The sequence below is a fragment of the Hyperolius riggenbachi genome, chromosome 4 (genome assembly GCF_040937935.1).
Source record: "Hyperolius riggenbachi isolate aHypRig1 chromosome 4, aHypRig1.pri, whole genome shotgun sequence".
NCBI classification, from domain to species: domain Eukaryota; kingdom Metazoa; phylum Chordata; class Amphibia; order Anura; family Hyperoliidae; genus Hyperolius; species Hyperolius riggenbachi.
In genome coordinates, this window is record NC_090649.1 from 327,921,040 (window position 1) to 327,993,128 (window position 72,089).

At 42.1% G+C, this 72,089-nt stretch overlaps 1 protein-coding gene across 1 annotated transcript; it reads right to left on the reverse strand.

Annotated features, from left to right (window-relative positions):
• Positions 1-21,807: 21,807 nt before the first annotated feature.
• LOC137570814 (T-box transcription factor T-like) lies at positions 21,808-42,914 on the reverse strand. Its single transcript, XM_068279522.1, has 8 exons — positions 42,709-42,914; positions 38,689-38,953; positions 37,586-37,720; positions 35,711-35,772; positions 30,489-30,547; positions 24,714-24,887; positions 23,738-23,870; positions 21,808-22,075 (listed from the first exon to the last, which is right to left on the reverse strand). Exons 1-8 carry the CDS (start codon positions 42,912-42,914, stop codon positions 21,808-21,810), a joined length of 1,302 nt encoding a protein of 433 aa, XP_068135623.1.
• Positions 42,915-72,089: the final 29,175 nt, after the last annotated feature.

A 72,089-nucleotide genomic window follows, 5' to 3' on the forward strand; every position in this document is an offset into this window, starting at 1 on the left:
CGCATAGAGTTTAATGGCGCTGCTTTGCGTGCGGGACTTTGCACGCTATCTACACTTATCTAAACTTAGCATGCCTAAACTTATCACACCTAAACTTATCACACCTAAACTTATCACGCCTAAACTGGCTTTTCACCAGTGTGGTGCAAAGGTTATCACGCCTAAAGTCTTTTAGGCGTGATAACTGAGTTATCATCGCTTTGTGAATCAGGCCCAATATCTTAAAATTTTGGCTATACCCCGTTCCCTTTTTTCCTGGCACCCTTATTTCATGTATGCACAAAACGCACACCAAAATGGTGAGACAAATTGCACCCCTCTATCAGACACACCATTTTCTGGAATTCCATGTAATCTGAAAATATTTTCCATAAACTTTAGCAGAGAGAAGTTTAGGCAGGGGCACAAAATGAGTCATTTTACTAAATCTATCAACAACTACCTAAATCACCACACAACCCTGAGAAATAGGTAGCTCCTCAGTGAAATCCATGGATGTATGATAAGATTTCTCAGAAATGGGTAATGGTTAAAGAGAACCCTGCGAGGCAGTGCACAAGGTCTTACCTAGGGCGCACACTGAACAAGCTTTAACAGAAGCAAGGGTGTCATTAGTCAGAGAAGGCCACCAAACATGTCGCTTGAGTAAATTAATGTTTTGTTTTCCTCTTCCGGATGACCTGCAGTTCTGGTTTCATGAAACAAAACCTGTAATCTGAGATTATGTAACACCAAAACATGGTCTGTTGGTCTGCCCTGAGGAGCCTCATCTCAACAGATAACTGTTCAGTTCACAAAACTTTTCATAAATGACTTATTTATCACCTAATTGATAAAAATAACCTTTCAGCAAATTTACAAGTAAAATAATCACACAAAGTTAGTTGTTCCCGATTAACTTCATTTCAATATTACTTTTCTTACCTTAATTATATTATATTTTTGCTCTTTGGAAGCTTAAAAATGTAACCTAGATAAGGTGAAAACAGAGTAAAACAGGTGAAAAAGCTTTGTGAATCATACCCAATGGGTTCAGAAATTTCAGGACCAGAAACAACTTTTTTTCAAAACAACTAGATAAAGCATCTGCCTTGAGCTTCTGTCCTGCGTCAGAGCTGGAGTGCGCGCAGCCCTGCTGGGATGACTGCCGGGGTTGCCATACGCACACACTGCACAGACTCGGAAGTGGATGGACCCGGCCAACTCTTGGCAGAGACGGCCACAATGCTGGATCCTGCAGGTGAGTTCCTGACTATAAGGAATATAATTCAACAAATGCAGTGAAATTAGCCAATCTACTCCAGAAAGATTTTACCACTAGACACTGACAAAAACAATGTGCCAAGTTCCTGTTCACAGGCCAGTCCCGGATTTAAATCACAGGAGCCTATAAGCACAGATGTCCTGGCACCCTAGACTTAATCCTCCATGAACCTGCAAACCCCCACCAAACTGCACCGTAAGTGTGCTTGCATTCCGCACTGTCACTTCTACCTTATTTCCCTTGCCCATCATAGCTACAGGTGTCGCTTAGCACTAGGTACCCTCAGTACTAAGTAGGTAGTGGTGCCCCCGACTGGAGATCTTGGGAGACCTTGTCAGTGGAATGCCGAAAGCAGAGTGATAGCAGTAGGGTATTGTACCGTGTTAGCCATCAGTAAAAGCAAGAAGTTTTAAATCAGGATGATACCATTTATTGGCTAACTATAAAGCAGAGTGAGTAACCTCTCATTTACACTCTGCTCAGACTGCATACGGGGGAGTCACCCGAGGCGAGTGAGCCACCTTTCCACCATCAGTCACCTGTAGGCAGTGCCTTATGGTAAGTCTGGCCCTGTCACAGGCACATTAAAGACTCATACGGGTCTCAGATATCTTCATTTTAGGATATCTTAGGAGCAATGTATGCATTGTGAAATTGCTTTAAGAGCATCTCCCTATAACTGAACAAGGGTAAAGCCTTTCAAACTCTTCTTGTTTCTTTAAAATGCACAAAAACTCTTCTAGGAAATTATATTTCTATATTACTTTGGTGTAATGAACAGTGCTCACGTTATTGCTAAATCAACAAGCTGAATAATAATAGCTGAACTGCCATCATTTCTCTGGTCCATACGATGTGCACAACTTCTAGATGAGGAGAGGTTAGACTAATTCCGATGTACGTTGAGTAATGCAGTGATCTAAACAGTTAATACATTGTTGTTTTGCTTAATGCAGATATATTTAAATTCTATTTTTGTCTTGTCCTGTGCGTATTACATGGCATACTTAGAGTAAATACTAAATCTTATACCTGAAAGTTTAATAGTTGCCAGTAGATGTCAGTCAAGATCCTCTTGATGATTATTTTAAGTTCTTTATTTCTCTAGAATCTTGACTGCTGTTTTTTTAACTCATTTATTTTTCTGATGCAGCTTGCCAGCAGTAAAGCTGTCACCACCTGTGATAAATGTAAGAATGTAAATCACAGTGAACAAAGATTTTACAGTGGGCAACATTGACTAATTAATTTAAAAAGTAATACTGTAAAAAAAAAATGGGCTTAAACCCCCGTAAAGACTAGGCCATTTTTCACAAATTGGTCCACTGCAGCTTGGGCCACTGCAGGGCCGCACAACTCAGCACACAAGTGATCCCCCCCCCCTTTTCTGCCCACCAACAGAGCTCTCTGTTGGTGGGCAAGGATCACTCCCAGGATGTTTTTTTTTTTTTACAAATATTTTTATTATTTTTGGAATAAATGTCTGCTTTTTTAATTTTTCCTCTCTCCCTCCCTCTCCCTGCCAGCCAATCACTGTGATCGACTGTCATACGCTTCAGCCTATGACAGTGGATCACCCCTGAGCCTGCCAGGGGGACAGCCGCAACACACAGTTGTCCCCAGTACAGCGCTGCCATAGATCACACTTTACTAAGTAAATAGACGGCGGTTTCGCCGTCTAACAGTCTCTGAACGGCTGGGAGACTGAAGGCTAAGCGGAGATGCACGCGGAGATGCACGCGCATTGGCGCACGTGATCTCCTGCAAAACACTCCCCCAGGACTTTACGCCGATTGCCGTTAAGGTGGCCACTAACGGTCCAATTTCTAGCGAAAAATCGTTTGAGTGATCAGAAATTCTGATCAGATTTGTTGTAAATAATCTCCATTGGTGGACACAATCGATTATGAACGAGTGAAAAAAATGTCACCCGAATGAATTTTCATCGAACCAAAATATTGGTTTGTTGATGGTGTAGTGAACGATGTATTACAATATTTCACTTCCGATCAGAATGTCTGATCGCTCGAACAATTTTTCGCTAGAAATTGGATCATTAGTGGCCACCTTTAGTCAGTCTTGGGGGAGCCATCCATCCATCAACCCGTTGGCGTGATGCGGTCCTGTAGAAGTTAATCTATTTTCAGTAAAATTCCTCTTTAACCACTTACCGACCGCCCACTGCACAGGGGCGGCCGGAAAGTGGATCCCGCAAGGACCAGCTCATGCCCAGAGGCGGCGGTCCTTGTAGGGGCATGGGCGAAACGATCGCGTCATCCATGACGCGATCCTCCGCCGGGGATCGATGGCCGGGCATTTAGCCTCCAGCTCGCCGGCCACTTAGCAGCGCCGGCAAGCGGAGGAATACAAAAATCCGGCCAATCAACACGTATAAGGCACTTTGTTAGGTAAACAAAGTGCCTTATACATGCTTCCTCCTCGCCTCGTGGTCTCATTGTTCCAGAGACCACCAGCGAGGAGGAAGCACTTGTAAGTTACACACCACATTGCTTGTTTTTGCCCACAGCCCCCCTGATCTCCCACCCCAGCCTTCAGACCCCCCCTGATCACCCCAGCAGACCCCTGCCCAGCACCCTTGCACCCCTCTAAACCCCCCCCCTACCTATCACTAACTATCCCCTGCATTAGGTCCCTAACTGCCTCCTAATCACCCCTGACCCCCCCCTACCTTTAGATCACCCCCACACCCCATCCCAGACTACCCCCTGTATACTGTATACATATGTATACAGCTAGCTTACCCCCTGATCCCCCTCTGATCACCTGTCCATCACCCCTCAGCACCCCCACCCATCAGAGCAGACCCTAACTGCCCAGCGGGGGCAACCGATCACCTGCCCAGACCCTCGATTGCCCTCAGACCCCCCTCCTGATTACATCCCCTGCGCATTGTTTACATCTGTCCTCCCCAGCAATCACTAACTGATCTTCGATCAGTAACCCCTGTGTCTGCCTCTCATCAGATCAGGACTCAGTCTGCCCCGTGCGGGCTCCTGATCAACCCCCCACCCCCTCAAATCGCCCTCCAACCCCCCCCCCCCACCGTCCGAGTGCATTGTATTTGACTGTGCTGTGATTGTATTCGATTGTGCTGCGATTGTATTTGATTGTGCTGCAATTGTATTTGATTGTCCTGTGATCTGCTTCGATTGTCCTGTGATTGTTTATTGCCTCTGAGACCCCACTTCCCACCAACCCTCACCCCACCCCCCATCACCTTCCGAGTGCATCAGATTTGATTGTGCGGTGATTGGATTCAATTGTGCTGTAATTGTATTTGATTGTCCTGTGATCTGCTTTGATTGTCCCGTGATTGTTTGATTGCCTCTGAGACCCCACTTTCCGCCACCCCCAACAACACCCTCCCCCCCCATCACCTCCAACCACCACCTTCCGAGTGCATCAGATTTGCTTGTGCTGTGATTGGATTCGATTGTGCTGTAATTGTATTTGATTGTCCCGTGATCTGCTTCGATTGTCCCGTGATTGTTTGATTGCCTCTGAGACCCCACTTCCCGCCACCCCCAACCCCACCCTCCCCACCACCACCTCCAACCACCACCTTCCGAGTGCATCAGATTTGCTTGTGCTGTGATTGGATTTGATTGTGCTGTAATTGTATTTGATTGTCCCGTGATCGGCTTTGATTGTCCCGTGATTGTTTGATTGCCTCTGAGACTCCACTCGCCACCACCCCCAATACCTCTCAAATACTCCCTTTTGCTAGGTAGGTGCTCTTTTTTTCTGGGTAGTCTCGGAGGAAAACCCCATAAATTTAGCAGTCCACAATGGCAAGAAGGGGGATTTCCAATGAGGAGGTATACAGGTACATGGACCAGTCGGATGAGAGCTTTTGGGAAGACTCATCCGACGAATCATCCGGGTCCAAATTTGAACCTGTGGAAAGCAGTGGTTCTCTGACCGAAAGTGATGACGAGGCTTTGGTCCCGGCTAGAGCCAGGCGTACCAGACCCCATGTCGTTAGACCGCAGGTGGCGCAGGATCCGCCTCAAGGGCAGCAGGGTGGTGCTAGCGCTGATGAGAGTTTTCTTGGTGAGGCAGGCACCAGCAGCGCAGCATCTCCTGGACTTAGTACCAGTACTTCCGTAGACCCTGATGAAGTGGTGAGCGCCAGCATGGAAGTTGAAACTGGTATGGTGGCACGTGCAGTAGTACCCCCGTTGCAGCAACCAAGAAGAAGACGGGCTCATAGTACCCATAGACTCCCAGAGGTGCTGGCACATCCAGATTGGCAATCCCCTGATTCCGCCACACCTGTAGTGCCCCCTTTCACCGCCCAGTCTGGAGTCCAGGTGGCGACAGCTCATCTAGGAACGGCCCTAGACTTTTTGCAGCTGTTTATCACCCAGGTTCTCTTGGACTTAATTGTGGTTGAGACCAACCGTAAAGCCACACAATTCATCACCGAGCACCCGGAGAGCAGCTATGCCCAGCCTTTCCGGTGGAAACCAGTCCAAGTTTCCGACATTAAAATCTTTTTGGCCCTTATCCTTCACTTGGGACTAATGAAACAGAATGTATTGCGGTCGTATTGGTCTACAAACCCAGTACATCATGTTCCCTTGTACCCTGCTGCCATGTCCAGGACACGATTTGAGTCCATCCTGCGCTTCCTGCACTTCAACGACGACAAAACCTGTCATGAAAAGGGCCACCCTGCTTATGACCGGCTTCACAAAATTCGGCCCCTCATAGACCACCTGTCATCAACATTTGCAGATGCTTATACCCCTGAACAGAACATCTGCGTAGACGAGTCCCTCTTACGCTTTACCGGGCGCCTTGGCATCAAACAGTACATCCCAAGCAAGCGCGCCCGGTATGGGGTGAAACTGTATAAGCTTTGTGAAAGGTCCACAGGCTATACATGTCGTTTTAGGGTCTATGAAGGAAAAGACTCCAAATTGGAGCCGGTCGGATGCCCTGACTACCTGGGGAGCAGTGGAAAGGTTGTGTGGGACTTGGTGTCACCCTTGTTCCAGAAGGGGTACCATCTTTATGTGGACAACTATTACACAAGTGTGGCCCTCTATCAGCACTTAAAGTTAGAAGGAATCCGATGCTGTGGCACTGCGCGGCCTAGTCGCCAGGGCTTCCCCCAACGGCTCGTTACCACCAGACTTCACAGGCGGTGAAATGGAGGGACAAGAGGGACGTTTACTTTCTGTCCACCATTCACACATACACGACAGTCCAAATTCAACGGGCAACTGAGGTCATTGAAAAGCCCCTTGTCGTCCACGAATATAATGTCAACATGAGAGGGGTGGACTTCAATGACCAGAGGTTAGCACCCTATTTAATTTCCCGGAAAACAAGATGCTGGTATAAGAAAGTGTCTTTTTATCTGATTAAATTGGCAGTTTACAACAGCTTTGTTCTCTACAGTAAGGCTGGGAGAACTGGATCTTTCCTTAAATTCCAGGAACAGATCATTCTGGACATCCTGTATCCAGGAGGTGCCAGCCCCCCCCCAGATGCAACTAGCCGACTGCATGGAAGGCATTACGCCTATCAGCTTCCGAGTACCCCAGGTCAACGCATCCGAAGAAAACGTTGTCGTGTCTTCAGCAGTACTAGAAGAAGGACTGACACCAGTTTTTATTGTCCCAAATGTCCTGACCAGCCTGGCCTATGCGTAGGGGAGTGTTTTGAGAGGTACCACGAGCAGGTACACTATTAGAACCTAGGGAACTCCAGACATAGGAGTAGGTACACACTCAGTGGTATTTCGAACATTGTCCCAGGGGAAGGAGAGGTAAGCTTGAAAACCAAACAAACAGGTAAGCATAAAAGTCGGAAGAAGGATCGGTTTCCATGCTTGATATTGCTGATCTGTGCTGGGTTGGCGATATAAGACGGCATGTTTGAATTTCCCTTGAGTGTGGACACCCCCGGTTTATATGTGATTTACTTTGGGCCTATGATGATATTTTAATGCCACACAGAGTAATCTCTATTGGCAGGCATATTGCTGTATACTACAGGCATAATGCTGTATACTAAAGTTCTGAGGCCCAGTCACATAAGTTGGTGGCTCACCCTGAGTGCAGGGTGGCACGGTGTGTCTCTCTCCTGAGGTTATCACTGCCATTGATGTGGAGGAAGATCTGCCATTGATGTGGAGCAAGGTATATTTGCCGTTCATTTTTCCTTTCAGCCCAGAGTGCATTACCTGTATACCCAATATAAGGAGTATAGCAGAAACTCCTAATACTGGCCATACATGTAATGATTGCAGAGACCTTAAAATGCCAGGACAGACTCCACAAATGACCCCATTTTGGAAAGAGGACACCCTAAAGTATTCTGTGAGGTGCATGGTGGGTTCATAGAAGTTTTTAGTTTTTGTCACAAGTTAGCAGAATTTTTATTTTTTATTTTTTACAAAGTGTCATTTTCCGTTAACGTGTGACAAAAGATAAAATTTTCAATGACCTCACCATTCCCCTCATGGAATACCTTGTTGTGTATTCTTTCCAAAATGGGGTCATTTGTGGGGTTTGTTAACTGTCCTGGCAAGTGGGCGGGGTGCTAAATTGTGAGCACCCCTGTAAAGCCTAAAGGTACTCATTGGACTCTGGGCCCCTTAGCGCAGTTAGGGTGCAAAAACGTGCCACACATGTGGTATCGCCGTACTCAGGAGAAGTGGTATAATGTATTTTGAGGTGTATTTTTACATATACCCATGCTGGGTGGGAGAAATACCTCTGTAAATGACAATCTTTTGATTTTTTTACACACAATTGTCCATTTACAGAGATATTTCTCCCACCCAGCATGGGTATGTGTAAAAATACACCTCAAAACACATTGTATTACTTCTCCTGAGTATGGCGATACCACATGTGTGGCACTTTTTTGCAGCCTAACTGCGCTAAGGGGTCCAAAGTCCAATGAGCACCTTTAGGCTTTACAGGGGTGCTTACAATTTAGCACCCCCAAAATGCCAGGACAGTAAACACACCCCACAAATGACCCTATTTTGGAAAGTAGACACTTCAAGGTATTCAGAGAGGGGCATGGTGAGTCCGTTGCAGATTTCATTTTTTTTTTTGTCGCAAGTTAGAAGAAATGGAAACTTTTTTTTTTTTGTCACAAAGTGTCATTTTCCGCTAACTTGTGACAAAAAATAATATCTTCTATGAACTCACTATGCCTCTCAGTGAATACTTTGGGATGTCTTCTTTCCAAAATGGGGTCATTTGGGGGGTATTTATACTATCCTGGAATTCTAGCCCCTCATGAAACATGACAGGGGATCAGAAAAGTCAGAGATGCTTTAAAATGGGAAAATTCACTTTTTGCACCATAGTTTGTAAACGCTATAACTTTTACTCAAACCAATAAATATAGGCTGAATGGGTTTTTTTTTGTCAAAAACATGTTTGTCCACATTTTTCGTGCTGCATGTATACAGAAATTTTACTTTATTTGAAAAATGTCAGCACAGAAAGTTAAAAAAATCATTTTTTTGACAAAATTCATGTCTTTTTTGATGAATATAATAAAAAGTAAAAATTCATTTAGGTGGTAGGTTGTATGAGCGAGCAATAAACCGTGAAAGCTGCAGTGGTCTGAATGGAAAAAAAGTGCCTGGTCCTTAAGGGGGGTAAAGCCCACGGTCCTCAAGTGGTTAAACATACACTTTGTGGAGAAGCCACACAAAGCTTTTGATCAATGCTGGTGCTCAAAAGCAATCCTGATGGCAGAATGCCTTCTGTTTTAAAAAGGCAGAATTATAGTCAGCTGGTAAATACAATAGTAGGTGAATATCCCCACATACCATATCTAACGCACTCTCTGTTGTAAAACAGTCCTATTTTTCATCCCCAATTTCCTCCCATCTCCACAATCCAAAGCGCTTGTTCAGCACCATCAACTCCGTTCCCTGTCCCCCTCCTCCTCTTCCTCCTTCATCTTGCCTGTCAGCTGAAGAATTTGCAACGTACTTCACTGATAAAATTGACAAAATCCAAAGTGAATTCTCCATCCAGCCCCCAAATCCCACCTCCACACCTCTCATTGACTGCTCTCCAACTTCATAATATCCAAAGCTCATCTAATGACCTTTCCTTTGGATCTTATTCCCTCCCATTTCATTCCGCAGCTATCCTCATCTATCATGCCTGAACTAGCATCACTATTTAAACTGTCCCTCTCCACTGGCATTTTTCCGTCCCCACTCAAAAAGGCTGTTGTGACACCGCTACTTAAAAAAACATCTCTAGATCCTACCACACTCGCCAACTACCACCCAGTGGCACTTCTCCCATTTGCATCCAAATTATCTGAACGTAATATACATGCTGAATTAAGCCATTATTTATCTGCTAACTCCCTGCTCATCAGTTCCAGTCTGGCCTTCGCTCTAACCACTTCACAGAAACAGCTCTTAACCACCCTGGCGTTCTATTAAGATCGCCAGGGCAGCTGCATGAGGGTTTTTTTTAGATAAAAAAAAAAATATTTCATGCAGCCAACTGAAAGTTGGCTGCATGAAAGCCCACTAGATGGCGCTCCGGAGGCGTTCTTCTGATCGCCTCCGGCGCCCAGAATAAACAAGGAAGGCCGCAATGAGCGGCCTTCCTTGTTTTGCTTAGATCGTCGCCATAGCGACGAGCGGAGTGACGTCATGGACGTCAGCCGACGTCCTGACGTCTGCCGCCTCCGATCCAGCCCTTAGCGCTGGCCGGAACTATTTGTTCCGGCTGCGCAGGGCTCAGGCGGCTGGGGGGACCCTCTTTCGCCGCTGCTCGCGGCGGATCGCCGCAGAGCGGCGGCGATCGGGCAGCACACGCGGCTGGCAAAGTGCCGGCTGCGTGTGCTGCTCTTTATTTCATGTAAATCGGCCCAGCAGGGCCTGAGCGGCACCCTCTGGCGGTAATGGACGAGCTGAGCTCGTCCATACCGCTAAGGTGGTTAATAAAGTTGCCAATTATCTTCTTACAGCTAAATCAAAGGTCAATTTTCCATACTTACCTTCTTGACCTGTCATCAGAATTCGATACGTTTGACCACACCTTACTCCTACAGATAGTAGGCATAAAGGGCCTCCCTCTTTCATGCTTATCTTCCTACCTCTCTGGAAGGTCCTTCACAGTCTCTTAAGGTCCGTACACACGCCGGACTGGAGGCAACGACGGGTCCGTCGTCACCTCCCGCTGGGTGGGCGTTCCAGCGACAGTCCGGCGTGTGTACAGTCTGTCGGCGGACTGATACGGCTGTTCCTGAGTGATCCGCCAGGCGGATCGCTCAGAAACAGCCGTATCAGTCTGCAGACAGACTGTACACACGCCGGACTGTCGCTGGAACGCCCACCCAGTGGGAGGTGACGACGGACCCGTCGTTGCCTCCAGTCCGGCGTGTGTACGGACCTTAACTCAGATCAGATCTCTTCTCTTCATCCTTTGTCTGTGGGGGTTCCTCAAGGCTCTATCCTTGTTCTCCTCCTCTTTTCCATCTACATGCACAGCCTTGGTGACCTAATCAACTCATTTAGGTTTCAATACCACCTATATGCAGACGATACACAACTGTACCTCTCAGCCCCAGACCTTAACTCCCTCCTCACACGTGTTCCTGACTGCTTGTCTACTATATCCTCCTTCATGTCCTCTCGCTTCTTAAAACTTGATATGAGTAAAACTGAACTAATCATTTTTCTGCTGTCTCTGTCCACCACTCTTTCTGAAATACCAATAAATGTTAATAACCCTCACATAACTTCAGTTCCCAAAGCACTGTGCTTAGGGGTAATATTCAACTCATCTCTCTCTTTTATCCCTCATGTTCAGTGTCATAGCAATAGGGGATGCCTAGGTAGCGACCGCATCGGGGCCCTTGGGCTACAGGGGCCCCCGAGGGGACCACCCCTCAAACACAGTATTAGCTCTTTATTGACCCTGTGCTGATAATATTCACTTCTATAGCTGATTTGAATAGTTGTGATCATTAACACACAGTTTCCCATCCCCTTCTTGCACCTCTGATACTGTAGTTGTCCTTGATTGGCTTTGGTGTGTTGTATCAATTGTTATCTATAGCATGCTTGTGGGGGCCTAGTGCTAAACTTGCACTGGGGCCCATGGCTTCTTAGCTACGCCTCTGCTCATGTTAACTCCCTAACCAGCTCCTGTCATCTCCAACTCAAAAACATATCTCACATCCAACCTTTTCTCACTCAAGACACAACTAAAATGTTAAAACATGCTCTTATAATTTCTTGTTTGGAGTATTGTAACATACTACTTTGTGGATTACCTTCTAACAGACTGGCCCCACTCCAGTCAGTACTGAACTCAGCTGCTCGTCTCATTCATCTTTCTTCTCGATCTTCCTCTGCTGACCCTCTCTGTCAAGCTCTTCACTGGCTGCCAATTAACCAGAGGATCCAGTTCAAACTCCTAACCCTAACCTACAAAGCTCTCCACAATCTCTCTTCCCGGTACATATCCTCACTAATTTCCAAATACAATCCCAATCGCAATATCAGATCTGCACATAATCTTCTGTTGTCCTCTTCTAGAATTACCTCCTCGCATTTATACTTACAAGATTTTGTGCGCGCTTCACTCCTCCTCTGGAATGCCCTCCCACAACACATCTGTCACTCGCCAACCTTTGTTACCTAAAAACTAATTTGTTCCGACAAGCATATGCTCTATCTTAGACCACTTCCCCTTTGTCCTAAGACCAAATTGCACTCCTTCTAGATATCCTAAAACACATTGCTTCAATATTTGCTTGGTATATACTACCCCACCTCTTGTCCCCCTCCCCCTATTCCTTTAAACACTTCCCAACTGAGGGGTTTGACCCCCTGACCACCAGAGCAATTTTCACCTTTCAGCGCTCCTTCCATTCATTCGTCTATAATTTTATCATTACTTATCGCAATGAAATAAACTATATCTTGTTTTTTTCGCCACCAATTAGGCTTTCTTTAGGTGGGACATTATGCCAAGAATAATTTTATTCTAAATGTGTTTTAATGGGAAAATAGGAAAAAAATGTGGGAAAAAATTTATTATTTTTCAGTTTTCGGCCTTTATAGTTTTTAAATAATGCATGCTACTGTAATTAAAACCCATTAAATGTATATGCCTATTTAAATTATGTCCCTATCACAATGTTTGCCGCCAATATTTTAGTTGGAAATAAAGGTGCATTTTTTTCAGTTTTGCGTCCATCCCTAATTACAAGCCCATAGTTTATAAAGTAACAGTGTTATACCCTCTTGACATAAATATTTAAAAAGTTCAGTCCCTAAGGCAGGGGTCTGCAACCTTTAAGAATGAAAGAGCCACTTGGACCCGTTTCCGAAAAGAGAAAAAAAACTGGGAGCCGCAAAACCATTATAAAACAGATATGTCCCCAATATGCACAAATCGTTAGCAGATATGTCCCCAATATGCACAAATCGTTAGCAGATATGACCCCAATATGCACAAATCGTTAGCAGATATGTCCCCAATATGCAGATATAACCCCAATAAGCACAAATTGTTAGCAGATATGTCCCCAATATGCACAAATCGTTAGCAGATATGTCCCCAATATGCAGAAATGACCCCCAATATGCACAAATCGTTAGCAGATATGACCCCAATATGCACAAATCATTAGCAAATATGACCCCAATATGCACAAATCCTTTAGCAGAAATGACCCCAATATGCACAAATCCTTCAGCAGAAATGACCCCAATATGCACAAATCCTTCAGCAGATCTGAAAAGAAAACCCCATTTACTCACCTAGTAAGAAGACCTCCTGTCACGATCTCCTCCTGTCCCGACCTCCGGTCCCGACCTCCTTGTGGCGCGCAACTCCGTCGGCTCCTCTTCCTTTCCGACGTCACGTCCTGCCTGCACTACACTGCAGGGCTACGGGAAAATGGCCGCCCGAAGCCCTGCACTGGTCTGACGACCTCTCTGATAGGCTGCCGGCCAGCGGCAGCACACGTGACGTCACACGCTCAAACGTCACACGCGCGCCGCAACCACTGACACCCACTACCGGTGTAGTGTCAGAATGGGCAGCCCTGCAGCACCGGAGCCGGGACTGAGCCGCGGCAAAGGGGAAAAAGAGCCGCTTGCGGCTACGGAGCCGCGGGTTGCCGACCCCTGCCCTAAGGTAACTATTTATGTTGTTTTTTTTATTGTAAATTTTTTTTTTTTTTTTAATTACAAAAAAAAAAAAAAATTGGGGAGTGTGGGAGGTAAGGAGTTAATTTTTTGTGTAAAACAAGTTTATTTGTGTGTAAAAAATGGCTAGGGTGTAGTTTTACTATTTGGCCACAAGATGGCAACATTACCAATTTGTTTCATGCGACCTGCAAGCGTCCTTCCGGACGCTTGCAGAAAGTAGAAAGAGGCTGGGACTTTGTTATTTTTTCACAATGATCGTGCTGCTCAGCCGAGCGGCAGCAGATCATTGCGGGGCTTAGATCAACGAACGGGAATGGATTTTCCCGTTCGTTGATCTCTGGGCGAGCGGGCGGTGGCGTGTTTACTAGCGGCGGGCGGCGTGTTTACGAGCGGGAGCGCGGACAGCGGCGGGAATGCGCAAAGTACGGATTTCTCCGTCCCTGGGGGTGAAAGGATGGAAAAAGGGGCGGAGAAATCCGTACGCGCGGTGGTAAAGTGGTTAAATTCTAAGCTCGCAAGGGCAGGGCTCTCTTCCCTTTTGTGTCCTGGAAATCATTCTACATTTTATTCATCATGTTACTTGTATCACTGTCATTACCAATACTGTATCTTGTATTCTGTATTTTGTATCGTTTTTGTATTTTGCCACTAATTATGTATTTTGTATATTGGTGTACAACATTGTCTGTATTATTACGGTAGGTACCCCATGTTCGTTTCTTACTTTCTACAGTGTCACAGAATATGTTGACGCTTTATAAATCAATAATAATAATCTAATGAAAGATTTATGTGTATAAGGGAGGCTGATTGGAATTATTTGGTGAGGATATATGTATATAGAATTAGAGGGACAGGAGGAAATTGTAAATATTGGTCATGTAGAGATTAATTATCTGCCAATAAAAACCTTGTTTCCATCAGCTCTGTAGACATGCAAACTCTTTTCCTACATTACTGAATAGTTCATATAATCTATACAGTAGTATACCTTTTCAGGAAACTCCAAGGGACAAGGAAAAGTAGTTTACTATCAGTAGTTTACTATATCAGAATTGGTCATACATTGTATATTTATGCAGACACATTTTCTGGGACCTGAGCACTGAGTTTACTAAATCCAGGGGTTCAAATATTTAAAAGTCCTATTTCCAATTTCTTGTGTTTTTTCATGATTTTTTAAAATCATTTGTTCCACAAGAGAACTTAGGAATTGCTGGAATATACTGCATGCTCTTACAAAATGCTACTGAAATATTTATTATTCATCCATGCTAATGAAGTGAACATTTAAATAATTATTTTATCTATAGCTGTAGTGGCGTAACTAATGAGCTGTGGGCCCAGATGCATGTTTTACAATGGGGCCCCCCAAGCACTCTATACACAACAATTGGTAGGGCGCACCAAAACCTGCCAATGACAACTACAGTGTCTGAGGTGTGTCTGAGGTGCAAGAAGGGGAACAGTTTGTTAATGATTACAACTATTCAAAGTATCTATGGAAGTGATTATTATGAGCACAGGACCAATAGAGAGCATATATTGTAGTAAGAGGGAGGGCCCTTTGGGGCCCTTCTGGCCCAAGGGCGGTGGCTACCTCTGCACCCCCTACTGCTACGCCCCTGTATAGCTGATTAACTTTTCCATGAAGATAGAGTGAGTAATATCCTTGCACAGAACACTCGTTAAACTGACTTCAGTGAATTTGTAAGGTTGAGGAAAGGTCACTCATGTTTGTCTTCACAAAAATATTCAGACAGCATGACAAACACATAAGCTTTGTTTGACTCATCTGGTCAGTGTTGCGACATGGAAGAGTTAAAGCGGCACTATAGCTACAAGCAGAAAGACTTACAATGCCTATGCTTATATAGCTACATTTGTCCCAGAGTAAATTACTGAGTTTTATTTCCTAGCGCTGTTACTTACTGTGTGTGTTATGTATAATCTGAAGGCCCAGGATCTCTTACAGGATTTGAACTAGTACATTTCTTTATGGGATATTATCAAGGTTTGCATTATTTAAATAAAAAACACTTTCTTAAAGGCAGTAGCACAGTCCAGCTTCAGAAATAGCGGCAAGTGAATAGGCTGACTGGCATGTTTGTACAAGTCCTTCCGAGGGAGTGCTTTTGAAAAGCATAAACTGTAGAATCCCCCATGAGGGAATGTGATAATGTCAAACCTGTCAGTTAGAGGTCATGAGCTGCCAGATTATAATACCTACTATATTTAATAGCTACTTAGGAAGTAAACAAAGTTGTAGTGCATTTACTCATGGACAAACGTATGCATGCGTAAATATGTGTTTTCAATTTTAAAATGTTTCACTATAGTGCCCCTTTACCACTGAAACACAGTGAGTAGAGGAAAGTGGAGGCTGAACTCCCCACTGTTGGATATTTGAGATCACAAGAGTGAATTAGAAAGGGGCCTATATAAAACCCCAGTTCTAAATCTAAATTCACGCTATTCTAACATGCAAATGGCTAAAATTACATTTAAAGTGTTCTAGTATTGAAGTACTCAGTGTCACAACCCAGGTCCCAACCAGGGCCGGCCTTTGACCTGAGCGACCTGTGCGATCGCTCAGGGCGCCGGCTGCCAGGGGGCGCTCCTGCCGCCTGGCCGCATGTTGTGTCCGTCTCGCTCCGCCCCCCCCCCCCCCCCCGTGCGGCCACCGTGATGGAGGGGGGAGCCGCGGGGAGAGCAGCCCGTCCTCTCCCTCCCTCCTCTCCGGGCGCTCTCCGTGCTCCCCCCTGCAGAGTGCAGACTGCAGCAGTGAGAACAACTCACCTCCCTGGTTCCGATCGCCGGCGCCTCTCACTTGACGCTGGTCTCCTCTTGTACATTGTCACTGATGCACAATAAACTTCCTGCTTAACAGGAAGTTTACTGTGTATCAGTGACAATGTACAAGAGGAGACCAGCGGCAAGTGATACACCGTGAGAGGCGCCGGCGATCGGAACCAGGGAGGTGAGTTGTTCTCTCTGGCTCTGCTGCAGTCTGCATCGGAGGGGGTAGCACGGAGGGTGGCCCGGAGAGGAAGGGAGGGAGAGGTCGGGCTGCCCTCCCCGCGGCTCCCCCTCCAGTATGAGGGGAGGGGAGCACCTACCTACCTACCTAATCTATACTGGGGGCACCTACCTATCTAGCCTGTACTGGGGGGGGGGCAGCTACCTATCTAATCTATACTGGGGGGCAGCTACCTATCTAATCTATACTGGGGGGCAGCTACCTATCTAATCTATACTGGGGGCACCTACCTATCTAACCTATACTGGGGGGGGGGGCAGCTACCTATCTAATCTATACTGGGGGCACCTACCTATCTAACCTATACTGGGGGGCACCTACCTATCTAACCTATACTGGGGGGCAGCTACCTATCTAACCTATACTGGGGGGGCAGCTACCTATCTAATCTATACTGGGGGCACCTACCTATCTAACCTATACTGGGGGGGGGGGGGCAGCTACCTATCTAATCTATACTGGGGGCACCTACCTATCTAACCTATACTGGGGGCACCTACCTATCTAACCTATACTGGAGGGGCAGCTACCTATCTAACTTATACTGGGGGCAGCTACCTATCTAACCTATACTGGGGGCACCTACCTATCTAATCTATACTGGGGGCAGCTACCTATCTAAACTATACTGGGGGCAGCTACCTATCTAACCTATACTGGGGGCAGCTACCTATCTAATCTATACTGGGGGCAGCTACCTATCTAACCTTTACTGTAGGCAGATCCCCCCTTTAGTGTATATAGGCTTAGGCTACTAGTCTTACAGTCGCAGATCCCCTTTTAGTGTATTTAGGCAGCAGATCCCCCCCCCCCCATTAGTGTATGTGTGTGGTGCGCTAACACGCGAAGAGGATGAATTTGGGGGGGGGGGGGGGGGGGCACCAAAATCTGGTTCTGCTCAGGGCGCTGTGAAACCTAAGGCCGGCCCTGGTCCCAACTAGTAAGAGATGCTCTAGACTTACTTCATAGGTAAAAATACTAGAATTTAAGAGTTCCCATTTTTTACAGTGTTGTACGTAAAAATAAATGCGTTTATATACATACCAAATTATTACCAAATATATATATATATATAAATATATATATATATATATATATATATATATATATATATATATATATATATATATATATATATATATATATATATATATATTTATAAAAGAAAAAGGAAAAATTAATTTTAGTCTATAATGGGGAGATACAAAAAAAACCTCCATGTTAGTTTATGGTCTGGAGATTTAAAAAAAATTGTGGTAACATTTGTGACCCAAAAATGAAAACACTATTCCATACCTTTTTCTGAATTATGGGATATTTCAAAACTGTTCATAATACTTTTGTCCATATTGGAAAGCATAATAACATATTAAGTATGTCTCAATAATTGTGTTTTACACAAGATTGAAACAGAAAAAAATAAACAGCGCTTTAAAGATAAGCATAGTATATGTTTTTGCACAAAAAATGAAAACTAAAAAGTGAGCACCATAAAGATAACTAGGACGTGCATTTGGTTGACAGACATGATAAATATACAGATGGAATGCAAATACTTAACACAGACATGCTACTTGAGTCAACAGGAATTCTGTAAATAACTACTGCGAATTGAAATTCTGTCTTGCTTAATATCCTTAATGAGAAACTCCAGCAGACAGCTTCCGCAACAGCCAGAATACAATCTATGTGAAATGTATTGCCTGTCACAAATGTGTAACTCTCCTTAGTCAGTCTTGTAATTCGGCTTGCCCAGGCCCACAGCTTAGTCAGCTCTATGAACACTTACCGGTATTTCTCTCCCTTCACACAAACTTGAATAGCACAATTTGGACACTGTCCTTCCCCATGTCTGAAGTCTGTACTTTCTTTTGTTTTTAGATTTACAGGTTTAAAGACTTATTTTTCAATCAAAACATTTTAGTGGCATGCAAGTTATCACAAATTCATTTTGAATAGCACTCTTACCTCGCAGCACTAGGGTCCCTGGTCCAAACCTGTGTGTTGTCTTCAGTTTTCTCATATATTCAAAAAACATATTGGTAAGTTGGCTTCCCTTTCTAAAAAAACAATGACTATGGTAGGGGGTCTTAGATTTTGAGCTTCTCAGAGCAACAGTTAGCAACATGACTATGGGACCCTCTAAAGTGCTTCAGAAGATGTCAGCGCTATAAAAATACACAATATTAATAACTTCAGTTTTGCGGAAACTACACTTTTACTTTTTTATTTCACTTGAGACATGTTCAAGTAAAACCCATAGCAATTTTGGAGACAATAGAATGTTGATGGTTTTTTTTATCATACTTTAACCATTCAGTTACTGTGTGCTGTAATTTAGGCATATTGTATTACAATTGCGAATAAATCTATGTGAGGGCTGGTGCACACCTTGGTCGCTATTCACAAAGCCGTGCTAATGCATAGCACGGCCATGCTATGCGTTTAGCACACAATGTGACGCGCAAAATGGTTTACACGCGCGTGCTAACAAGGTTATGCACTGGTTACCGCACAATGCGCATAATGTGTAGTGGTAACGCACGCAAAAACTTTGTTAGCGTTAGGGCTTTTCAAAATGCTAGCGCTTTGAAAAAGTGCTTGGCTAATGTTTTTCTATGGGTTGGATCACACCAGAGTGATATTATTTTTAGAGAAACACAAACGCTGGTCCTGCTGCATTTTTGAGGTGATTCAGCCTTAATGTTAAGTATAGGAAAATTAGAAAATTGCTCTAAAGAGCGCTGAACAGAGCAATTTTCAAAGTGATATTTTACAGTTGTTAACTTTTGGGTCAAACTTTTAAAAAAATGCTACACAAAAAATGCTCCAAAAATCACTAGGCATACCTAGAAAATCGCTAGGCACATGCCTAAAATCACTTTAAAAAAAAACGCTTCAAAAAACTTCTAGCGAATACGTTAGTGCTTTTAGGTGTGCACCAGCCCTAAGTGTGAGAAATGAAGCAATTTGTTAATAACTAACTAGTTTGATTTACAATGCAGAGCAAACTCTGCATTGTGAATTTATTACACAGCCATTTACTACAGCGTTTGGATGTCCAATTGCATGCAGCTCCGATGCAGTTAATATACCATTATGAACCAAACACATCTAAAAAAACTGGTGGAAAGCCCACATCACTAATTACTTGCAGTGCAAGATATTTGTTATGAAAGCTTATTTCCAGATTTTTTTCTGCCTGGTATCTCTTCCTGCCCCTCACCTAATACTCACCTACAAGAGTAATTCATGTCAAGGGTCATATGACCTCACCTTGCAATTGAACATCTTTGATCACCCTTGTCACAGCGCTTGGTTTATAATATCCGGACACCAGACCCTTCCCATAAGTCACAACATCCCAGAAGCCTATGCTAATCCCTAAATGCTATACTCTGCACATTATCCTGAAGTATTTACAGCTTCTGTAGCTTGTCAGAACAGGAAGGGGATGTTACTTAACAACAAAGGAAGTGTGCACATGCATTTTTCCAGAAGCCAATAGAGCTCCACCTAGGAGGCTCCGGAATGACATTATTTTTTGGTTTTTAAATATTATATGTTTCCGAATGTTTGTTCTTTTTATAGTCAAGTAAAAAATAAACTTCACCATAACATATACCAGCATACAAGATAATATTTGTCTCTAATTATAGATTGGCAATTCCATTTAATCTGATTGTCCTTCAGCATACATCAACATATACATTACATACACCAAAAACATAAGACGACATATAAACACCAAGTAGCCATTAGCAACCCATCAACATATCGGAATGTTCATTTCTCCATTTGAAAAGTTAATCTGAAAAGTTGCTGAATTATGTGGTATTGTCTGCTTTAAATTATGCTAGTTATATTCCTAGTCTAATTAATTCTGTTTTATTTTGTTATGTTGTTTTTCAGTGATACTATTTGTTCAGTAAAGAATTACATTTTATTCTTTGCTGATTAAGCTGCACTAATTTTAAACATCCAACTGGATCCAATATCTACTGTGCTAATTTCAAGAAGATTTACGAACTCCAGTATTATATATGTTATAATATACGCAACTTTTTATGTATATTTTGTCATAAATAAATATTTGATGGATTTTTCAGTTTTGCCATAATTAAATAATTGCGCAAACATCTTGTACTATTTTACTTTATCCGAGGTCGGATTTATGCTTTTCCTGCCTCTAGACCATATATATCAAACTCCAGCCCGCGGGCCAAATCTGCCCTCAGAGCCATTAAATTTGGCCCTCAAGTGGTTTCCCCACTTTACATTATGTTTGGCCCATTGTAGACCACCAGGGAAGCTGTATTGGAGGTGAAGCCCTAGGACACCAAGGAAGCCATATGGGGGATGTAGGGGGAAAGCACTTAACACTAAGGAACTGTATGGAGGAGGGTGGGGGCCACTAGACACCAGGACACTTTATAGAGGAGAATGGGGGCCTCTAGACACCAGAGAACCGTATAGGGGAGAGAGGACCACTAGACACCAGGGAATTGTGTAGGAGTTGGAGAGGGGGCATTAGACACCTGGGAACATTATAAGGATGGAAGGTGGCCAGTAGACATTGAGGCTGGCCCGCGACTTGGTCCCAGTGTACAACTTCGGCCCACTTTGTATTTGAGTTTGACACTCCTGCTCTAGACCAAGTATATTGTGGCTCCCCTTTCATGTGCAGCAGCTCCCCACCCATTCTATGTGCAGTCCACCCTTTCCAATGTGTAACATGCATGTACTGAAGCCCCACTCTTTCATGAACAGCTCCCTTGGGCATCAGCTTTCCTTCTTCTGTTGCTCCCCATTTTCAGCCTCCTCTTTCATATGTAGCAACCCTCTTTCATATCCAGGTTCCCCATTGGGTTTCACCCTCCCAAAGCCTGGGCCTTTGAGGCCTTTCCAGAAATCCAGCCCTGACTTTATCCTACTCTCCTGACAATAAATACATTTCACTGCGTTTGTTTCATGTGTCTGCTCATCTAAATAAAAACTGGAGCTTTTGTTACTGAATCCATGTAACTTATGAAGATTACTACAGAGCTTATTAGTTCTGACATGGTATCGCCAACAATAAATCTTTATACATGGCAGGTGTTTAGGTCCATTGTGATGCATAATCCATCTTCAGCATTTAACATTTCAAGTTAGGTTAATGCTCATAATAGGTCCAGTGTCATGAAATTGTGATGGCGCCATTTAACTGGATTAGGATTTTCTAAGACCTCAGCACCAGTATTGCAGTGTAGCTCAGTTCCCATACTGGTTACAATTTAGCGTTCAGCTCATTTGAAAGTCAAGCTTTGTTTACATTGAGGTTGGTGTAACTGCAGTCCATGGTGAGGATAACCTAGGATGATTTGTAACTTCATATTGGTTCTCTGTGATTTCTGCAGTTGCTCCGTGATCATATAATGGAGATCCTGAAGATGGTGAAGGTACTCCATGTGAAATAGATGGGTAATGGGCCGGAGAACCCCTCAAGTACTGTGATCCTAAGCTGTTAGGAATTGCTCCAGACTGAGACACTGGTGTAAGTGTGCTGTTGCTCACAGACCACAAATTTGGATATTGACTGCAAAACAAAATATATTACACAAATAAAATATAAACCTTTTAAGGTGGCATATAAATCAGAAGCATTATTATCTACCACTAACAGAACAATAATATAAAAGTGTATTTATTTAAAAAGTTCCTTGTATTTTACAGTGCTACTACACTTTAAAGTGAATTTTAAGTGAAAATAAACTTAAGAAAGTATGGTATTAGTAGTAGTATGGTTAAGAAATAGAACAATAGTGGCAAATAAAACAGTCTCATATTTTTATTTTAGCTTTATTTTTAACATTATTTCATACTGTCACAGTTCAGTTTAGAATCTACACTCTGCCTTTTAAGATGTAAAAGAAACAGAACTAATGATCCTTTGAACCTTCCTGCAGTAAAACCATATATTAAGCTGTCTCTGGCCTGTGACTCACTACCAGTGCTTTTCTACACATTTGTGATTTGAAAAGCTCTTGCTAATTTTATGCTATGTCTATGATCCCAAATCACAAGCACTCAGAAAAGTGCTGCTTGTGGAACCCAGGCCTCTTACTGTCACTTGGCTGTTTAAGCTCGTCAGAATATGGGACTGACTTCAACAAGCTGTTGACAAGTGAAGAGAAACTCTATTCAGTGGCGTAGCAAAGGGGATGCAGAGGTAGCAACCACGCCGGGGGCCCCTAGACCAGAGGGGCATCCTTAGGGCCCTCCTTCATCCATTTTATTAGCTTTTCATTGGTGCTATGCTGGCAATGAACACCTCTATATGTGGATTGAATAGTAGTAATCCTTAACTAACTGTTTCCTTACTCTGATTACACCTTGCTGAAACTGTCCTTGTCAGCGAAGCAGGTGGCTTCAGTGCAAGGCGCCAAAACTAGGTGCTGCCATAGCTGTAATGTTTTACTGCGTGGGGTGCATAAGGGTATTCAGGGTTCTGACATTACTCCTCCCTCCGAGTTGCTACAACTCGTAGGGGGAATAGTATTTAATGCAACCCTGAACCTAGCTCACCAGCGGCGTACTTATACGTACACTTAGGTAGGTTTTGGAGCTCTATATGTGCATGGGGCCCCATGTAAAACTCGCACTGGGGCCCCAAGCTCCTCAGCTACACTACTGGCTCTAATAACACAAGTTTTTTAACTCTTCCTTTATTGAAAAACATTAAATGTCTTCACTTAATTTCTAAATAGGGCTAGTACCATATATGTGTGTGTTTATGGTAAATGGAAAGAGAGCGTATCTACCTACTAATTAATGGAAGATCAGAAGCTGATGTTTCATCTTTATTGTTACACCCCACCTTTTAGATTGTAAATTCTATTTAGAGAGGTCCTCTTTTTTTCCTCTGCAAATATTTGTGCTTGCTATGTATCAAAGTCCCCACTCGTATTATTTATTACATTGCAATATTGGTGCTTAATGATTAAATAATAACAATAATGATGAAAAAAAAAATATTTCTGTGAATGTTCTTGCTTTTCTAGATCATAAAAGATTCAGAGTATAAGGTAGCAAAGGTGTCCATTAGAAGCTACTTAATTTTAATTTGGCGTAAGCAAAATAATAATTATATTTCACGGTTCATTTAACATAATTGCATACACATAATTACTTAATTTATTTTACTTCCTAGTAATCATTTACTATAGAAAGATTAGTCAGACAAGCAAAGTTGGATTACCTGGAGTTACTTGAAGTTCCAGAGCTGTGAGACATTGGAAGCATTCCTGTATGAGCTGGAATCTGGAGACTGGACCAGTTATCATGCGGCTGAAGCATAGGCAAGCAGGATGCTGAATTATCTGATATGTTTGCTAAGAGACCACACACACAAAAAAACAAAGAAACATTACTAAAAAATATTTTGATGCCCTAAGGTTTGTGTTAAATAGACATAGTGCTTCATTAGGAGGAGGAAGTTGTTCTTTTAAAACTACAGTTCTTTAAATGTACAATGAGAGTTTAAGTGGTCTCCTTAAAACAAAGTAGAACTCACATTTTCTTCACTTGATCTCATCTTTTGCCATGTTCTACATATCTAATTAACATTACTGTATTTTACTGATATAGTTTGCCATCTACCCTTGCTGGCTAGAGTTGGAGAATGTATTGTCTCTGTGTAATGGGGGCAGCCATCTTGATCTCTGCAAATTCTGAAAATGATGTTACCTGTTGTATTTGAGACACTTTTCCTGACCCCAAACAACGAATTTCTTCCTAAGGAAGAAAGATGACTGCCGGCTTAATTTGTAGACCCATAGTTTTCCAGGGCTAGGGATCAGTGGAGAGAATTTTTGGGCCTACATACTTCAATCAGATTTAGTGCAAAAGTTTCCAACCCTCACCTGAATCATCTCAGACTATAATGAGGATACTTATAGATAGTGAAATAGCAGTTATGTTATTGTAGCCTTGTGTATACACCCGCAGTGCTCTGCTGGATACAATGAAGACCTGTATAACCCAAGAGAGGATTGCATACTTTTGCCATATGAAAAACACTGATGTCATAAATCCAGACCTGGTCTGCCAGATCTTTCATATCTGCCAATTGTAACCAAACTGGGAGACTTAATACATTAAGCATATTATGGAAAAAAAAAAAAAACCTACCAAAGATAAAACTTGCATTTTTCTTTTTTAGTAGCACAACTTACTTGGAGAACTGTTTCTGTGAGAATATGGACTAGGGTATGGAGCTGCTCGGTGATTCCTCAGAGATGAATATCTATCGCAGCTATGAGGGGACGACAGGGAGAGTGGGGCTCCAAACTGAGAATGAGGACTAGCTGGTGAGCATAGCGATCCAGTGCCAGGGATCAGCCAGCTGCCTAATAACAGACAAACAAAATGTATTATTTTATATGTAAACACAAACAGTATTGAAAGACAGTGCTATATATCATATTCCTGTATGCTGTAAAAGTAAAGCATGAAGCAAAGGACCTAAGCAGAGATACAGGTCTTTTAAAGGGATACTGAAAAGTGACCTGAAAAAAAAGTGTTTCACTTACCTGGGGCTTCTACCAGCCCCCTGCAGCCGTCCTGTGCCCACGCAGCCACTCACCGATGCTCCGGTCCACCACCGGGGTTAGTTTTGTTTTCAACGACTCGAAGTCGGAGGGCCATTGCGCCTGCACAGCCCTTGCCACGTATATCCTTGCGCATGTTCCCATCCGCAATAGCGTCCTGCGCCAGTGCAGGACACTATTGCAGATGAGAATGCATGCAAGGATACGCATGGCCAGTGCTGCGCAGCAAAAACAAAACTACCGGACTGGAGCATCGGTGCGTGGCTGCGTGGGCACAGGATGACTGCAGGGAGCTGGTAGCAGCTGGTGTAACCATTTTTTTCAGGTCACTTAAGTGTCCCTTTAAAGAGGAACTCCAGTGAAAATAATGTAGTAAAAAAAGTGCTTCATTTTTACCATAATTATGTATAAATGATTTAGTCAGTGTTTGCTCATTGTAAAATCTTTCCTCTCCTCGATTTACATTTTGACATTTATTACATGGTGACATTTTTACTGTGGGCAGGTTATGTAGCTGCTGCTAGCTGTTTTGGCTGTTAGAGACAGCTGTAAGCAGCTATTTCCTGTCTGTGAACATTGTTACATTGTGGCAGTTTGCCCAGAGTACCGCGGTCCCAGAGCTTCTTGTGGGAGGAGTTTCAGCACAAAATCAGTCATACAGCGCCCCCTGATGGTCTGTTTGTGAAAAGCATTATATTTATCATGTAAAAGGGGGTATCAGCTACTGATTGGGATAAAGTTCAATTCTAGGTTGGAGTTTCTCTTTAAGACTACATTCAGAGCAGTTCATTAGAGTAGACTGTATAATTCTGGTAAGTGATCTAAGCTCCTTTTAAGTTATATTTAACTGTTGATTAAGCACTTCTTAAAATAACATGTGGACCTTGTTTCCTAAATACTAGGGCTATGCCTCTATGATCTAATCTAAAGCTACGTGCACTAGATCTTTATTGTTCAACATGACTGTTCGTCATCACTGTATGTACAGATGTCTCCCAACATTATCAGCCTTCCTTTTGGCAATTCACTATATTGGTAATTTCTCAGTCTACAGCTGTCACAGTTCCTATGGGAAAAAGCATCAGGACACATTCCTCCTGCTCATATCATATCCCTCCTCTATCCATAGGACAGAATGAGCTACTTGGCAGAGAGGTGAGTAGCACATTTATATGCTGATTGTGATAGACTTTCACCTGAAACAATCACAAAAGTGTGTTTCAGACAATATCTGGACAGCATTTGTACAAGGTTCATTTACCCAACTCACTACTGTCATTAGTACTGGGCAATTTTTAAATCTTTTTGTTTTGTAGCAGTTCCTGGATCATAGCTCTTACATTTTTTTCCTGGCATAACAACTATAGTATAAATGTTAAGGACAGACAGGGCTCTCTTTTAGTAAGATATATTTAACCCTATACTTTAAGCAAAATGAAATAAAAATGTAAACTCAGCAATTTTAAATAAATTTATTCTTTTCATTCTGACATGACAAAAATAAAAAATGCTTTCAAAAGAACAATTAAAGACAGAAGAAGAAGAAGAAGAAGAAGAAGAAGAAAGACAGAGCCCAAATTACGAGAAAAGTATGCAATTCAGCCACCAGCAATACCCTGAGTCCATGGCGGCCTGGAGGGGGAATAGTAATTAAGGCCGTCTGGACTTTTGCAGGAGTAGGGTGAACCTTTTTCGGCTTCACCCTGCACCTCAATTTCCCAGTGATGTTTTTGGATGTATGGATCATATAAACCCTTGCTTGGTTCGTAATGTGCTGTTCTCTTACCTGGAAATGGATGCACTTTTCTGCAACTTATAATGTTTGCCGGTTTTCCTTTGCTGTACAACCCCTAGCAATTTCATGGCCCCAGCACATTTCCAGACTGGTGCCCTCCCATGCCTTTCCCTGTACTCTCCCTACAATGAGATAATATAGAACGGCAATGCTGACAATCAGTATGGACTATTTATTCTGAATGTATTGCACCTGCTGACTCTCCCTCATCCAGCCTCTTGTCCAGTCAGGTTTCATAGTCATATCAGCAAATTAAAATGTATTAGGTATAATGAAATATGAGGTATGCAGAGGACTGAGGTATAATGGGCTATGGAGTGAGCTATAAATAGAAACAGGACATGGAATCATCATGCATGGAATGAACTGGGGTTCAGTTATGCCTGAGGTACAGAAAATACCACATACAGTACAGAGGACTGAGATATAATCAAGTACTGAGAAAAGAGAGCACTTAGAAGTGAGATATGATGCACTAGTTGCAGAAAGTTGTCGTATACTGAGTTACAGTACAGAAGGAACAATCTAAATTCAGGTGCGAAGCACAGAGATATACAGAGAAATTAAGGATCCTTTTAGCATGTAGAGATGACTGAGGTCTATTGTGGTAGAACTTTCAGAAAGTATTGTGGTAATGAGGCATGAGCTATAGAGAGGGATGATGTACAATATCAGAGAGGAATGAATAATGGGTAATGGCTAGAGAGAAATGAGATAGGTAATTATGATGCACACTCGCACCTGTAAATTTTGGTGCCCCATAGAGAATAATTACGTGGCACCAGCTGTGTAATTATGGCACAAAGGTCCTTAGTGGCAGTAGTGGTGGGATTTACCAGTGGACCAAATTAGTAGGGTCAATCAGCAGCACATGATGGGATTAGTAGTGTTAGACATTGGTAGGAGGGGTTAGTGTTAGGCAAAGGCAGGAGAGGGTTAATGTTAGGTTATGATATTACCAATATTCTACTATTGGATTAATCTGTGTAATGGATTGTGGAGATGCCGCCGCGCGGTCTGGCAGCGGGGCGGCTGTCTCCGCGTTCAGACCAGCGGTTTCTGCACAGCAGCATGCGTCTGGTTTGTCTGAGCCTTCTAGTGCACACAGATGGAGAGCTACGCTGGGAGGCAGGATCTTTATGCCAGTAGATGAGGGATCAGCTGATCAGGACGATCAGCTGATCCCAGCGCAGTGGGTGATTGGCTGAGTGGCGCTGGGCGGCGCTGAGGAGCACTGCACTATATATAGATCTTGCTGGTCAGTCTCAGGTTGTCTGCCGTTGCGAATACTTATGTGTGAGCACTCAGACCTCAGTCAGATCCCACAGTGTGTTAGAACCAGGTGGCCTTGGGAATTCACACTTAGCCAGATTACTGCTGTGTTATACTTTAGACCCGTTCTGGGGTGTTGTCACCAAGGACCTCACACCCAAGCTTAGGAATACTGTGTCATTGCTGTGGTATACTTTAGACCAGTTCCGGGGTGTTGTGGCCAAGGACCTCACACCCAAGCTTAGGAATACTGTGTCATTGCTGTGTTATACTTTAGACCAGTTCCGGGGTGTTGTGACCAAGGACCTCACACCCAAGCTTAGGATTACTGTGGCATTGCTGTGTTATACTTTAGACCAGTTCCGGGGTGTTGTGACCAAGGACCTCAAACCCAAGCTTAGGAATACTGTGTCATTGCTGTGTAATACTTTAGACTAGTTCCTGGGTGTCGAGACCAAGGACCTCACACCTCAGGCTAGGACTCTGTTCTATTTCTGTTATGACTATTTGTTCTGTCGACCTCTCTATTGCCTTCTGATTCGGTACCTCTGCATATCTGCCTACCTGTTGCCAGACCCTGCCTGTACCCGGTTACCGAATCAGTCTTCTGTCTCTGTACCTCATCTGCTCGTGTGTTGCCGACCTGGCCTGCCCGACCTTCCAGGCTGTCACTCACCCATTGAGTGCTCAGTCTAGCTGTACTAGCAGTGACACCATTCCACCAAGTGTCAGCTGCAACTAGGACTCCCACTCCTCAGAGAGTCCGGCCTGTTAGCAGCCATTGGTCTCTTCCCCTGGAGTCCCCTGGCTGCAGTACAGTCTAATTTCTGATTTCTAGTTGTCCCTGGTTGCCAGGTTCTCACTATCAAGGAGATAGTTTCTGCACTGTCCAGGGCCACCTGCCCCTCAGGTGGTTCTTGGCCGAGCTGCCTATATCTCCCGCTTCTCGGGAGATAGCCTACAGTTACACCAAACACTTACACTTTATTAGGTGTCCAGAGGTTAGTCATACTTGTATTATTGGTGATTCTGCAGATCATCCATAATCAAGTATACATCTGTATTGTTGATGATTCTGCAGATCATCAATAATCAGATTCTCTCTGTGTGCTGACACCGATCGTTACAATCTGTCAATAGTACATATTGCGCACAAAATAAAAAGGTGGCATTACCGTGCACCAAAATTTCCAATGGCTATTATTACATGTGCTCACAGAGAGAGATGAGGCAGAGAGAGTGAGAGAGGAAGTGTGTGTTTGTATGTGTGTGTGTTTCAGGTGTATGCTCACTTAAGGTGGCCAAACATGGTACAATAAAAACTTTCGATTATCCCGTTTATTCGATCTAAATGATCGAACCGAATGAAAGTTGAAAATATTTTTTTTTCTATCAAGAAATTCGAACGATTATCCTGTTTTTCGAGAAAAATCAGTTCGGACATTCTGGAAAAATATTTATATTCAATCTAACAGAATAATCGAACTAAATTATCTAATTGATTAGATAATGTAGTTCGATTATTCCGTTAGATCGAATATAAAGATTTTTCCAGCAAGTCCGATCAGATTTTTCTAGAAAAAACGGGATAATCGTTCGAATTTCTTGATCGAAAAAGAAAATATTTTCAACTTTCATTCGATTTGATCATTTAGATCGAACAAACGGGATAATCGAACGTTTTTATTGTACCATGTATGGCCACCATTAGTCAGATCTTTGGTTGCCAGCCGGCAGTGACACCAGCATTGCATGGAGTGTGAGAGGAAGAGTGTATTTGTGTGTTCCTGGTGTGAGCTGACTTAAGGTGGCCATACATGGTACAATTTTTCATTTTTTGTCGATTAGATAATTTAGTTCGATTATTACGTTAGATCAAATATAAAGATTTTTCCAGCATGTCCAATCAGAATAAAAAAAACAAAAAAAAATGGGATAATTGTTCGAATTTCTTGATTGAAAAAAAATATATTTTCTACTTTCATTCGATTCGATCATTTAGATCGAAAAAACGAAAAAATCAAACATTTTTATTGTATCGTGTATGTGCATCATTAGTCGGATCTGTGGTTGGCAGGTGGCAGTGGCACCAGCATTGCATGAAGTGAGCGAGGAAGAGTGTGTGTGTTGTTGTCTGGTGCTCTTGCTTACTGGAAAAAATTATTCATTTTTGTTTTGACGACCCCTCAAAATAAGGTCAGCCTACTTTTGGCCAAGTCCAAAGATGTGTAGATATGATTACCCAGACATGAAATGTGGCATAGACTGTAAATGTTAACTTTATGCTTATACTATTTTCATGATCTCAATGCAAAAAATGAAAATAAACTTACATTGTGAGAATCCTTGCTGGCTGTCAATTGCTTCATCCAGAAGATCTTTGTGATCATGTCTGTCAACACAAGAAAAAAAACAAATACACTTTCAGCATTCTTTCAATGTTTATAGTTAGACAGTGGACCTGTAGTTGGGCCCACATATTACCTTATCTTCCAACAGAATGCCAGTGTCCTCACTTATATTTGGAGTCGTTAAAGGGAACATGAAACAAATGGCATATGGTGGCTACCATATTTTTTTCCTTTTAAACAATACCAGCCTGCCTGGCAGTCATGATGCTCTCTTTGGCTGCAATAGTGTCTGAATAGCACACGTGGAATTACCATGCAGCTAATTGGGTCAGAGTTGGGTCAGAGCATTTGATCGACATGCTGGTTCAGGGTCTATGGCTTAAAATATGGAAAGCACAGCATCGACAAGACAGCCAGGCAATCTGCATTGTTTAAAAGGAAATAAATATGTCAGCCTCCCTATTTCGCGCACATCAGTTTTGCTTTAAATGCTCAGTGACAAAATACATATGGCCTGACATATTAGTGCCACAGTGTGCAGCGTTATTCCAGTCCTTGGGGTAGAAGTTTCCTTCACAGAGTCACTGAATAAAACAAGCTGCATGCCTGCCTGTAACTGCAATTCACTACAGAGCTTTTACCTCAGGCAATAAATGCAGTGATTGACAACTAATAACTGGACATTCTGTACTATAAATACAGATTTTGTCATGCTAAATATTTGTATAACATCAGTTCAAACACCCAAAAATAAATTAATGTATTTCTAACATAATGAGGGGTAAGTGTGTATGGCATCATAATTACAGGAGTATTTCAGCAGAACCCTTAGCCATTTGCAGCCAGTGAGTGAAGCTAAGTCAATAAACCACATGGAGGCTGCAATGTTTTATCTTTCATATGATCAAGCCAAATCCCCCTGCCATGTCATCCTTGCAGGTGTATTCATATAAGCAGGGCTGTTTGCTAAAGCTAAAAGAACTTGTAAAATCTCCTCAGTTACATGTGAAAGTAATTATCTGAAAATGCAACTAATATCCAAATTCAGGTTCAACAGATGCTAAGCATCTCATACTGATGCTCACAAAGCTTGGCAGACATAATGGCAGGCTGTATTCCATGCACATGTTAAATTTTCGTTTGCGATATCTAATATTGTTGTTACTTAACTCAATATAAAGTAATCAGCTGCACAGAGCAGGAAGCATTGCAGCTCTGGACTAATCAGCTGTAGGAATCAGAGAAATGGCACATCCAGAAGGGGCTTTTCTGTTGCCAGTACTGTGGAATGACTGTCTCTACTCATACATTAAATAAGAAAAATGTTTTCCACAATATTTGTAGTATATACAGTAGATCTGACCTGACCTTGCTTTTTATCAAGAAATGTATAATTCCACTTAAACAAATTGCATTAACAAATGTATCAAAAAAACAAAATTGAAAAAAATGAATTTGCAATATTTTTGAGGTAGACTTAAATTTACGTCAAAAAGTAAGGGAATATGGCATTTATAATTCATTTAGGACTAATCTAATGGCCCTGTACCAGTAATTATCAAATATATTACTAGCAGGCATAAAGAAGGAAGAACATACTATAAATATGCTTTTGTCAGATGACCAGTGTGTCGGATCCACTAACCTATAGCATCAGAGCTTAACAGCCCTATTTACTTGATTATTTCTGCCAAACAAGCCTTTCCATTCCAGGCATTCCTCACAACATCTGCTTTCCACTATACATTTAAAAGTATTGTATTTGTGGGATACCTTTATTGGCATTACAATTGCCCCTCCGTGACCATTCAGTTAAACCAAACAGACTAAATGTGCAGTCAGGTGCTTGAAACTCTGCACACAGTCATGTCACAAGCTTTGTCTCTACAGCTGTTCAGAAACATAGGAGAAGCACTTCACGAAACGGTCACGTCAGGAAACAATGATTTTATATATATATATATATATATATATATATATATATATATATATATATATATATATACACATACATTACTGTTGCCATTTCTTATGCTGTAAATACTGTAATCAAGATTCTGTTGAAACTGAGATCCATAGATCAACCAGGGTTTGCCCAGTCACTCTGCTAACTCCCTCACCACCTCTCTTGTGTGATGACTCATGCTGTCTGCTCTCTATATGCTGTCCCTTGCCCTTCTCAGACTAATGCATCAGAGGCAGGGGCATACCTAGACATCCCCGGGCCCCCTTGCAAAAAAAAAAATCTGCCCCCCCCAGGGCCCGCTCAGGGGCTATTGGGGGGCAGGAGGGGTCGCAGCATAAGAGGAGAGTGTGGCGGATCGGTGGGGAGGGGGGAAATTCCCCCCCCTTCCTCACCTCGGGCTCTCCTCTCAGCGCTCCCCCTCCTGCAATCATTGGTGGTGGCGGCGGCAGGCCGAGTACATTATCTCTTTCTCGCCGGAGGTCTTCCGTTCTCTAAGAGCAACTTCCTGTTTACACAGGAAGTTGCTCTTAGAGATCGGAAGACCTCCAGCGAGAAGGAGGTAATGTGTTCAGCTTCAGCCTGCCGCCGCCGCCGCTACTGCCTGCTGCCACCAATGATTGCAGGAGGGGGAACACTGAGGGGAGGGCCCGAGGTGAGAGAGGGGGGGATGTCCCCCCTCCCCACCGATCTTCCACACTCTCCTCTTATGCTGCGACCCCTCCTGCCCCTCAAAAGGTCCCTGAGCGCCCCCCCCCCCCCCCGCGACGGCAGGGGTCGCATCCCCTATTGTTACGCCAGTGATCAGAGGAGCAAAGAAGGTAAATTATACAGATTCACACACACAATGGCTGTCATCCAAAGGGATTGGGACTTTTACTGCAGTTGAGCTGACCCGTGCAAATAATAAAAAATGAGTCATTTCTGTCATCTCACCTCTTCACTGCATTTCAGGGGAAAAAATGTTTTGCGTGTGTAAATGTAATATAACAGTCTTAATGTATATCACTAGAGGGGTCTACAAACCCTCTCAAGTATTATAATTTGTGTACCTTAATGAAATCACTGCAATTTGATGAGTTACAGCAGTCCCACTCTGTTGATACCCTCTAGTTTTCACGATTTAACTCTTAGCAGTATATTGTCAAAAGCGGGGACTTGGAGGACATACCAACATCTATTTTTACAACCAAATTAAATCAAAGATACTGATTGATTGGTGCTTCTGAGCACATGTTTGTCAATGGTGCTGTCACAGTTTCCAATCAGAGGTTTAATTACTGCTCAAATCCTACCCACTTTGCCTACAAAGATACCAACTGGTGCAAAATGGTGTTGTAAATAGGGCAGCATTAGGGGGTTTGGGTGAATACTGGATTGGGCACCTAACCCCAAATGGCATATTCACCAATCTGCAAATAATGGCAAAATGATTGCAGTTTTTGTGAAAATTGTTTTAACAATGTTCACTGAAATGGCCCTTCATACCTTACTGCAATATTTAGTATAATGCTACCATTTATGGAATATTCCTTTTAATGCCAAAGAGGTTATATGCATTTTAAAGACCTATAACTATCCCTGAAAACTATTTTCTATGTGCTAAGAGAGTATCATATTTTCAACATGGAAGTGCCACATTTTGGTGGGTTCCTGTTCCATTAGAGATATAGTGGCCTATTCATGTGTGGGGGCCAAATATGATCAATTTGATTAAATCTGCTGGAAATGCAGACATACATATTGTCACATTTAAGCTGGCAATACACGTTTCAATATAGGCAGCCAGTGTTTGTCCCACCTAATAAAACAAAGAAATCCTGGTTTCTGGCTGTCACGTTGTTTGTTTTTTGTTTCTTTGCATGTTTTTTTATCTGTTTTTACTTTAGTTGTGTCTGAGTCGCCGAGTGTAGTCAGATCTGAGTCAGGTCAACTGAATTGCACAATTGTTCTGATTTAGCAACTCAGACTTTCTTAGACGCAGATAGTCAACACAGACAGGCAAGCAGTATTTCTTTTTTTTCAAAGGGAACAAAAATGCCATACTCCAGATTTATGTCTCGCTTGCTAGAGGTTTCATTTAAAAGGAATTTACACTTTGGTTGATAAAAAAGCAACCCTCTCAGTTCTGTGTATTTCAAATTTTTTGACAAAATGTATTTAAGATGATTTTTTTTTACCTTAACTTATGAGTACAGATAAATACATCCACAGCACAGCCTTGCTGAAAGTATATGAAAATATATAATGTGTGTGTTAGTTTGTTAATTACTGCACGTGATTACTGCAGAATTGCAATGCTTCCTGCTTGGTGCAGCTCCTTATGCATGCAGGATGAGGAAATAAATTGGGACATTAAATAACAAAATAACTTGTCCAACACTGATATATGTTATAGTATTTTTTTAATTAAAAGGGAGATTTTTAAGATGGGGTGGACCAATTATTAAAGAAGTTGTACATCAATCTGTCCAATCCAGAAGCCAGTGGCATTGTTTTGAACTCAGATTCAGATTTTGAGAAACCCTCAAAAGTTAGGTACCAGATGTTATTGCTAAAGCATCCCTGTAGTGACACTGTAGGTATATGGAAGCTGACATATGTATTTTCTTTTACACAATGAAAATTGACTTTTTTTTCTGCTAATCCCCTGCCTGTGATACTTTTTAGCCATAGACCATGAGAAGCATGCTGATCTGGTGCTCTGACTGAAGTCTGACTGGATTAGCAGCATGCTTGTTTCAGGTGTGTGATTCAGACACTACTGCAGCCAAAGAGTTCAGCAGGACTGCCAGGCAGTATGGTATTATGTAAAAGGAGATACATATGGCTGCCAGCATATGCTTCTTACTTCAAGTTCCCTTTAAGAAACGTTGAGTATATGGCATTACTCGCTCTGATCAGTAGGTTGCACAACTGAAAATGGTCAGAAGCAGCAAGGGAAATGTCAAGTACACACCGGTTTTATTGAATCTCATTGAATCTTGGCATCTGTCTGTCCTTACATATAGTCTCATAATGATTTTTGAACCATATAAAAAAAATTCCTAGACATGAAGAAAAAGTTCTACTAACAATATTTCTTACTCAGCCAGTCAAACCCAGTGGCAGCTGATTAATTGGCACCCTGATGGTTGTTTAATCAGCAGCTAGAGGTCTTAATTGGCCAGAGTTCATCGCTGATTTGGATTAATGGAAATTTGCACATTAGGAGAATGTATTGCGCATCTTTAATTCTTACCTTTCTTTGGCATCAAGAAATGCCTTTGCAAATGGATTGTGCTTGATTTTTAGAGCTGTAATCTAGAAAGCAGAAAACAAAAGTACATTACTTTATGAAAACAGGGCTCATAGTAATTAGATGAGCTGGTGCATCCATTTTATTGTCACATTGCTGTCACAAAATGAAAACTCAATTTCGCTACTAAAAAGACAAAAAGACAAAGACAAACACTTATGTCGCGCTTTTCTCCTGACTCAAAGCGCCAGAGCTGCAGCCTCTAGGACGCGCTCTATAGGCAGTAGCAGTGTTAGGGAGACTTGCCTAAGGTCTCCTACTGAATATGCGCTGGCTTACTGAACAGGCAGAGCCGAGATTCAAACCCTGGTCTCCTGTGTCAGAGGCAGAGCCCTACTACTTTGCTTTGCTTCTGCCAGTAAACGGCATCATCAGGGGCGCACAAATTTACCACACGCCCTTTTCACATGTTAAGGTCTCTCTCCAATTTTAGACAAATAATATCACAAATACAAAAAGGATTACAGATCAAAATTTGCCTCCAATTTCATGTACACATTTTCAAGCAAAAATGTATTTTTTAGTCGTCACTACATGTAAACATTCATTTCCCAAATCATTGAAGCCTACTTTTATCCAAAATGTAGTTTTTGATTAAAGCGGATCCAAAATGAAAAACTAACTATAAGAAGTAACTTGTCTATATATCTTATCTAAAGTTTAGATAGTTTACACAGCAAATCTAGCTGCAAACAGCTTCAATAGAATATTATTATTTCTTCCTGTGATACGACTGCAGCCATGTTGTTTGTAAACATTACACACAGCCAAGCTTATCTACATCTTCAGCACTCAGCCTGTGAAAAAAAACGAATTCCCCCTCCTCCTCCCTCCTACCCTCTCACTCTGAAATCTCTGGCTAGTAATACCTCCCCCTCCTTCTGCCCAGACTGAGCTCCCATGAGCCCTTGCTACTGTCTGAAAATGCCTTGGCTCTCTGAAAACCTGTGGGCGAGGCTTGTTTAGTTTATAGGGAATTAGAGTATTAAAACAAAAACAAAAAAGTATTTGGCTTGAGGAATGCCCTATAAACAATAGGAAAGGAACACAGGTATGCAATGAGTAAAAGTTCATCTCAGATCCACTTTAAGGGCTGGTTCAGACGGACGCTTGCAGAGCGTTTACAGCCAGCGTTCAGGGCTTGGTGTTAAACGCTCCCATTCAAGTGAATGGGAGCGTTTGTACCAAGCTTTCAAGCGCGTTTACACAAACGCGGCGTTTGGGTCCCGATTTTCCCTGGCGTTCAAGGAGCCCCTGGAAGCTACATGTAGCTTCCAGGGGAGGTTAACCGCGACGGCTAATGTCCCCCTAGGGGGAAGAAAAAACGCGACCGCATCCAAACGCACACGAACGCTGCTGAACGCGACGCCAGCAAACGCAACGCCTCCAAACGTCCGTCTGAACCAGCCCTAATGCATAGAACCTCTATTAGGTGCCTGTTGCTGTTGGATACATTTTATCAGCATTCGGAAGTGCTGTGATAGGAGGAGGGGTCTCCCAACTGACTATTACTTTTGTTATCTGTAAACTCAAAAGATGTATTAATTGGCACAACAATGATGAGGCTTAGCACAAGAAAGAAGGCTAAGAGGTGAAGCTAGTAGTGCATCCCTCGAATGCTAATATATTCTAAAGGATCAAAGTCAGGTTTTGGGATTGGGTAGCAGCAGACAGTGCAATAACTCAGCAATCTGAGAATCAAACCGGTATCCTGAAAACAAATAGCTAGATGTCAGCCTGGCCACAGGGAAAGCAGCACTACTTTATCTGTTTGGCAAGAGATACATAAAGGCAGAGCTGTTGCTGAAGTCCACTTACCTCTTCATTCTGGTAGGCTGTCACAGCTATGAACTGAGTTTCGGGAAAGGAATGGCTTGTAATCATTCGCTGAGGCCCTCCAACTCTTACTATGTGAATCCTGGGTTCATATTTGTGGAGTGAATTTAGCATAATCTGTAAGGAAAGGTAAATTTCACATGGTGTTTCAAGTAACAAAAGAAAATAACAAAAATTAAACTTTAAAATACATGTGTAACCATAGATATAAGAAGTACATTTGTCCCATAGTAAAATGCACTGTAAATGACCTTTTTCCCATGTGGCTGTCTCTTAAAATAGGTACAGTAGATCAATCTCAGATCTCTGAAACTTGCTGACAAGTTTTGGACTAGTCCATCTCCTCATGTGGGATTCTTGAGTTTTTTGGTTTTTTTTTGAAAAATACTCCCTGGAGAGCAGTAGGACAGTTCAGCTGCCAGATTATGGGGCATACAAATAGGCAAGCTTGAGGTTGTTCTGTACACACACTAGATTCTTGGCCGAGATGGACCTTATTGGAAGCCTCAGCTGAGTGTCATCTAGTGTATGTAGCTAGTTTTAGTAAGGAGAGATAATTCATACATTTAGGATTAAATTATTAGAAATAATTCATACATTTAGGATTATTTGGATAACGCTAGAATAAATCCTTGTACACACACAATCACTGTCACCTGCAGGAATTGGGACTTGGGGCTGAGTGCTGTACAGGCACGTCACTAGCCTAGAGATGCATCTGTTCCTATGGTGGGGGAAGAGGGATGACGTAGTGCACCACGGAACAGCTTCTGGCAAGTAGGGTGAGGAGGACAATGTGCTCATCTTTTGGTTATATGACATGGGAGGGAGGCAGGGCTCCTGTGCACACGCTACATTTTTAGCCGTTAATGGTGGCTGGTGCGCCTGTGTCATTTAATGTATGCAGCTTAAATCAGAGATAAGAGATAATTTATTACATAGTTTTGTGTTTGAACCGTATTATTTAATTCAATTAGGATTTTGTGAAATGAAATGTAGCATAAACCATTACAAAAAAAAAACAAAAAAAGGAATTGTTTTCAACCTGTGCAGTGTTTAGGAATAAAGCATGTGTTTCGTATTACCTGGCCTCCACCATTCATTTTATTGGTGAGTTTGACTTTGCTGAAAGAGACAGCATCTTTCATCCAGTGTGCTCCGAAGTTGGGAGAGTCGGGGTGAATGTAAACACAGCTGGGAGCCTGAGGTTCAGGTTTGCCCCCTGGAACCCATTCTCCATTCACATACTTCCATCTATGAGCATCTGCTGCTGCAAAGTCTAGCAGAAAGGTATACATAGCATTTGGGTCCAGGCCAGAGATGTTTACTTTCAACACAGGAAACATCCGTCTGAAAATAAAGGACAATTATGGTAAATAAAAGAAAAAGCCATAATATTGTGGAAATTGGGATATAGTAAATAGGACATTACATGCTTCTAATGAATACAGAAATACCATCTCACATCACATAATGGGCCCGATCAAATTAGCTTTTTCTCCTAAATTTTCTCCTAGGAGATTTTCACCTTGTGTTTAAAATGACTTTTCAGCACTCTTTAATTGAAAAAGTAACAAAAAGTAGGTTAAAAAAAAGTACTACCGAAATGATTTCCTTGTTTGCTGACTTGAAAATATTACCTAGGAGAAAACTTCTGAGAAATTAATCTAGGCCCCATATTTGGGAGTCAGGTAATAGTGGATTGTACTGAAATGTGATTGGCTAGCAGGTATGAGCAAATTTTTTCTCTCTGCAACACAATTCTCTAAAGTCTCAAGGTACAGTAGTCAACATACACTAGAAACTTACACTGCCTGTATCACACCACTTTATAAAGTGAGGTTACTTTCACAGCGGGAGGCCGAGAGATGACTTTTATCAACAGACAAATAAAGTGATTTAAAAGGTGGTGTTAGAAAGGAAATGAACTATCCTCCCCATTTTTCCCTTTGAATTCAGGGCCTTCTTTTGTCTTTAATTTGAGGTCAAACAGCTCATGTGCCATGAATCAACTTTAATTACTTTGCTACTGAAGCAATGTAATGTATCTAAATACTGGCTTCTTAACGTACCTTATAAAGTTTTCACTCATATATAGTATACTATACACATGCTTTCATATTGTCCTTACTTGGCTGCTCAAGGCATCCACGGATTTTATTTTTATTTGGCTACCTGATGTACTTATTGAACTGCTTTTTCTGTGCAGTGTTGAATTGTAAAGTTTGCAGAAATATGTCCAAATTTCACAAGTAAACTCATCGAAGGCATTTTCAATGCAATACTTTTTTCCTGCATGTTGTACCTATTCCTGTGCTGTTAGAATATGCTTTTGAGTTGAATCGATCTGCATGACATCTACGTTTTTGTAATATACAGCCATGCATCATATAGTAGCTCTTTATAAAGAAGACGAGGATGCCAATAGCATAGCATATCTAATGGAACATGCTGCCAATGTACAGAAAACCCATGTAAATATAAAGTTGCACGTTACATTTTATGAAATCGGTAAACTACTAAGTGCTATAAAGCAAACTACAAATACTCAAATATTCTTATGAGTCTAACAGGTCATAAATAAGAAACCTTTCATTGAGCTATGAATTGAATTAGAATGTCAGCATCCACTTAAAATCTTTCCAAAGCTTATAGAATAATACAGAATAGTATGATGAATATTTTGTACAAAACATACTTTTAGTAAACAAAGAATATATATTAAATTATTATTGTACGTGTTGTCTAACAAATGTATATGTATAACTTAACTTAAAAGCATCCTTCGGTAAGCATTACATTTCACTTTCTAGTACAGTTGCACAGATTTTACACAACTAAAAGATACTCCACTGGATTCTTTTGACTACTAATATAATGGCAACCTTAATGATTAATGACAACCTTATGTCTACATTTTACGTCTGTCAATCTATTGTCTGCCTTCAATATCTAGATATAGTTTTGTTTCATTATTACTTGACATTTACAGTAAATAATTATGTTTTATATATAACGTGAACAGAAACACATTCCACAATAGTTTAAAGTCTATTTATAATGCATGTTATTCCTGGTACACACCATGCAATTTCCTGTCAGATAGACAGGTCGAAATGATAATTTCTGACAGGTCTGATCTGATTTCCGATTGCTTTTCTGATTGTTTATCTGATCACTTGTATAAAAAAAAGAAATATCGGAAATCTGATTAGACCAGTCAGAAATTATCAATTTGATGCGTCGCTCTGACAGGAAATTGCATGGTATGTATCAGGCTTTATGAAAGCAAACACATCTGACAGTACACAACTGGGTTGTATATGTTGTATGCTAGCAACTAATTGATTAAAACTATTTTTTTACCTTAAGAAAATTCAACCTTGTTTAGCAGGTAAAACAATGCAGTAGTCAATTTACCTTAAAATTGGACCAACTTTAGTAAGTAAGCAGCAGTGGAAAACCAATTGATACTAATATCTTTTTTGGAAACCACTGCAGAACATTTTCAAAAAGTTGCATAGAGGCTACATGGAAATGCTGACAGCGGATCAAGCATCTAATGGGTGATTGTGGCAAGGTGGTAAGTGATCAGTATTGGGTAAACATTGATCAGTTATTACATCTACCAAATATATGTCCAGATTAGAAATGATCTAATAAGAGATGACTATAAGTACTAGAAGCAAAAAAGTCTCCTTGTATGCTCAATACACAATAATAATAATAATAATAAAAACTCGCATTGACTCAGAGAGGGAAATTAACTGAACCAATCAGAGCCTAATGCTGACTTTCTCCCCAGGATCACAATAAAATGGAAAGATGGACTGAAACACTACACTTTGAAAAATATAATTTTGCTCTACAACACTGTCGCCTAGCTTAGCTAAATGTCTGAGTAGCTGATACAAACATGGCTATTAATATTACAAACAACAAACAAATTAAGTCCAGCTTCGGAATGTCACTCACATTAAATTACACCAACATTGCAAAAATATTATTTAAAAACATCTTTACATTTGCTGTTGTTTTAAATAATGATACTATACTAAATCCTTAACAATAGCTGGATAGCATCAACATTGTTAAGAACATGGTATAATATAATTTGACTACCAGATCTCTAGGCAACACCAATGAATGAACAATGAAGCAGGGCATTGTTTTTGTGCAGCTTTGCACTGCTCAATGCTGTGTAGCGCTATGGGCCTTCAATGTACCGCTGCTCCTCACCTGTCCCTGAGTTATCAAGATCTTCTGTCCAGTCCAAGTCATCATTTTGATAATTTTTCTTCAAAAAACAATTTCATGTATGATCAAGGTGACACGCTGTGCTATACATTCCTGACAGATTTGATGAGAGTGATCAAATCTACCATAATCCAGCAGGAAAATCAATGGGTGTATGGCTTGCTTTATTCTGTTTCAGCCGCATATAAACTGTGGCAGTGGCTGAAGCAGAGTTAGCACTGTTAAATTGATTGCTAACTAGGGTTGCTCTTATACTATATAGATGTGTGTCGCCAGCACTAAATGAATGGCCATTTCTTGATATCCCAAAAACTCCTGAAGACAGTGATTATACTCAACAAGAAAACAAAAATATTTCTGTAGGTCAAAAAATATGTTAGCTTATTTTCTCACTTTTAATTGAGTCTTGGGGACACACTGGGCCCAATTCAATCCACTTTTTCTCTTAGGTGATATTTTTACATCTTATCAAAATTGCCTTTTAGGCCACCAGCAAGCAAGAAAATACTTAGAATAATTTTGACAGTACTTTTTCACCTACTTTTGGGTATCTTTGGTACCTTTTGAATTGCTGTGCTGAAAAGTTATTTTAAACAGAAGATGAAAAATTATCTCCAAGAGAAAACTTGGGAGAAAACGTGAATTGAATAAGGGCCATTTGTTTTTAAATTAATTAAATAATAGAAACATAAAAAAAACATAAAATACTATAAATATTTTTATTAATCATTAAATTTAGACTATAGTTAATTGTACCTGCTAGAGTAACTAAGAAGCCAGGAGGCAATAGTATCTCCTATACTCTCAAACATTAAGATTTCAGAATAGAATTTTGAACATAGTCCTACCTTCCATTCTTGGTGACAATCATCTCATTGGTAAGCTCCTTGAATCTCAACCATAGCTCTTGGTCCTCCAAAGAAACTTTGAGTTCTCTTTCTGTTGGATCTCCTTTCTCACTGCCAGCTTGAAGCTCATTTTCCACAGCACTAAGAAGATGATCAACTCGGTACTGCAAGTTCTTTCCACAGCTTTCTGTTACACTTAAACTCATCCCACAAGTATTGCTTCCTTAGCACCAGTGAAATAACTTCAACAGCTCCAGTTGTAAAAAAACTGGTTGGCAGAATTCTGTCAAATGTGTGTGATCAGTGGATAATGGTTTTAGAGATAAAACATCCAGAGACAGGGACTTTAGCAGCTGCAGTTTAACTAATCAAGATAGGTTTGCTTTACTTTCCATTAAATAGGCAGGGCTAAGGGGCAATGACATCACTAGCAGGTTAGGAAGTTGGGGGATTGGCCAAGGTTCTCTTTGATGTTTGTCTGCAGAACTTGTGATTGGCCTGCCCTGGACACTGAGACAAGCTTCTGAAGTTAATTGCAAGTCAGAGGTACTTTATGCTAATCTCCAAATGTTTGCACCTTTATCAAAGAGCTCTACTGCAGTGAGGAAATGGTGTGTTAGGCCAAATACCCATTCTCAATTAAGCAAAGTTGGCACCTGGTCAAATTTTAATTTTAAATCCCCTTTCCTGGGAGTGAAGGCTTGTAAAGAAGATGTGTGCAAGGTGGAAACGTTGATAATTGTCATTCAATAAATACAGTAGCAATTGCTAAGTTATGTTTCAGAGAGAAATGCTAATCAGTTCTCATGCACTGTGTCTGTGTGTACACAAATGGTGATTATTACTTTTAATAGCTGCATTTATGTTAACCTAATAAAAATGAATTAAACTTGATCTAGTATATTTTAACATTGTTTCTGCAAAAAGATACTAAACTAAAATGCTGTGTGGTGGATAAACTCATGCAGTGAGGGATAGTTGTTAGTATAAGGAAAGTATTCATGCCTTGTCCTGTCTCTAATAATAATGTGTGTGAAAGTGGCTTGCTTCCAGTGTCTGTGCTGCATGTTGTGGGGGGTGCTTTATTACTGTCTTTGAGAATTTGTGGAAGGCAGGGGAAAGGTGACAATGGACAGGAAACTGTTCAATGGGATCTCTTTAAACATTCGCAGTCTCTTTACACACATGCTGAAGATAAAAAGCAGTGCAGTGTAAAAGCTATGATTTTGTGCTCCATCTGAAAGCACCGCTATTTTTCACATTGCTTTCTAGTATTCCTTAGGTATAATTTGTTGCTATGAAGTATAATTGCTGTCTTTAATTATTTTTCATATACTGATATTTTGTCATATCCTCAGTGATGCTATCCAACTGAATAGATACAAAGTGGAGTGTGTGTTTGTATGTGTATATATATATATATATATATATATATATATATATATATATATATATATATATATATATATATATATATATATATATATATATATATATACTCACACACATTTATTATTGTGTTTTAATACACTACTGGAATCTTCCATTTTACAGAGACTATAGTCATCTCACTAACTGTCCCTTAATAAGGCTCACACCCTTACGCTGAGTACTCACCACCCAACGGGTCCATTGACATCCCCTTAATGACGAGCATTCTGCAACTCCTCTTCCTGCTCGCGACATCACGTGACGTTACACAATGGGCGGAACGGGAACTCAAGCAATCGCGGAGTTGTCTGGGATCTTAAGATCCAATTCACCATGACAGTTGCTATCGGCATGCATTGCTAAATGTAATTTGCGTGATCTCAATGACCACTCGTTGCTCGAAAAATCGCCAGTCGACAAAAAACAAATTGTCGAGAAAATCATGCGGTGGGTACAGGCCTTTACTCCACAGGTAGTCATAGGAACCTGAAGCAAGAGGTATGTGGAGGCTGCCATATTTATTTCCTTTTAAGAAACACCATCCTGTTGATATCTGTGGCATCAGCAGTGTCTGAATCTCACGCCTGAAACAAGCATGCAGCTAATCTTGTCAGATTTTTGTTAGAAACATCTGATCTGCATGCTTGTTCAGGGTCTATCGCTTAAAATATTAGAGGCAGAGGATCAGCAGGACAGCCAGGCAACTGGTATTGTTCAAAAGTATGTCAGCCTCCATATCCCTCTCTCTTCAGATTCCCTTTAAGTTCCGATCATTGCCTAAGGCCAATTTTGAGGGGTACTAATTAACTAATTTGCATGTATTGGGGTTGGAGGAGAAAGCTGGAGTACCCTGAGGAAACCAACACAAACTTTGGGTAAGCATACAAACTCCATGCAGTGTCCTGGCTCAGATTTAAACTAGGGAACCGGTTATCTACTATGCCACCATGCTGTTTTTGTTTGTGTGTGTATTTATAACCTTGCTAGCACTAGCAGCAGAAGTTTCCACTTAAATAATATAAACTGGAAAAAAGTGCATGCTTGTGCACTGCTTCCCTGTTTATTGCCGAATAATACATTGACTGACTGCATGGTGTCCTTTGTTTATCCATCTTGCATGCGTGCATGTATGCAAGTGCAGAGAAAAATCACTTCAAAAAGCGCTGAGCTTTGCGAATACGCTAGCGCTTTTTGGTGTGCACTAGCCGTAGATGCACCAGCCCTTATATATTGTAGACGCATCTATCTACATTATCTGTAATATCTGATGGCAATATGTAGTACAGAAGTTTGACAGGAGTAAAGCCTTGTACACGCATCCAATTTTGATTGTCCATTGATTGGCCAATTTTACCACTTCCATGTAGCATAAGCGCTTACCTACACAATCTGTTCAAAGTATTAAAAATCTGTTGGCCTTTATACTACATGAAAGTGGTAAAATTGGTCAGCGATTGGCCAATCTAAATTACATATGTGTATGCACTCTAAAGGTCCATGCCCACCTTCCGATTCTGTCCGCAATTCTTCTGACCATTTTTGAGCGATGAGCAATTATAACTGTAATCTCGCGACGTGAGTACAGGCGCGCAAATTGGTGAATAATGCTCAGCGACACATGACAATAATGACCGTCACGGATTGGATCTTTAAAATCCCTGATGACCCTTAACGACTCCTGCTTAAAGTGCTGTGATCGTTTGCAGTCACGCTTGTACCCATCACGTATTCCCGCAGGCAGGAAGATGGATCAGGGAAACCTCGTTCGTCAGGAGGCCTTTCCCTTTCATCTCTCTCTCTCTCTCTCTCATTATGGTCCCTTATCATCAGCTAGGCACCATGACAACTATAGCTATAATTATGTACTTGTGTGCCACGATAGAGGCTGTTGTCATGGGTAAGGATGCTGCTCATAGAGTCCAACTTTTTTTCCTCTTTAAATAATAAGGCTGGATGAGGGAGGGTGGTTTAGGTTTTATGGTAAATAATTGATAACATCACTATAAATATAAAACTACTTGTCCAAAAAGAGTTTATCTCTGGATTAAGTGACCCAATGTCAGCAGAGGCCTATTTCACTTTGATTGCAAATGCACTTGATATTAGCACAACAGTGCAGGTAGAGCAGCAGCTGTGTGAAGGCATGGATACTCACCTCACAATGAAGTAAGATGGATCACTGCCGGCGGGTATGCGCAACGTAACGCGACAGCACACAATGGGCACAAATGGGAAGCAAGGGATCACCGTACACGGAGTTGTCGGGGATCTTAAGGATCCAATCCGTCCTAATGGTCATTATCACTGCGCACCACTTGCGTGATTGGCACCTGTACCAATGTGGTAAGAATGCAGAAATGGCGCTTTTTCGATGCATACGGGCATTTACTAATTAACTCTTGTGCCTGGGAAAACACCGTCAGATTCACGGGTTGAAGAGATTATTTCTGACAGGTTAGATCATTTTTCTGACCAATTTTGGATAGAAGTGATTGGAAAAAAGATCAGAAAAACGGTTGGAAATCAGATCGGACCTGATGGAAATAATAGATTCGACCCGTCTATCTGACAGGAAATTGCATGGTGTGTACCAGGCATTAAGAAGCTTTTTAACTTTCATATTAATACTTTTTAATCTCTCACTCCTCCATCCCTATTGGACGGAGGATTAAAATCCAAATTGAATTTTAAAACTCCGTTCCAAGCAATCTTTGTCAGTTTTGGAGGAAGTGGTGATGTGCTGAAAAGTCTGTCAGTTTGTGCCTGTCTGCGTTCCCACTGGAGAGATTTTTCTCCATCTTATCACAAAAACCTCTATAACTTTCCAATTTCCAGTCCCCAAAAAAATAATTGTGTCTGTTCTTTGGAAACTACAAGGAATGGAGATACATTATATAACATAAATGTTGAGTTGTGCTTCCTAATAGAATTGCAAAGCATGTAATGTTGCAACGTAGCCTACCGCTGCGATGCATCCCATACAATGCAGCATGCAGTCCATAAGCTTGATGCTTGCACTGAGCACATCACCCAGAAATGCACTGCATGCTGGGTGTTATAGCATTGGATCACACCGCAAAAGTACCAGTGTGAAAGCCCCATTGAAATAGAAATTGCATCGTGGTCAGCAAGGTTATCACTCTAGCCTTGAAGCGCTGGATCCCTGGTATGAATGCCAGCCAGGGCCAGCCATCTGCACAGAGTTTGTATGTTCTCCCTGTGTCTGTGTGGGTTTCCTGTGAACACTCCTGCTTCCTTCCACATTGCAACAACATATAAATAAGCTAATTAGCTAAAATTGTCTCTAAACTACAATACATACACTACACAATACATACACAGACATATGACTATGGAAGGGACTAGATTATGAACCCCTCTGAGGGATAGTTAATGTACCCCTGACCCCCCCCCCCCCCCACCCATTAAACTTTTAATAGTGTTTTATTATTGGTGCTGTCTGTGACTAAGTCACGGCACTATCCTCCGTCATCCAGCGCCCCCTGTGACCTTAGTACTGCTCAGTTGTAATCCTTGACTGGGCAGAACGTTGAGTATGAGCGTAGAGGAAGAGGCAGTTCTTCCTCTCCGTGCCTGTCCTTAACTCTGCCCTCTCCACTCACAGCTTTAGTTTTGTATATGATTCACTGCACACAGCACGCAGGGGAGCTGTGCTGTGTGCGGGCTTGTGGTAATTAAGGTTGGATATCCTTTCAATTTCAATTATCACAAGCCCACACACAGCGCAGCTACCCTGCGCTCTATGTGCAGAGTATCATATACAAAACTAAAGCTGTGAGTGGAAGGGACGGAGTTAAAGAGAACCCAAGGTGGTTTTTGAGGAGGGGGGGGGGGGGGCAGATGGGACACAGAGGCATGTTTCCTACCTCATGACAGGCCTCTGTATCCCTCCCCCCGCCGCTCTCCACCCCCCCCCCCCCACCGCCACGCTATAGCCCCCCGAGATTGGCGATTGATAAAGCGGGACCCTGCGTGACCACCAAAATAATTCATGGCTTTTTTCATGTGGAGACAAACAGCTCAATAAAGAGTGTGCTTGCTTAACGACCAGCTAACGCCCATAGGCGTCGGCAGGTCTTAAGTGGTTTACCATGGAAATGGCCGCTTGATCGAGCGGCCTTTCCATGTCAGTTCACGGAGGGTGTCTCCGTGAACAGCCGGAGAGCCGCCGATCGCGGATCGCCGGCAAAATGTAAACACGCGGGGAAGAAATCCCCGCTGTTTACGTCATACGGCGCTGCTGTGCAATCGCCGATCCCTGGCCTCTGATTGGCCGGGGATCGCCGGCATATAATAGGCTGAAGCCTATCCTACAATGCGCAGGACGGATATCCGTCCTGCGCAGCCCATGGAGGGAGAGGGAGGGACGGGAAGGAAGAGAGTGCTTTGAAGAGCCCCCCCCGCAAAGCGCAGCAAGCCGGCGGTGATCAGACCCACCCCCCAGCAGGACATTCCCCCTAGAGGGGGAAAAAAGGGGGTAAGTCTGATCGCTCTGGCATAATCCCGATCTGTGCTGCGGGCTGGAGAGTCCACACAGCACAGATCAGGCAAAACACCCCTGGTCCTTAAGTAGTTAAAAATTGGTATGCTGATATACTCAATTGACATAGTGTGAAAGGATCCTTAACCTCCCTGGCGGTACGCAGTTTCTGAGGCTGCGTCCGCGGGAGGGATTTTTTTAATTAACTTTGCTTTAGCCTTTGTAGCTAGCACTAGGCTAGCTACCATTGTCCCCCAAGTCCCCTACACACTTCTAAACCCCCAATCGCAGCCGCTATACGTTACCTAGCCGCGATGCCTCCCCAATGAGCTTCAGTCGGCGCTATGGCAATGATCGAACATGACATCTGACGTCATCGACACCATGACGTTATGCGCAATCCCGAGCCTCCCCATAGCGAAGCCTGGAGCTGATTGGAGAGGCTGCACCATCGCGGGATCCATGGGAGTACGTATAACGGCCGTGATCGGGGGCAATCAACAAAGAGCGGAAGGACTTGGGAGGGCAATGGTAGCTAGCGAAGTGCTTGCTACAAAGGCTAAAGCAAATTTGATTTAAGAAATCCCTCCCGGGGCAGAGAAATCCTCTGCGGCGGCTACCCCGAGTGTAGGTTCGGGGTTACCGCCAGGAGGGTTTTTAATCAAGAGAAAATTAGGACTAGGAATGGAGGAAGTAGGTGAAGGATACAAAAAATATAAGAAATGAAGTAAATGACGAAAGAAGGGCTAGGGTGGGTAAAGGAGAAAGAATGGCTAACACAATGTGACAATGTAGGACTATGTGGGAAGTAGGACGTTTGGAAGCCAGAGGCTTTTTGGGCACCTATCAATATTACAGCTATGTGGGAAATTTGGATACCATAGGGGCCGGATAAAATAGCAGGTGTGGGGCACCAGCAATGCAAACTGAGGCTACAAATAGCCCTCACTATTTGTGGTAAGTAGGTGAAGGGTACAGAAAACATAAGGACGGGAAGGAAAAAGAAGGTTTACAGTAAAGTAAAGTAAGGTAAAGGAGAAAGAATGGCGAATGTTTAAAGTACACCTGAATTGAGAGGAATACGGAGGCTGAAATATATATTTCCTTTTAAACAATGCAGATTGCCTGGCTGTCCTGATGAGTCTCTGTTTCTAATTCTCTTAACCATAGACCCTGAACAAGCATACAGAGCTGATGTTTCTGATTGAGGTCTGACTGGATTAGCCACATGCTTGTTCCGTGTGTTTATTCAAAAACTACTGGATCCAAAGAGATCAGCAGGACTTCCAGGCAACTAGCATTGTTCAAAAGGAAATAAATATGACAGCCTCCATATTCTTTTCACTACAGGTGTACTCTAAAGAGAAACACATACTTAAAGAGGAATTGTCACGAAAATCTTAAAATTTAAAACACATACAAATAAGAGGTACATTTCTCCCAAAGTAAAATGAGCCATAAATTACTTTTCTCCTATGTTCACTTACAGTTAGTAGTAGAAATCTGTCATTACCAACAGATTTTGGACTAGCCCATCTTCTCATAGGGGGTTCTCAGGGTTTTCTTTATTTTTAAAAGCACTTAGTGAATGGCAGCTGCTCCGTCCAACTGCCAAAATAATGTATAGCGAGCAGGGAGGCTGGCCAGCATCATTGTATAAATCTTTTTCAGGGAATGTCTTTATAAAGAATAAAGGCCATGCTGGGAATCCCCTATGTAGAGATGGACTAGCCCAAAACCTGTCGGTAATGTCAGATTTCGCTACCTACTGTAAGTGACAGCAACATAGGAGAAAAGTAATTTATGGCTCATCTTACTCTGGAAGAAACATACTTCTTATTTGTATGTGTTTTACATTTTAAGATTTTCGTGACAGTTCTTTAAAGTGAATGGGAACCGCATTTAAAAAAAAATGAAGCAAATACTTACCTAAGGAGAGGGAAGGCTCTGGGTCGTATAGAGCTTTCCGTCTCCTCTTTCGGTGCCCTCTATCCTGTGCTGGCTCCCCCCCGTTTCAATCCCCCACCGAAAGGGTATTTGGAAGTCTTCGGGAGCCGTGTCCTCCCAAAGACGTGCGGCTCCATACTGCACAGGCGTGAGCAGGCAAGAGAGCATGCTTGCGCAGGTGCAGTACAGGGCCGTCCTTCTTCAGGAGCACTCGGGGTCCCTGAAGACTTCTGAAGGCTCCTTCGGCTGGGTAAAGCAGTATTTGACTAAATTAGTCAAATACTGCTACCGGGCGAGCCAGCACTGGAACGAGGGGACCAGGAGAGGAGCGGGAAGGCTCTATAGCAGGGGTCCCCAACCTTTTCCGGCCCGGGGACCACTTTCTGACCAAATTTTTCTCCACGGCCCACGGGGGGGGGGGGGGGGGGGGGCGGTCTTGGTTTAGCGTCCTAGTGGACAGTGTCGTGCACAGCGGGTTACGGGGGGGGGGACATAGCTAGCATAGTTGCCCCAGTATAGGGAGTTTAGTTGCCCCAGTATGGCTAGTACAGTTACCCCAGTATAGCTAGTATAGTGCCCAGTGTAACTAGTATAGTGCCCAGTATAGGTAGGTAGTGCCCCAGTATAGCTAGTATAGTGCCCCAGTATAGCGCCCCAGTATAGCGCCCCAGTATAGCCAGTATAGTGCCCACTACGCCTAGTATAGTGCCCTAGTATAGCAAGTATAGTGGGTAGTGCCCCAGTATAGTGCCCCAGTATAGCAAGTATAGTGCCCTAGTATAGTGCCAAGTATAGCAAGTATAGTGCCCCAGTATAGCAAGTATAGTGCCCCAGTATAGCAAGTATAGTGCCCCAGTATAGCAAGTATAGTGCCCTAGTATAGTGCCCCAGTATAGCAAGTATAGTGCCCCAGTATAGCAATATAGTGCCCCAGTATAGCAAGTATAGTGCCCTAGTATAGTGCCCCAGTATAGCAAGTATAGTTCTCCAGTATAGCAAGTATAGTGCCCCAGTATAGCAAGTATAGTGCCCCAGTATAGCAAGTATAGTGCCCCAGTATAGCAAGTATAGTGCCCTAGTATAGTGCCCCAGTATAGCGCCCCAGTATAGCGCCCCAGTATAGCCAGTATAGTGCCCTAGTATAGTGCCCCAGTATAGCAAGTATAGTGCCCCAGTATAGCAAGTATAGTGCCCCAGTATAGCAAGTATAGTGCCCCAGTATAGCAAGTATAATGCCCCAGTCTAGCAAGTATAGTGCCCCAGTATAGCAAGTATAGTGCCCCAGTATAGCAAGTATAGTGCCCTAGTATAGTGCCCCAGTATAGCCAGTATAGTGCCCTAGTATAGCAAGTATAGTGCCCCAGTATAGCAAGTATAGTGCCCTAGTATAGTGCCCCAGTATAGCAAGTATAGTGCCCCAGTATAGCAAGTATAGTGCCCCAGTATAGCAAGTATAGTGCCCCAGTATAGCAAGTATAGTGCCCTAGTATAGTGCCCCAGTATAGCAAGTATAGTGCCCCAGTATAGCCAGTATAGTGCCCTAGTATAGTGCCCCAGTATAGCCAGTATAGTGCCCTAGTATAGCAAGTATAGTGCCCCAGTATAGCAAGTATAGTGCCCTAGTATAGTGCCCCAGTATAGCAAGTATAGTGCCCCAGTATAGCAAGTATAGTGCCCCAGTATAGCAAGTATAGTGCCCCAGTATAGCAAGTATAGTGCCCTAGTATAGTGCCCCAGTATAGCAAGTATAGTGCCCCAGTATAGCCAGTATAGTGCCCTAGTATAGCAAGTATAGTGCCCCAGTATAGCAAGTATAGTGCCCTAGTATAGTGCCCCAGTATAGCAAGTATAGTGCCCCAGTATAGCAAGTATAGTGCCCCAGTATAGCAAGTATAGTGCCCTAGTATAGTGCCCCAGTATAGCAAGTATAGAGCCCCAGTGTAGCAAGTATAGTGCCCCAGTATAGCAGCCCCCACCTCCCCCCCGCGGCCGCAGCTGCAGTTACCTTGGCCAGTGGTCTCTCATATTCCCCTCTCTCTCTCTTCCCAGCGTGTGAGTCACAACAGCGCGCCCTGCGGCTGCTGTGAAAGAGAGGGAGGAAGCAGGAAGGAGAGAGCGGTTCCCATAGTAACGGCGCGCCGCTACAGGAGGACGCTCTTTATCTCCTGCTTCCTCCCTCTCTATCACAGCAGCCGCAGGGCGCGCTGTTATGACTCACACGCTGGGAAGAGAGAAAAGGGGAATATAAGAGACCACGCGGCCGCCAAAGGTAACAGCAGCGGCGGCCGCGGAGGGGGCGGGGCGGTGGGGGCAGACAAGAGGGCAGTCCCGCGGCCCAACTGAAAACGTCCTGCGGACCACCAGTGGGCCGCGGACCACAGGTTGGGGATCCCTGGGTTCTGGGTCCTATAGAGTCTATAGGACCCAGAGCCTTCCCTCACCTTGGGTAAGTATCTGTCTAATTTTTTTAAATGCGGTTCCCATTCACTTTAAGGAGAGGGAACCTCTGTTTCCCAATGAAGCTTCCCTCACTGTCCTCTGGTCCCCCTTGCGGACCATCCAGCCATACTCATGCAGGTACGGTTGTACTCGCACAGGCGTGGCTGTACTCACACAGGCATAGTATGGCTCATGCTTAAAGATCACCGTGATCAGAATAACGATAAGTCCTTGTTTAGTAGTCTTTGGAGGGTCTGCACTCGGCGATGGGGGATCATAGGACAGCGAATGAAGCCTCATTAGGATGCAGAGGCTTCACTCTTCTTAGGAACGTATGTGTGTTTGTACCCAAGCTATTATAATATAACATTAAACAAGGTTAACCTACTGTAGGGAAATATCTTTCCCAACCCTTACCATTTACATTGCCCATTAGCTAGCAATTGTGCTAATGGCATGTTATAGCTTAAATACCTGCTAAAGTACACAAAGACAATATGTGAAGCAAACTTAACGTTATGCCTGGAAAAACTATGGTAATTTAAATACCAAATGTACTCAAAACACACATGTAAACAGGGTGAAATGGGTTTAAGTGAGCAAAATATCATCATTAGTTAACTGTTTGTAATATCTTTATATGTTAGTTTAAGTTATTCACATTCTTAAAGGAGACTTGCAGGTGTAATACAGGACATGTACAAATAAAGGATGTCTGCCTCACAGGAATCCAGTGTCAGAAGCCCATTGCAGAGTCTTTTATATGCAGACAAACACTGGACATGATACAGCTACACTTTTCAGCCAAGTGTCTTCAGCCTTTTTGAATAACAATAAACCAGGGAGCACTTCTCCATTTAGAAAACACACTCTAATTACACCTGAGACTTCCTTCCTCCTAAACACAAAACTACTTTTCCCTCACTTTCACTGTTCCCATGAGCTGCCTCCACTAGCTACATGACATTTTCTAATGACTTTCAGTGTATTTAATGACACAAGTAAAGTTATTTGTTGCAAACATTTTTTTTTCTATTCAGTGCAGCAGAAAATTTTAAAGCACTCCAGAAAAAGTCTACGAAAGCAGGAACACTTTGAAAAGTAATACAATGAATAGCCTTCATCATTAAAGCACACCTGAAGTGAAAAGAATATGGAGGCTGCCATATGTATTTCCTTCTAAACAATGTAAATTGCCTGTCTATCCTGATGTTCCTCTACCTAGAATGCTTTTAGCCACAGACCCTGAACAGGCATGCAAATCAGGTGTTCTGACTGAAGTCTGACTAGCCACAGGCTTGTTTCGGGTGTGTGATTTAGACCATACTGCAGCCATTGAGATATGGCAGCCAGCATATATTTCCCACTTCATGTTCTCTTTATCCAATTCAGTCTGTGGCTTGTATATGCCTTATGGATGAGAGGAATTTTCACTTTTCAGTCCTCCTCGCATCCATTCCCCAATAACTTTATCACTACTTGTCACACCTAGATTATATAGATCAAATTAGGCTTTTTAGGGGTGATTTGTGTGTGTGTGTGTGTGTGTGGGGGGGGGGGGGGGGCAATTATTTTATTTTTTATGCATTTTAAAAGTGAAAAAGAGAAAGAAAAATGGAAGAATACTATATTTCTCCATTTCCATCCACTATAGTTTTAAAACAATTTAAATATATATCAGACTGCGCTCAGATTAAAGGGGAACTGAAGAGAGAGGTATATGAAGTCTGTCATGTTTATTTCCTTTTAGACAATACCAGTTGCCTGGCAGCCCTGCTGATCCTCTGCCTCTAATACTATTAGCCATAGCCCCTGAACAAGCATGCAGCAGATCAGGTGTTTCAGTGGTTCAGACTTATAAGTCTAATCTGACAAGACTAGCTGCATGCTTGTTTCTGGTTTTAATCAGATACTACTGCAGAGAAATAGACCAGCAGGGCTGCCAGGCAACTGGTATTGATTAAAAGGAAATAAACATGACAGACTCTCTCTTCAGTTCCCCTTTAAATTAGATAAACTGCTGGCAATTATCCAATAATTGGATAATTGCCAGCAGTTTATAAGGCTCACACCATTTGACTTATTATTTTTTACTATTTTAAAGTATCAAATTGATTTTATTTTATTTTACAATAAATAGATGTATCTAATTTAATCTGAGCGCAGTCTGATATATATTTAAATTACAATTTTCTTTTGAGATTGGGACACTCGATTATTCAGACTCAGCAGCAATATTTGATTTTAGGCGCAACACCAATTCTAGTTTTAAAATAAACAAAGCTACCTTAGATAAAACGCACAATTGTTGTTTTTCATTTATCCTGGTTATCCTATTTAAATGATGTCTGTAGTGTAATATATGGGGATAATCTATTAGTTGGAAATGGGCAGCACGGTGGTGTAGTGGTTAGCACTCTCGCCTTGCAGCGCTGGGTCACCGGTTCGAATTTCATACTATATTCCATACTTTGTGTGCATAGCCCCAGACCTGGATGATACAGTGAGATCACCCCATGCTTTGCTGATATGCTCAGTCTTGCCATTGGGCACTTATTTGTTACATTAAATTTTCTTCAGCAACTTTAGAGAATATGTCTGCAAAATCCTTAACTATTTGCTTCTGATACCTGACAGATCTGTTGTTTTAAAGGCAAAAGGTGGTAACAACAAATGTTTTATCTGTTTATACAATCTGTAGTTTGTTAATTGATAAGAGAAAAATATTTATTACTCTAGTTTTGAAAGCACTGCCACCATTTTTTTTTTCTAGTAAGGGTGTGTGTGTTTAGAGGACCTCCATCATTTTAAATACATGTAAACATATACAAATAAAGCATACGTTTATTCCAGAGAAAAATGAGCCATAAATTACTCTCCTCCTATGTTGCTGTCAATTACAGTAAGCAATAGAAATCTGAAATTACCGACAGATTTTGGACTAGCCCATCCTCTCAGGGGGGGGGGGGGGGTGGTCTCAGGATTTTCTTTATTTTTAAAAGCACTTAGTGAATGACAGTTGCTCCGTCCAACTGCCAAAAAAGTGTGCAGCAAGAAGGGAGGCTGGCCAGCATCTTTGTAGAAATCTTTTTCAGGGAATGTCTTTATAAAGAATAAAGGCCAAGCTGAGAATCCCCTATGGAGAGATGGGCTAGCCCAAAACCTGTTGGTAATGTCATATTTCTAATACTTACTGTAAGTGACAGCAACATAGGAGAAAAGTAATTTATGGCTTATTTTACTCTGGAAGAAATTAACTTCTTGTATGTGTTTTACATTTTAAGATTTTATTTTCGCAGTTCTTTTTTAAATAAAAACTTTGTACTGGTGACCATAGTGGGGTTGTAGTGTAGAAACTTTTGTCCTTTTAACCACTTCAGGACCACAGGCTTTACCCCTTCTAAAGACCAGGCCATTTTTCACTAATTAGGCCACTGCAGCTTTAAAGAGAATCTGTATTGTTAAAATCGCACAAAAGTAAACATACCAGTGCGTTAGGGGACATCTCCTATTACCCTCTGTCACAATTTCGCCGCTCCCCGCCGCATTAAAAGTGGTTAAAAACAGTTTTAAAAAGTTTGTTTATAAACAAACAAAATGGCCACCAAAACAGGAAGTAGGTTGATGTACAGTATGTCCACACATAGAAAATACATCCATACACAAGCAGGCTGTATACAGACTTCCTTTTGAATCTCAAGAGATCATTTGTGTGTTTCTTCCCCCCCTGAGGGGGGAGTGCATAGCAGAACCACAACACTGAAGAACTTGGCAGCCTTCCAGACACAGGCTGACAAGTCTGACAAGGGAAAGATACATTGATTTATTACAGAGACTTTGATAGTACAAAGTGCTGCAGTAAGCCAGAACACATTAGAATAGCTTTTGGAACTTGTAGGATGATAAAAAACAGGATGCAATTTTTGTTACGGAGTCTCTTTAAGGGCTCGCTGCAGGGCCGTACACGTCAGCACACAAGTGATCCCCTCTTTTCTGCCCACCAACAGAGCTTTCTGTTGGTGGGCTGTGATTGCTCCCAGGGTGTTTGTTTATTTTTTTTATAAATATTATTATGGTTTTTTTTTTAAATCAATAAGGGATTTTTTTTATAATTAATCCCCTAGCCAGCCTATGAAAGCGATCAGACTAGTAGAAACACGAAAAACACACAGGGATGGCAGGAGCCCAATATTGTGTATTATTGTGATACAGATGGTCTAAGCTTAAAAAGTATATACTCACAATTGTGGGTTGCCTTTAAAGGAAACCACTCATGAATGCATGTGGAGAAGTACCGTCTCCTCTCAGCCTTGGTGGTTGCTGCTCCAGAAGGACTATAGTGGCGAATACCCCACCAGGTAGGGTGAATCAAGCTTTAAAAGGCAAACATGTAGGAGGTGCCCATAGATTCTTACCTTATATAACAGAAATTGACTATATAGAATATTCTTGATCTCTATGGGCACCTCCTATATGTTTGCCTTTTAAAGTATGACAGCAATTGGCTGTCATAAGCTTCAGCCAATGAGAGCTGATTGCTCTCGTGCATCCCAGGGGAACAGCCGTGTCACATAACTGTCCCCAGTACAGCGCTGCCATAGATCGCAGAGCTGTACTATGTAAATAGACGGCGGATAACCGCTGGGAGGCTGATGACAGAGCGGAGATGCGCACACATTAGCGTGCACAATCCCCTGCAAAACACGCCCAGAGGACCTTACGCCGATCGGCGTTAGGCGGTCCTGGAGCTGCTGTCACGTCCACACCCGTCGGCGTGACGCGGTCGGCTAGTGGCTAAGTGGAGTCCTGCCACAGCTTTGGGGTTCACTTGGCAATTTGAAGTGTCACTAAACCATAGTCACTAAAAAAGGGTCTGGGAGAGGCACAAGGGAAGAGTTTACAAAGGCAGCTATGACTATACTATTGGTGTGCTATACAGAGAGCGGTAAGGGAAAAGTCTGGTTGTAGAGCTGGAGAGATACTATGAGAGAGCTAGTGAGGTACTGTGCACTGGACAGAACTTGTTTTACTTATTTGAGATTTTTTGTAAATTGGGCAATTATTATAATTATATATACAACACTTGCTACCAAAATGGTAAGGTAACAGCAAGTGAAAAAAAAAACACTAAAAGCACTGATGATTAGGGGTAGGTATTAGGTGTAAAGGTTATGGTTATGCATGGTGGATATGGCTAGGTTTAGGTTTTGGGGATGGTTTGAGTGAGGTAAAATTATTGTTGTTGACCTACTTTGTGACTTAATACTAAGGTCAGGGTAATGTGGATTTCACACTTTAACAGTTGAGATGCAGGACTTAGCACCCCCACGTGAAATTTTAGAATGCAAGTCATAAATCAAACCTTTTTATAATTATTTTCAAATGTATCATTATTATTTTTGATCAGAGAGAAAAGGGTTAGATTTGAAACCTCTATCATGTTTAAACGTTCTGTTCCAGTGACAGTTAGCACTGGGATAGGAAGTGAGATGAGTTACAACATTTTACAGTTCCCTTGTTTCCTGTCCCAGAGCTACATAACATAGAGGAAATCACTGCATACAGAGGGGAAATACCACCTCTGACAGTTGTCACTGGAACAGGTGACCCATTGGGAGATTTAGGGCTAGTTCACACCAGGGGAATGCAGTGGCTCTGCATTACAGCACACTGCAAGGCCACCTACAGTGCTCTCTTTTGTGATGCTGACCCCATTCAATTACACTAAAGGGGGGCAGTGCACAGAAACTGACAGAAATGCATGCAGCAGCATTAGCTGGAGCATCGGGAATTCTATGTAATGTCTGATCCTGCTTATCGAACATTATGCAGTGCACTGTACAACACAGAGGAAAAGAGCCCTCATTTCCTAGTCCTTTGCTGATGACAACAGGAGCATTTAGAATGCACCTTTACATCGACCCCATGGCCAGCTGTCATAGACTCCTAGGAACAGGGAAATGAGTAACAATCGTCCCACTGGTATACAAGACAGGCATGGAAAATGGATCTGTCAATAATGTTCAGAATTACCTTTGGGAAATGTTCTCTTACTTTCTGCTTACATGCTTTAAAATAGCAGTTTTTACGTTTTGGATACAGTATGGAATCATTAGAATCTGTATTGGGTTTTTGTTGCTATCCTAGTTCCCAGAGTAGTACAGTTGTGAAGATGGAGGAGATAAATACTTCACCTGTTCCAGTGCTGCTCTGTCCTCCACATCAGTGCAGTTGTGCATGGTCACTCACCTCTGTCCTTTTCTGAAAATCTAGGTAAGTAACAGCATACATACCGAACAAGGTTGATTCTTTTGATTATTACATGGGACTGCATATGCCAGGGGTTAGTAAAATATAAAGAAAAAGAGTATAAATAACTTATCACTATGTCCACTGTTGGTCCACACCCACATGCCACCACCATGGTGTAATAGACCTGCAGCTAATATCCCTACCCCATAAAAACATAAGAAGGCCGAGTCAATTTACTTGAGGATTAGATGTAACTTATCCACCCATGCCTTACACTTTGCATTTTATTTAACCACCTCATGGTGCTTTTTAATATTAAAGCTGTTATTTGTGTGAACACATTATTTGTGGTGGTAGAGAATGCAGGGATTGTGTTTTGTTTAAATCTTGGAAGGCTAGTTTACACTGCAGAATAATTATACATGTCAACTTACTGCTCATATAACGCTGTGGACCTGTTTACAGTACAGCGTTGTAACGGATTGCGTTATTCTAACTTGCTGCATGCAGGCTTTGTGTTATAGTCTATGTACAGTCTTCATTGCACTTCACACTCATTATAACGTGAGTGTTATGCAACTGACCATTGTAAATGCAGCCAGAGGGTAACTTTAATAAAGTCACCCACCTAAAGACTAATAAAGACAGATATTAATAACAGTCAGGAGTAACTCTAAGGCTAGGTTCACAGTGGTCAGTTGCATAATACATGCACTATGAGTGTGAACTGCAAATGGATTAACAATACAAAGCCTGCATGCAGCGAATTAGAATGATGCAATCAGACACAATGCAGTACTGAGAACAGGCCTATAGAATTGTATGGGCAGTGAGTTGACATGCAGAAAAATTCTGCAATGCAATTGATCACTGTGAACTAGCCCTTATTCATTCTTCTGATGAAAAAAGTACTACTACTCAGTTTAAAGCCTAAACATATCCATACATTATTTGATTTGTGGCATCGATATTTCACACATTCAATCATAATAATAGAATCTGGCAGAGAGTGATTCCGCAATGCAGCTGCACAATTTTCATTTTAATCTATTGGTGGCCCAAATTGTTGGATATGATTGATCCAGCATGGTGGAAAGATCTTGCTTGGAAGTGCTCCATCAGGTGCACGGCTGCAGCGACATTCGATTGCCTGACATCCGGCAGACCCTGGGCCAGTCTCCCCCATGTGGGCCCATATTGAGTTTTGCAGTGTAGTTTTGGCTCACCTGTCCATCTCCTCATGTGTCCATGGCCGGATTTCAGGCAAGGCCACAAAGGCCATGGCCTAGGGCACCAGGGAAGCAAGAAGCGGACTGTGGACGGCAGGGTGGCAGTAGCAGTTAGCCTGCCAAATATTCGTCCTGCTATATGGAGTTTGCATATAGCAGTGGTTGGCTACCAACAGCTGGATCAGGCACTCAGGGGATGAAGGGGCAGCGAATGGGCACTTACAGTGATCCCTGAACTGCCTGTCACTGGCCGAATGTGCCACTTTCCAAGAGGTTTACAATTTAATCAATGCCATCATGTCACTAACTATCCTCAGAGGATCTTATAACCTAATCCCTGCCATCACTTCACTAACTGTCCTCAGAGGAGTTTACAATCTAATCCCTGCTGTGTTGGGGTGGTGGTGGTGTGGGTGGCGGGAGGGGAGGATGCTGTTGGTCGGAAGGCAGCTGGTGATAGTGGGCCTTGGGTCGTAAAAAGTACAAATCCTGCCCTGCCTGTGTCCCATACCTCACCACTAGCCCAGGGCAACAGATTACATGGAGGAGACCTAGCGGCTGGGCAGGAAAAGAAAACATGAAACCTATTGACAAATGTTTTTATTAGCCCCACTATTTGAAAGATTTTTCAATTCTGTAGAAAACATAGCATTTTATAGCCATATTTATATAAGTGGAAATCAGCTGAAAAGATCACCAGATAAAACAGCTGAAAAGATCACTGAGAAGTAACCCATTACAAAGAACTTAAGTGTAACTCGTGTCTACAATGAAGCCAAGTACGTTCTTTTTCTAACACAAAAAGTGATAGTCACAGCAAATGGGTGATTGCCAATTTAGGAGAATTACAATAGTAGCAATCAAAATTAAAGTGTACCCGAGGCGATATGTGACATTATGAGATAAACATGTGTATGCACAGCACAAAACATATTAATAACCAGCCTGTTTTACTTGTTTTATTTTACTACCTGAAAGAGTTAATTTCTAGGCATGAAAGTGATAGCTTCTGTCTTGTGGATACCTTGTCGGGGATATACATCACTGATAAGCAAATTATAGCAATAAAAGTTTTCCTGGCAGAATACAGCCTCTGAGGGCAGGCAGAGATAAAATACATTAACTATTGACCTTTTTCTAACTCTGCTGCCACTGATTAGAGACAGTACAACATTCAACCTACTTTGTAACTGTTTAAATATAAAATAAAAACATGGGATGTCTAAAAAAAGTAATTTTTAAATAAATATAATTGTTTATCTCATCATTTTATTTTCAACTCGGGTTTACTTTATTTTTTTTTAATATAATTAGATTTTTATTGATTAAAAAAAACAAAACAGAATAAATACATAAAAAATAACATACAACAAAAATATAATAAAAAAAACAAGAACTACCTTCATCAGAGAGTATTAACTCTTTATATTCATCTGAATTCATAAACCCAAACTATCCCAACCATTTTGTGCAAAACGTCTCCCATCTCTCTGACTGTAGAGCAAGTTAACCTTCAATCCAATCACAGAGCGATGAAGTATCTGGGCGTTTCCAATATGCCGCTATTATACTCTTAGCAGAAATAAGCAACTGAGGCAAAACCGACTTTTTATACCTGGAAATGGACATAGTAGAACAATGCAATAGCACCTCTAAGGGATCATACTTAATTTGATGCAAACTAATTTTATCAATATGTAATAAAACCTTATCCCAAAATAATCTCAATCGAGGAATGCTCCAAAATATATGAAACAAAGTACCCTTCTCCCAACACTCCCTCCAGGATTTAACATCAGCCCCAGGGAACATTAAGGCCAGCCTAGAAGGGGTCCTGTACCATCGAGACAATATCTTAAAATTATTTTCCTTTGCCATAGAGCATACAGAGGTCACATGTGACAAGACACAAATGTTTGCCCTTTGCTGATCAACAATAGAAACGCCCAGGTCCTCTTCCCATTTCCGAAAGTACACAGGAAAATCATTGCTCATGCCCTCTATCAGTAATTTATAGAACAAAGTGATCCTATGACTGGGAATCTCCTCCATTACAAAAAGTTTCTCAAAACATGAGAGCTCTCCATTACACCTAATTTTACTCCCTATCTTCCAAAAAAAATGTTCCAATTGTCTATGTCTCAAAAAATCAAACAAGAACTGAACATACTCCTCACAAAGAGTCAATAACGACTTCAACAACCTCCCCTCCAATACTTGACACAACCTTAAACCACCAACTCTATTCCAAGATTCAAAGAAGTTATACTCCAACCCAGGTTCAAAAAAAGGAAAACCAGTCAAAGGAGCCAGATTGACCTCGTGTTTACTTTAATCACCAGTGTCCACAATATGATCACCCTTTTATAAATAATGAATTATAAATTACACTCTTACACATTAAAAAAAATAAGCAATTCGAACTTCTACTTTATAAACAGACCTCATGAAGAAAGTTTATTTGTGGTCAAACATTGTCAGTACCTCAGCAAAACTGAGCAACAATTTCTTCTAACATGGAGGAATTAGTAGGTAGTAGAGTAGTAGTAGGAGACAGTAACATTCAAACAGATAAAAGCAATCCAAGAATGCCCTAGGCCCTTGATACCTAGTGACGAGCAAGCCTGGAGCAGCAGAAAGTGATCCACACTGTCAAGGTCAGTGGTAAGGTCAGGGACTATACGTATGAAGAATTGGTCTTTGGATTTTGCAAGTAGGAGGTCATTAGCAACTTTAGTAAGAACTGTTCCAGTAGAATGATGTAAAGCTAGACTGGAGAGTTTCTAACAACAAGTTGGAAGAGAGAATGTTAGACAATTTTGAATGGACATGCCATTCAAGCAGTTTGGAAGAAAAGTAGAGAAGTGATGTGGTAAGTAGATATAGAGGGCTGTATGGTCGTTCATTGCAAATTGAAAGCTGGAAATATGCTTTTTGATCATGAGTTCTTGACATGCCTGGGGGTGAGCCTTTTACCCAAATATCTTTGGAGTAAAAAACATACTGCTTTCTTAATTCCACACAAAATGCATTATGCCCCATTCACACCCAATTCACACTGGGCTACTTTATTGCAGCATTTCAGTTGTTTGCTGATCTCTGGCAAAGCACTATATAAATCGCAAATGCACTGCATGTAGCATTTTCAGAGTGATCGCAATGCGATTCTCATTCCACAAATGGGAATCGCAAACCACAATTGCTGAAAAATCACAATGCAAATATTTGCAATTGATAGGCAATTGCGTCTTGCATTCTGAGTGTGAACCAAGCCTCTCGGCACATTCTGCTTTGCAGGCTGCTAAAGAAGCATCTATAAATGGGCTCGCTAGCCCCTCTAAGGAATGCACTGTGGGATTCACTGATTATATGACAATTGTGCCAATGTCTGAGTCAAGTTAAAGTCAGTGTACAAGTTTAAAACTATATATGCAGTATATATACAGTACAGACCAAAAGTTTGGACACACCTTCTCATTCAAAGAGTTTTCTTTATTTTTATGACTATGAAAATTGTAGATTCACACTGAAGGCATCCAAACTATGAATTAACACATGTGGAAGTATAGTACATAACCAAAAAGTGTGAAACAACTGAAAATATGTCATATTCTAGGTTCTTCAAAGTAGCCACCTTTTGCTTTGATTACTGCTTTGCACACTCTTGGCATTCTCTTGATGAGCTTCAAGAGGTAGTCACCTGAAATGGTCTTCCAACAGTCTTGAAGGAGTTCCCAGAGATGTTTAGCACTTGTTGGCCCTTTTGCCTTCACTCTGCGGTCCAGCTCACCCCAAACCATCTCGATTGGGTTCAGGTCTGGTGACTGTGGAGGCCAGGTCATCTGGCGCAGCACCCCATCACTCTCCTTCCTGGTCAATTAGCCCTTACACAGCCTGGAGGTGTGTTTGGGGTCATTGTCCTGTTGAAAAATAAATGATGGTCCAACTAAATGCAAACCGGATGGAATAGCATGCCGCTGCAAAATGCTGTGGTAGCCATGCTGGTTCAGTATGCCTTGAATTTTGAATAAATCCCCAACAGTGTCACCAGCAAAGTACCCCCACACCATCACATCTCCTCCTCCATGCTTCACGGTGGAAACCAGGCATGTAGAGACCATCCATTCACCTTTCTGCGTCGCCTAAAGACTCGGTGGTTGGAACCAAAAATCTCAAATTTGGACTCATCAGATCAAAGCACAGATTTCCACTGGTCTAATGTCCATTCCTTGTGTTCTTTAGCCCAAACAAGTCTCTACTGCTTGTTGCCTGTCCTTAGCAGTGGTTTCCTAGCAGATATTCTACCATGAAGGCCTGATTCACACAGTCTCCTCTTAACAGTATACTAGAGATGTGTCTGCTGCTAGAACTCTGTGTGGCATTGACCTGGTCTCTAATCTGAGCTGCTGTTAACCTGCGATTTCTGAGGCTGATGACTCGGATGAACTTATCCTCCGCAGCAGAGGTGACTCTTGGTCTTCCTTTCCTGGGGCGGTCCTCTTGTGAGCCAGTTTCTTTGTAACGTTTGATGGTTTTTTGAGACTGCACTTGGGGACACTTTCAAAGTTTTCCCGATTTTTCGGACTGACTGACCTTCATTTCTTAAAGTAATGATGGCCACTCGTTTTTCTTTACTTAGCTGCTTTTTTCTTGCCATAATACAAATTCTAACAGTCTATTCAGTAGGACTATCAGCTGTGTATCCACCTAACTTCTCCACAACGCAACTGATGGTCCCAACCCCATTTATAAGGCAATAAATCCCACTTCTTAAACCTGTCAGGGCACACCTGTGAAGTGGAAACCATTTCAGGTGACTACCTCTTGAAGCTCATCAAAAGAATGCCAAGAGTGTGCAAAGCAGTGATCAAAGCAAAAGGTGTCTACTTTGAAGAACCTAGAATATGACATATTTTCAGTTGTTTGTCACTCTTTTGGTTATGTACTATACTTCCACATGTGTTAATTCATAGTTTGGATGCCTGCAGTGTGAATCTACAATGCTCATAGTCATGAAAATAGAGAAAACTCTGTGAATGAGAAGGTGTGTCCAAACTTTTGGTCTGTATGATATATATAGTGATGGCCACGGCGGCAATTCTAAAAGAGTGAAAAAATCTAGTAGCCAAATGCAATTTTTTTTAGCATTTAAAAAAAAAAAAGCCTGTGTGTAAAATGCGTATTTTTGGGTGAAAATGCTTCTATTGATCCCCCACCATGCCATGCCATTGCCTGGGTTACAAATGGCAAAAAAGTCTTCAGTACAGTGATGTGGTTATACACATGTTCTTGGCTTTCCCATCTATATATATATATATATATATATATATATATATATATATATATATATATATATATATATATATATATATCCTTCACCAAATAATCAGGTCTTTCTACCATTCTGGAATTGCCTAAATCATACTGGTCACTATATCTTGTGTCTACCCATCACTCTGACCACCTGATTCACATTAGGTAATGCACAGAAAACATTGTCATCACATAAGCATGAAATTGTATACAAAGAAACAATTCCCAGGAGCAAACTGCCCTCTCGCAAGGTGCATTACATGGTATAAGATTGTTTAATTGACATGGGATATTTATTATGAGAATTCTACATGGAATAATTTTTCATCATATGATATTTATAATGAGGGGTTTAGCCTGAAACAGTGGGACATTTATCATATTATGATAGGTTGGCCTTATAATCTTTGTTTACACCACGGGACATTTACTATAGGAATTTGGCCCGCCCACTCATCTCTACCTAGAAAAGAAAACGTATGAGAAAAAATGAATGCATTAGGGACTATGGGGTCGGAGCAGGAAAAAGGCAAATACGGCAAGTGGACTAAATGGGCGCCGCTATAAGTGTCAATACAAAATAGAGAGATGAAATATGGATCCGCACGCAGACTTGTTCAGGAACAGTAAAAAACGTTTATTGTTCCATCACACACGTACAATAAGTTGACCGTACCACCGACGATTGTTTCAGGGCTAATCGGGTCCTCTTTGTCAAGGCATGGACAGACATACATGAGTCAAGGCATGGACAGTCATGTAAGTCTGTCCATGCCTTGACAAAGGGGACCTGATTGGCGATGAAACGATTGTCAGTATTACGGTCAGATTATTGTACAAGTGTGATGGGACAGTAAAAGTTCTTCACTGTTCCTGAACAAGTCTGTGTGCGGATCCATATTTCATCTTGTGAATTACAGTTGCTGAGGTTCCTTCACCAGCACCCACTGGACTCAGGTGTGTGGTTCTTTCTCTTTGAATACAAAATAATGGTCTTTAGGTGCCAGAGCGGAAATTAGGGCGCCCGATATATAGCGAGTGCCCAAATGCTGCTATTCTGCAGCACATATTTCACGTTTTTTATAATTTTTCGTGCGGCGCTATCATCACATTGCGACTGCTGGGGGGGGGGGGAAGGGGGGTTTGCAGTGCTAGCTAAAGTAGTGTGTGCTGGTGGGGGGGTTAGTTTTAAGCACTAGGTAGGTCGTTTGTGCGGGTGGGAGGGTTTTAGTTTTAGGCATGGTGGGTGGTTAGAGTTAGGCGTTAAGGGGGAGGGTTCTGTGTGAGAGTAGGGTTAGGTTTGGCCATAGTAAAATATTGCGATTTAATATCGAGTTTTTTGCCTTTTTATAGTAAAATATCGGTATGTGATAACAATATTTTACCAACAACATTTCTTCCTGTCCTCACTATGAAAGGCCCATGCACTGTACAAATGTGGACCAAGACATTACAGACTATTCAATTACCTTCTATTTTGTAGGCCAAGGGACGAGTTCATGCTTATTTGTGAAGAGTGATGAGCTAAAATACTGATATTCCTTTCACATTAATTGTCACAAAAATAATTAAAATATCATTGAAAATCATTTTGTAATACATTTCCATTTTTTTGCATAAAAAAGCATAATTTGCTATGAACGCAAATGACACAGTACAGAGCATGCTCCTGTATCACGCATGCACATCAACATGAATATGTGCTGTGGATTGTGACTGGCTGCCTGAAAAAGTGAAAGTAGAGCTCAAACTGTTCATTTGTAGCCAGTCAGCATGTGTGACAGTGTTTTTGTGGCTACTTTCTTATACTATTTTTCACAACAATATAACATAATAGTGGCCTAAAAACCTGTAAAGCCAGTTCCAATAAACTCTTTTTAAAAAGAATATATATATAATGAACTGTATCTGTCCGTCACTAAAAAAGCAACAAGTTAAAATGTCCTGGTGTGCGGCAAGCCTATGCTGGGTTATTGCCAGTCCATCCAATGCTTAAAACAAAAGGCTGTGCTCTCATAGACTTCACAATCATCACCGGATGAGACCATACAGCACATTCGGGGTATATGGCCCCCCTTCGCCCCTCTGGAAATCTCGTCCTCGTAGCGATGTTCACCTGTGACAATGGCGATATCCGCTTGGCCAGTGGGTTTCCAACTCCGTAGTGGTGTAAGGAGAGTGGGGAATAAACACATAGAAGACCTGCTTACAATAGTGTAAGTCCGTTGAATAAAAATCTGCATTAAAAACAACAGCCGTCAGCTTAACAAGTGTACTGCAGGAGAGAGTCAGCTCCCAGGTTGCTGCAATCACTCACCGCTAGTTTCACTACCGCTGTAATTTCCTTTTTTATTACTGTAATTTTTTTTAAAATTATTTCATTATATTAGTTTTTAGTAACTAAAATGCAAAAGTACAATGTATTTTCAAAAATATATTTTCAAAATTGAAAATGCTATTTCGATGCGAAAATATTTATAAGCAAACAGTTTGTGTCAGTTTTCTTTTTTACACACAAAACCCTGAGTTTTAGATTTTTTAAGTATTTCATAACATCAAAGTGTCTCCTCTGAGCATAGAACACCTAGAAAATTAAAGGGCAACTGAAGCAAGAGGGATATGGGGGCTGCCATATTTATTTCCTTTTAAGCAATACTAGTTGCCTGGCTGTCCTGCTGATCCTCTGCCTCTAATACTTTAACGGATACCACAGCCCACAGGCTGTGGTAAAATAAATGCAGCATGTGTAGGGAAAAAGAAAGGACATACTCACCGCTCCCCTCGCTCCCAGCCGTCGGGTCCCGCTCGTCTGCTACAGCTCCCGGGTACCGGCCGACTCATCTGACCCCTGACCCGGACATACTGCTCTGCGCATGTGCAGTATGTCCAATCATCTTCCCTTCTGCCGTCGCATCATGACGGCAGAAGATCGGACACTCCCACGCCTCCTCCCCTGCCCAGCGTGTGCGCTCCACTAATAAAGCTATGCCTGCCAAGCCCCTCCGCAGCTTCAGCAATCAGCTTCACTTGTCTCTATGGCGACGATCGGAATTAACGTCATGCACAGTCCCGATCCTCCCCATAGCGAAGCCTGAGGCTGATTGGGAGGCTGCACCATCGCGGGATCACTGGGGGGTAAGTATAACGGCGGCGATCGGGGGGGATCAAGGGAGAGCGGAGGGACTTGGAGGGCATGGTTAGCTAGCGAAGTGCTAGCTTAACCATATAATAAAACATTTTATTCAAAAAAATTAATCCGGCGGCCATGTGATCCTCTCCGGGCGGCTAGCCCGAGTGTAGGTCAGGCTTACCGCCAGGGAGGTTAATGCTTGTTTCTGGCATTATTCAGACACTACTGCATCCTAATAGACCAGCAGGACTGCCAGGCAACCAGTATTGTATAAAAGGAAATAATAATAATAATTTCCAACATCTCCCTTTTGATTCTTTCGCCGCTCGATTTCTGATAGAAGTGAATGGAAAAAGATAAGAAAAACAGCGGAAGATAAGACAATCGACTGCAGAATCGAGCGGCAAAAACGATCGAGAGGAGAAACGCACGGCAGAAACGAACCGTTTATTCCCAGCAGTAGACATGGCAACATGCTCACTCTTTTCCTCTATTGTTAGCTACACTGATGCAAACAGACATTTACATAACACTGTCCCTGGCACACTTCATGAGTCATTGCAATTTCCCTGTCTGCTTTGTAACTGTACAAATTAATGGAAGCCCCTGAAGCAATGACATCTATGCTGCTTTCTTATAACCAACAATAGAATTTTTTGTTCACTTGCAAAGGAACATGGTGTGAATTAGTCACTAGTGTTCCAGAAACTTTCTCCAAAATATATGTACAGTCTCCGGTCCTTGTCTGGGCTACAAAAGAGTCCCTTCTTTAGGACCAGTTCACACTTGGCACATTGCTAAGCAATGTATTGAACAATGCATGTGTATAATGTTCCACTGTCTACACAGCATTAGTGTGAATTGCCTCATATATTGTGAGTAAAGGATGTCTGCAAGCAATATTGGGCTGCCATAGGAGCAACGATATCAGAGCAATTTCGGGCGCATGCGCCTCCTGGACATAATGGGCGCCGCCATTGGCTATTATTGAAAATATCACCAAGCTGGTGCCAAAAGAAGAAATTTTATTTTATTTTTTTTTGGGGGGGGGGGGGTTAATTTTTTACAGCAGAGTTCGGGTGCCCTGCAGCGCACAGTTTGGTACACAATTATTATTACTTTTTACAGGAAGTGGGTAGGATGGAGGTGTCCAATGTGTGTTCTATTTAAGGATTTTTAAAATGCAAATAAATAATGATATAGTAATAAGAGAGGTAGGTGCCTACAAGGCATGTCAAGGCATTTTGTATTGACCCGAGGAAGCGGGCTATGACCCGTGAAACACATAGTCAGATTGCTTTTTGCATAAAATCTTTTTTTCCAGTTGAACTGGTGTTTATATCTTCTGGAGAGGGAAGCGATTACCCTTCTTTTTATTATATAATTTTTTATTTTGTATTTTAAAATACTTAAATAGAACACACATTGGCCGCCTCCATCCTACCCACTAGCAGTCAGACCAACTTTGGAGGTAATAGCTTTTCAGTTTTTCGGGAAAGTCTATCGTACTACAGGAGAGTGACCATCCAGTAACCAGCAGGACCTGGAGTGCCGAGCAGGGGCAGTTAATTCCCTGCAGGCCTATACGGTGGTTGCAGGAACTGCAACCCACCTTTGTGAGTATATATCTATATGTTTTTATATGCCTGGTGATGCTGCGCCATTGGGCTCCCGGTCTCTCCCTATTTCTCAGCTAGGTATTCTTGGCCCTTACATCACCAAAGAAAAAAACACTATTACTTTTTACAGGAGTTCATTCTTTTTACAGGCATCATTATGGGGGTTTGTGCAGGGGGTGGTTAGGGTTAGCATCAGGAAAGGTGTTTGTACAAGGAGGGGCTCAGGTTAGGCATCAGGAAAGGTGTTTGTGCAAGGAGGGGCTCAGGGTTTAGGCATCAGGAAAGGTGTTTGTGCAAGGAGGGGCTCAGGGTTAGGCATCAGGAAGGGTGTTTGAGTATGTGTGTGTGTGTGTGGGGGGGGGGGGGGGGCGGTTAGGGTTAGGCATTGGGAAGGGTGATTGTGCGGGTGGGGTCGTTTAGATTTCGGGGTCAGAAAGGGTGTTTGGGGGGCAGTTAGGGTTAGGCATTAAGAAGATTGTTTGGAAGGGGGGGGGGGTTAGGGTTGGGTATCAGGAAGGGTGTTTTTGCGGGATAGGGGGGTGGTTAGGGTTAGGCGGCAGTGGGGAGGGTTCTATGTGAGAGTAGGGTTAGGTTTAGCTATAGTAAAATATCAGTAACAATTACCTATATTTTATTATCGAAAATTAACACTTTAAATAGTAGAATATCAGCAAATGTACCGATATTGGCAGTTTCCCTGAGCCTGATTTTCCTTGGCTCCCGTATTTCACATTGAACCTGCTGTAATCTATACCAACCAATCAGAAAACTTAATTCACTGCTCTGCTTTCTTCAGTCACAAATTCCTGGGTTGCTGTGGGTTACTGCATACATGGTGCTTGTCACCTTTTCTACCTCATTCTTTACTATGAAAAGGAAGGAAACTTTAACCACTTAAGGACTGCAGTCTTAAAACCCCTTAAAGAGAACCCGAGGTGGGATTTAATTATATTAGTGGGGCACAGAGGCTGGTTGTGCACACTAACACCAGCCTCTGTTGCCCCATGGTGTGCCTCCAGGACCCCCCTGCGCGCCGCTATCCCCTCCACAGTGCTAGCAACACACAGCGTGTTGCCAGCACGAGGAGGCGGGGGATCGGCGCTGACAGACACTCACAGGTAAACATTGTGCTGGCGACACGCTGTGTGTCGCTAGCACTGCGGAGGGGATAGCGGTGCGCAGGGGGGTCCTGGAGGCACATCATGGGGCAACAGAGGCTGGTGTTAGTGTGCACAACCAGCCCCTGTGCCCCACTAACATAATTAAATCCCACCTCGGGTTCTCTTTAAAGTTAAACTCCGGACTAAAAATCGACTACTCCTCACCGTTTAGGGCCCCTAAAATGCCAGGGCAGTTTAGGAACCCCACAAGTGACCCCATTTTAGAAAGACAACACCTCAAGGTATTCCATTAGGAGTATGGTGAGTTCATAGAAGATTTTATTTTTTGTCACAACTAGTTAACGGAAATGGATTTTTATTGTTTTTTGTCACAAAGTGTCATTTTCCACTAACTTGTGA

What these genes read in the sequence shown, in the direction of transcription:
- LOC137570814 (XM_068279522.1), bottom strand. Translation starts at nt 42,914, where the DNA reads ATGAGTTTAAGTGTAACAGAAAGCTGTGGAAAGAACTTGCAGTACCGA. An exon ending in AAATGAATGGTGGAGGCCAG is followed by an intron (nt 37,721 to 38,688) that starts GTAATACGAAAC and finishes CTTTCCTTACAG; the next exon opens with ATTATGCTAAATTCACTCCA. An exon ending in CAGCCTACCAGAATGAAGAG is followed by an intron (nt 35,773 to 37,585) that starts GTAAGTGGACTT and finishes TCTGCTTTCTAG; the next exon opens with ATTACAGCTCTAAAAATCAA.